The following is a 72,089-nucleotide window of genomic DNA, read 5'->3' on the forward strand; positions in this document are numbered from 1 at the left end:
TATGGTATCGTGATCCAAGTACATATCACCAGATTTATCACTGTCTACTGCATACAAGCGACTTAATGGCAATCTTCTTGATATATATTTTAACCTTTTATATGGCAGAGTTAAGCTGTTTCTGTACCAGTGGATGTATTTTTAATTAGTACATATTAGGTTTCTTGAATGAATTAATTTTGGCTACAAGCTTGAAATTCATTAATCTTAAACATTCAAAACAACAAAACTTTGATCATAAGAATGTGGATAAACAAAGAATGATAAAGGGAAATGATCTAACTGAATTGACACTAAGCTCCCCATTTGCTGAACTATTCAGAAGTAGGCTATTACATTATCTGACTAGCCTTAATCATAATTTGTCTCTCCCTCGTTTTGGTTTCTTTATTCAGTGTCTATGATTGTATCAATTTTTACTCCATTTGCTGTCATTCAATTATTTGTTTATAAAATTCAATTAAATGAAAACTTGGATGTCTACTGTCTATATATAAGATGACTTATTTCTTTCCCTGTTTGTCTTTGTTACTGACAGGATTCATAGAATCATGGAAGTGTAGGACTAGAAGGGACCTCAATAAGTCATCAAGTGCAGTTCCCTGCATTCAGGGCACAACTAAGTAATAATTAGACCATTCCTGACAGCTGTTTGTGTAACCTGTTCTTAAAACCTCCAGTGATGGATATTCTACAATGTCCATAGCCAATTTGTTCCAGTCTTTAACTACTCTCACAGTGAGGAAGTTTTTCCTAATGTCCAACCTAAACCGCCCTTGCTGCAATTTAAGCCCATTGCTTCTTGTCCTATCCTCACAGATTAAGAACAATTTTTCACCCTCCTCCTTGTAACATTTTTATAGACATTTATATACTTAAAAACTGTTCTGTCCCCTCTCAGTCTTCTCTTCTCCAAACTAAACAAACCCAGTTTTTTCAATCTTTTCTCATGAATCACGTTTTCTAGACCTTTAAGCATTTTTGTTGTTCTCGTCTGGACTTTATCCAATTTGTCCATATTTCTCCTGAAATGTGGTGCCCAGAACTGGACACGATACTCCAGTTGAGGCCTTAACAGCACATAGTAGAGCGGAAGAATTACTTCTTGTGTCTTGCTTACAACACTCCTGCAGATACATCCCAGCATGCTGTTTGCTTTTTCTGCAACAGTGTTATACTGTTGACTCACATTTAGCTTGTAATCCACTATAATTCCCAGATCCCTTTCTGCAGTGCTCCTTCCTAAGCTGTCATTTCCCATTTTGTATGTGTGCAATTGATTGTTCTTTCCTAAATGGAAAGCTTTGGAATTGCCTCATTGAATTTCATCATATTTACTTCAGACTATTTCTCCTATTCATCCAGATTATTCTGAATTTTAATGATATCCTTCAAAGCACTTGCAACCCCTCCAGCTTGCTATCATCTGCAAACTTTATAAGTGTACTCTCTATGCCACTATCTAAATCATTAATGAAGATATTAAACAGAACCAGACCCAGGAGCTATCCCTGTGGGATCCCACTTGATATGCCCTTTCAGCTTGACTGTGAACCATTGATAACTATGCTCTGGGAATGGTTTTCCTACCAGTTATGCACCCACCTTATAATAGCTCCAGTTAGATGTATTTCCCTAGTTTGTTTATGAGAAGGTCATGCAAGATAGTATCAAAAGTCTTATTAAAGTCAACATATACCTCATCTACCCCATCCAGAAGGCTTGTTATCTGCCAAAGAAAGCTATTAGGTTGGTTTGACGTGATTTGTTCTTGACAAATCCATGTTGATTGTTACTTATCAACTTATCACTGTTTGCAAACTGATTGCTTGACTATATGCTCCATCATCCTTTTGGGTACTGAAGTTAAATTCACTGGTCCATAATTCCCCGGGTTATCCTTATCCCCCTTTTTAGAGATTGGCACTATATTTGCCCTCTTCCAGTCCTCTGGAATCTTTCCTGCCTTCCATGAGCTTTCAAAGATAATCACTAATGGCTCAGATATCTCCTCAGTCAGCTCCTTGAGTATTCTAGGAGATATTTCATCAAGCCCTGCTAACTTGGCTAAGTAATTTTTAACTTGTTCTTTACTTGAGTCCTATCTAATTTATGGTTGCAAGAGAAAATGAGACAATTTTTAAAATACTTTAGACCTTCTATCTCACTAAATTTACATCTGGAAAAGTATTGATTCCACAATACCCAACAGATTGTTTGTCATGTGTTAACTTGATGGGTATTTAGAATTTATATGTTTTGTGAATGGCAGGGGGCCAGTGAGAATGGAAAGAGAAATTAAAATCCTTTGGCCAAGAGGCCCCAACTTTATTATACCTTTAACTTCAAAAAAGTTAATTTATAAAGGTAATATGATCTGGCAGCAGCAAAAAGGAAGAAAGTAACAGCCCCCTGCTGTTACTGACCTCTGTCCCTTTCAGTGCTCAGATCCAGAGCACTCTTTCATGTTCTGGGTTTAACCCAGCTCATATAGGCTCCGGTCCAGCAAAGTACATTAATTCAATGACATTTCTCATATGATTAAAGTTAAGCATGCATTTAAGTGGTTTGCTGGAGCGGGACCATAAACGTAAGACCCTAGTGCCCTGCATTATTCCAAAATCTACTCAGCTATGCCTCCAGCCTTTCTTAGGCCCAGTTAAGGTCATAGCCCCATATACACTATTGCCTGGAGCAACCAGTGAGATTTTCATGAGAATTAGACCCTCTTTGCAAATCCAGTTGGGAGCAGGCTGGTTCCTAATATGTGGAAAGAGATATTACTCTAACTCCTGACCTCTGAGGCCACTTGTTAGCAGTGCTGGGATTAACCAAAAAAGTAGGGCTGCTATTGGTTGGCAGGTATGTGGCTAATCCAGAGCCTGCCCTGATAGCCAGCCTCTCCTTCATAAAGAATATAGAGCAGATTATGGAGCAATAATGGAAATTACTTCTATTAAACCGGAGTCAGACAGGAAGTAAAACTGCCTCCATTTATATTTTGGAATATAGCTTATCTTGGTCCTCAGATAACCTGTTGAACCTTCCTGGAATATTCTTCAATTCTTCTGAAAATCTGACACATGGTCAAATATGACCCATACTTCTTGTTAAATTATATATAATTTTCTCTGGTGAACTTTCTCAGGTATGATACTGAAGAAAAGAACAGAAGGGAGAGTAATTGGTAGCTTTAACATCCCCAAAAAGTTGTCTTCATTTTGTGATGGAGAGAGTTTTTTGAAGATCATCTTATGTTTAGAGAGTACTAAGAGCTAGACAGACTGTAATTTCTGACATTTTTATATCAAAATTGTTGCTGCTCTTAAGAGAAATCACCATTATTCTCTCTAAACCTTAGCACAGGTTGCACCAGACAGCTAACTATGCACTTAGGACATTTTTAGGCAGAAAGAGTAATGCTATAAAACAGTGTAATTCACTTCATGTTCGAAAAAATCAAGAAATGTAAAAGGATTATCCATGCTCTAAACAGTCAGAACAGAAATTAACTTTCCCATTGTGTCAACCAAGTAGTCTACACATTAGTATCTTATTGTGTTTAAAGCTATATTATAGTACTCTTTCCACTAAATTACTGATATAAAGCCCACTGAATTCAAGGTGAGTCTTTCCACTGAGTTCAGGGGGCTTTAGAAGGGCCCAAAATATGTATTAAAATATTGATTGGTTAGTGAGCACTTCATGTCACTGTTCTGTGTAAGACAAAACCTATTTGTAAACAGTGTGATAGCCAGGAAAACTGAGAAACTTCAGTTTCCTGTAGATAACTCAGCAAACTGATATGTAAACCACATAGCTAGAACTAATAGGAGACATAGGCAATATAAATATGAGGCATACAGGAAATGAACACAGTTGAATACTTTGCAGACTCATTTTCTTATTTTATTTTTTAAATATGTTTTTAAATAAAAGTGAATTAACCTTTAGCATGTCCGTATTTCTGTTGCACAACTCTTGGAAACTACAAAGACAACCCGGAGAGTTTCAAGGACTAGTTAATTTGTATTATGACATTAAAACAAGTTGGCACACATTAGTTGTAATATACTGTCAAATTAACTTACATGGAAGTTGTGAGGTGGAGAGTTTAAAATAAATAGGCTAAGCATTTTAAATATTCCCAAATAATGAAGTCTTTTAAAAAAAAGTTTTAAAATCCAGTGTTCCTTAAATCAAGAAAAGTATAAATCCAAGTGAGACAGTAATTAACAGAGGAGTTTCGTCAAGTGGATAAAATAGTGGACTTGGTAAAATGATCAACAGTTTTGCTTTACAGGAATTTTTATACAAACCCTCTTGATTATTTACCCATAATGGTTACACCTTGCAAGTTTCATTCTCAGGGCTTGTCTACACTACCGCGCAGGGTCGATCTAAGATACGCAACTTCAGCTACGTGAATAGCGTAGCTGAAGTCGACGTACTTAGATCTACTTACTGTGGTGTCTTCACTGTGGTAAGTCGACAGCTGACGCTCTCCCATCAGCTCTGCTTGCGTTTCTTGTTCTGGTGAAGTATCAGAGTCGACGGAAGAACGTTCAGTGGTTGATTTATCATGTCTATACTAGACACGATAAATCAACCCTGGCTGGATCGATTATTGCCCACCAATCCGGTGGATAGTGTAAACAAGCCCCCAGATAGTCATGATGCATGGACCTAGTGATATAGACAGATTTCTCATTTGAATGAATCTCCAAACTCCATCACAACTGGTGACAATTTCACCTGCTTTCAGGATCAAAACACACAAAACCAATGAGATTTGCATGCTTTGGGCTCTGCCACTCTTATCCATATTGGGTAGCATCTTACTACCCAACTATTTACTAATACCTGCTTACTACCATGCAAGTATTACTTACTATTTACTGCTTATTACAATACAAGAAGTCCTGAGAAAAGCAATGGGGTCTTTTGCCTTATAATACCCATAATCCAGCCCATATTCTCTCAAACTGGGTTTAGATTTTCCCAAAGTAAAGTTCTTACACCTGTCCACAAACATCGCCTGAGTTTCAACAAAATGCAGGACCAGTGAGAGGTGGTTAGACGTTTCATTGTGAACATTTTGCACAGCTGTTTTTCAGATCCTTGGAAGAGAATGAGCAACTGATTATATTTTTGTTGTAAGTACCATGTAACTGAAGCACTGAAATTTTGTTTTCTTCATTTTAGACAACAGCAACAATAGAAAGTTTGTAAAATGAACTATGTAGAGTTAAGTTAATGCATTTCTTATATTAACTTTGAAGAATCCTGCATGTTGAGTTCCTTCACTGTAATGAGTCTCTTAAGAGTCGAGCTGTAGAAAATTACTGAATTACTAAACTGCAGCTTCTCTACTTGAGATTTACAATAAAATTATTTTCACTCTGGTATTGTTCCATGAAGCAAAAATGGGTTTTTATCTGAAGATAAATAAAACAACCATATGTTGGCTTTTCATCACTATCATATCATTATGAAATGGTTGGTCCAATTACAGTTTCCAAGTGTGAGTAAACTCATCATAAATATTCATGATATTTTGACAAATTGTTGAAATATTTCCTATGAGCAGTAGAGTTATTTTCCCCTAGCAAATTCATTCAAAACAAGTAATTTTAATTTCTTCAGTTTCTGTTGCAGTAAAAAGAAAAAGGAATGTTTTTAAGATCATCCTTCATAACATTCTAAATGAAGGCTCTTATCGTAATCAGCAGTCTCTCTGTGTTCTCTCTTTAAGAACTCAGTATTTAATATAGAGTATGTGGAACATACTCCCTTGTGATATGGGACAACTTGAGGTTGCTTACTTGAAAATTTTCCCTTCTTCAAAGGGGTAAGTGCCCAAATTCTCAGTGTGGATCCTGTCTATAGATGTCGGGTGCAGAATCAAAGTTGATTGGACAGCTGACAAGGGACTAGCCCCCACCTTCCAGAGACCCCCTTAGTTTTGAGATGCTTACAAAGCTCTCTTGATTCTGCACTATGAAAAACAACCATTCTTTTGTCCTGGACCTTGCAAAAATAATAGTCAACAAAAGAACATTATGATCAACAAGAAAAACATTAAACTACTAGATACAACTTTAATCATAAGTTAAACAGATCTCCCTTCTCCAGGGAGCGCCAGAGCTGTGTACCTCTCTCTTTGAAGAAGGGAAAGTTTTCAGGTAAGCAACCACAAATTCTCCCATTCTCTTTCAGGGCTAAATCCATACGTCTTCAGCATGTGATTTTCTCAGCAGTGACAGAATTCCTAGGGAAAGAACAAATAATGTCATTGAGAAGAAGGATGTAGCAGTTGATTGAGTATTTTTCTTGTAAAACTTGGAAAATATATGAAGTGATGATCAAGTTGCAGATTTACATATTTCACCATTACAACTTTACAGATTATATCATAAAGGTTCTGCCCTTTCTCAGCCCATGATGCTGGCACAGCTTGTAACGAGTGAGCTCTGATGCCCATTGCAAGAGTGAGTCTTTTTGCTCTATGTTCCTCGGCAATGCACTAGCGTATCCACCATGAGAAGGATGATTGAGATGTCTTAGAACCTTTTACTTGGATGAAATAAGACCAGTAAGCTGTTTGTTTATTTGTCTGTTTTGATCTCAGTTCTTTTCAAATGAAACTTAAGATTCTACTGGCATCCAGCAAATACTACAGCTTCTCCTTTGGGTGAGAAGAATGTAGACACAAAGAAGGCAATGAGATCTCTTGTGCTCAATGAAAGATCTAATTTAGTTTTGTAATAAAGATGGAATCCAGTCTCCAAACCATCTTATCTTTGAGAGAGATGCAGCAAGATGGATCAACAGACAAAGCTCCCAACTCTGACACCCTCTTTGTTAAAGCAATAGCGATCAAAAAAGGTCATTTTGATAGTCCGATAATACAATGAAACTGATTTCATAGGTGTGACATGCCCCGGGGTGCAATCTGGACTGTGGAACCGTTGTGCCCACTTTTCCTCTCCTGCCCAGGCTGTCACTTAAACTGCTATGCCACTGAATAGCAAACTCCTCTAGGCTCTGTTCACTCAGCCATCAGCATGCAGAGGCATACCCAGCTAAGTTGCATGAAGGCTTTCCCAAGCCACTCATGAAATATATATAGAGAGAGACTAGCAAATTCCCCCAGCCCCAGCCTTGCACCCCAGAAATGTATGTCTTACACTGTTCAAGACCTTTTGGATCAATGCAAACTCACTAATTAGTTTGCCACTCTTTCAAAGGACAGTGGACATGCCCCCGCCTCTGTAATCTGAGCAGATCCCCCAAGCACTTTAGATAGTGCCCATAAGGAAACCCATTGACTTCAGTAGGACTGCACATGGTTCCAAGGAGCCACCCAGATGCATGTCATTGCTGAATGGAGCCTCACTCAGTCCTCAGCACTCTCAGAATTTAACACATTGGTTAGGTGTACCTGATCATGTCACACTACAGTGGCTGTCCTACATACAGAATATGAGGCTTCTAGCACTGTCCAATTAATGGAGTCCTTTACTTAAGTGTCAGAGGCCTGTGTCTTTGGTACTGGTTGAAATGCCACTGATAACCAATGGAAGGGTGTCATCACAAAAGTATAGAGGATGATACAGTTGTTGCCCCAAGGAGCGTACACTATTAATGAACTGCAAACTTAAATGCAAACTCATTTATCATTAAGAGAACAATATCCTCCCAATAGCTCTTTGGTGAATCCAGCATTGATATAGTTGTGATCTCCTTGATTTGAGTCTGTAAAGAACCCTCTGAATACTGCTTTTTAGCAATCTCCATTCTGTCTCCTGTGGCTAAAGTCATTTGGAGACACAAGCAGCTGTAAATATAGGGCAATTATAGGATGAATTCTCAGTTCTTTGTCCAATACCTTTTTGAATAACATCATTTTAAGGAGAATCAACTTCAGCATTCTGCACAACTGCTACATGTATAATTTCTATTAATTTAAGCAATCCTTATGCACTGATGGTGAATGTATGCATGGAGGGCTTTTTTATAATCTCCAAATAATAACTATAATAAGATTGAAAGCTTATGCACACTCTCAAATTAACCCGCGGGAAGGTTCAGAAAGGCATACTTAGTGCAAAGTCAGTTTAAGTTTTGGTTTTAAAATAACAGCAATTCCTGGCTGCTAATTGCATTCCTCTCAAAATCAGGAAGGTGAAGCAGACTGTTGGGAGGGGAAGAAAGAGATGGAATATACAATCAGCCTATTCTCCTCATGAAAGTTTTTTTCCATTCTTGTCATTGACAGTATAGCCAAGACTTGGTGGCATGAGAATTTTCAGGTCTTGGCACAACAGATGAATGTTGTTTCCCACCCTGGTGGATAACACACACACCGCTGAAAGTCAAGCAAGCCATGCAGCTGGTACAAACTGATCTGAATGGAAGCAGCCGCAGAATCCCCCTGTGAACAAACCTATACTGGTGATTCAACACAGGCATTGGAGTAAAGTAGGCAAAGTTAACAGTTGAAGTAGGCTGGCAAGGGGATAAGAGCCATTAAAAGAAGGACTGACTCAAAACACAAATGACTCAAAGGGACTGCTATAATTGCTTATTCCACTGTACCTCCCAGTGCACAACTGAACTCATTCATGTAATCAGAGCTGTACATGTACCTAGAGCTAATTAAAAATCTGCTGGTTTCAAAGCTATAGCATAAAAAATAAACATAAATTCAAATCAAGAACTTAAGCCACATATGCCATTATTAATGTTATCTGCCAATTATTCTTTAATAAAGGCAAAGTTCTGGTCCTATGGAAATCAGTTATAGTTTTGCCATTGCCTCTCATGGCCCAACCCAATACCCATTAAAATCAATGGAAAGACTCCTATCGACATTAGCACATGTCCAAATGGACCATGATTTGACCCTAAGAGACAGTCTTAAGGAGCTTCTTGTATTTGTGGGATGCTCAGAAGCTTTTGCTTTATCATCAGAGAAAGATTCCTTCCTCCAGGTGAGGTCCCTTCCAGTTCTATGATTCCATGTGGACCTATCCATGAAATCACAAGGGTATTTGTGCTCTTCTAGCTATAATAAACCATTAAGGAAACATTACTTTGACTTTGCAGAGCTGACTTTGTGTTGTACAACTTGAGGGGTTTTAAATAATTAAACTCATTCACAAAAGGGTTTATAATTACAGTCTAGTGGTTAGAGAACAGGACTGGAAGTCAGGAGATTTGGTTCTATACCCAATTCCCCCACTGACTTACTCTTGTATGTATGTGACCTTCAGCAAGTTACTTAACTCTCTGGGCCTGAGATGATCTATCTACAGAATGGGTATAATAATACTTTACCCACCTTTGTATGGCATTTTGGGGTCCTTGAAATAAAGGTTATTATATAAGCATAATGTATTACCAGGTAACTGAAGCTAAAACAGGCTACCAGCCTATACATTTACAATATAAACTGTAGCTTCTGGCACAAAATATGAATGTGCACTATCATCTATGTGTCAATCCTTTTTCCTTCACAGTTACTTTTGCTACTACTGGATAAAATTTGTCTTGGTTGCCTACATTAGCTGCTGATTCTACAGGAAAAGTGAAAATGCACCAATTAGCTGATGCATCATAAATGAATAAATTCCAGTAATTCTATATGGTTCAGTCCCTGTGGCCTTTTATGTATATTCCCAATGCTAATAGAATTACTTAAATCTAAGCATATACTCATTGTCTAGCTAAGCTGTGGTTAGCCTGGCTTCACACAGTAAATGCCCAGGGGAATTTGAAAGGAAGTTAAATTTTAAAACCTGTCAAATAACTTGCATATGAGAAGATAAAGAATACAAACAAATTCAATGAAAGGATCCTCAGTATGGGCCTGATCCACTGGAAAGACTTCCTTTGCTCTCGATGGGCTAAGGATCAAGCCCTGTACATATATGCGGGGGGTGGGGGGGAGGAATCAGTTAGCAAGCTAAACTTCTCACCCAGTTTCCTTAGTTAGCAGGTGATCCCTATTGTCTAAACTTCCTGAGCATTTAGTCATATATGCAAAGTTAAAAATAATAATAAGTGCTTTGCATTCTTGTCAAATCACTATCTTGTGCATTAACTTTAAAAGGCATTTCCCCCGTCATTTAACCTCCAGAATGTCAACAAGAAATCAATATTAAACCTTGTAATTGATGTTGTGTATGTGAAAAGAGAGAATTTCTGTTTTAGCTATGGGCCATTTCTCAGTAAGATCACTATCGGACTGAGACAAATGGGTATGTGTGACACCTATCATCCCCTGAATAGGGTGCTAAAATACCCCTCTAAACCAAATTTTCATCATTTGAAATCACATATGGTTAGGAACAAAAATTAACAGCCATGCTGTCTGAATCTATCAAGTGTTATTAGTAGCAGATGCTCAGAAGTGGATTGATGTATTTTCCACATTTACTCAGTGAGCTTTGGTATTACATTCATTAAATTAGATTATGTGCAGATACCTTAAGTGTGCAAATGATATAAGAAGATACATGCAGAGGGCAGTTTGACACAAGGACTCAAGGATTTTAGTTACTCAGAATTGTTATTGAAGTTAGGTTTGAATCTTTCAGGTAAACAAAAGGAAAACTTTGGCTTGTGCACAATTATAAAGGTAATAGGAAGGACAGATCTTAAAGGGTAGCCATGTATGTGCCAGCTAATAAAGCGCTGAGCACTGCGGCCTGACTCATCAGGGTTTTTATGAATATATATATATATTTTTAAATAATTGGAGATATACCAATCTCCTAGAGCTGGAAGGGACCTTGAAAGGTCATCAAGTCCAGCCCCCTGCCTTCACTAGCAAGACCAATTTTTGCCCCAGATCCCTAAGTGGCCCCCTCAAGGATTGAACTCACAACCCTGGATTTAGTAGGCCAATGTTCAAACCACTGAGCTATTGTGTGGGGGAAGGCTAAATCCAACTTTAAGCAGGATAACCAGCTGTACAGATTTCAATCACATACTCACTATTAGGCCTTGCTTAATCAGGACATAAAGATCCAGTCCAATGCCCACTGACATCAGAATAATGGAACGTACACAGAATTTTTTTGTAATGGTGAACAATTAACAGCACGTAACATAATTAGGCTGAATAAACAAAACTGAACTCTTTGCCTGCCAATGACTGCACTATTTTGTTTCATGAAAAAGACATGGGATGTTTCTGGAGTGTTAGCCTGTGACTTATCTGTACCACAAGCAAAACCCCATGAGTCTGTTTCCTGTCAGCTCATTCGAACAGGCACGTAAAATATTAGTTTCACATGTTGCTTAACCATGCCTGCGTTCTTGGTCTTCTTTGTGTATGCGAGTTCCCTTTTCTCCACATATACTAAACATTTTGTTTCTGTACTGTTCTCCCTCTTACATCACCACTTTATTTCTGTACTATAAGCAAACCAGGGGATATATATTTTCTATCCTTCACCTCTCCTCCGAAGAAAGTAAACTAGATCAAACATATTTTGAACGCTTATTTTGAAAACTGTCTGTTTTCCTAAGGCCTCTATTGAACAAAGATAGTGACCATCAAAAGGTGTTTTCAATACAATGAGTACAGCTGGTTAAGAACAGTCAGAGAATATAAAATACTGTGAATTTGGGGAGGTTTTGGCTCCATAAACCAGTCTAGTTACTGCTAACATGTTTGATATCAGAAAATATTTGAGTCATGTTTCTGCATAGAATCTAGACACTGCTTCCTCCCTTATGCTCCTCCTCATTGCTGCTCCTGAGAATGGCATACACAAGAGCACAGAAGACCTGCCCACATTTTCAGAAATGGCCTTTGGCGTTTGGGTGCCCAAATCCACGAAGTTGGCTTTCCATCACATTTGTGCCCTGTGGATTCTTCACTGCTGTTGAGGCTGAAATGGCCCCCAGAGCAAGTTAGAGCAACCCTGAATCCTTATAGCAGTCAAGATTATGTGCATACAGCCTCTTGCCCTGGAGCTTCCCAGGGAAAGCAGCCATTTACATCACTCTATGCAGCTTCTGTACTAGGGAAATTCCGCCCCAGTGCCTTGCAACTCCTGTACAGCCCCTATCCACCACTAGAACAGTCTATAATGGCCAAAGCAGGGACCAAAATCAGCCCCTATTATTTAGGGCAGAATATGGGAAGGGAAGGGAAGAAAAAATGCATTTTCACACTGGTTGGGCAGCTGGGGAGCATACATTAGAGCCTTTCAAAGGGTGATGGAACTGTCATTGCAGTAGATATTCCCCAGGATACCCAGGTTGAGCCAGAATTCCTCCTGAAGCTCCAGGCATGGAGCAGCCTTTCAGCAGCCACTGCCTGGACTGCAGTTAACAAGACACAATCTGGGCTGTATGCAAATTGGGTATTTCATGGAACTGGATTTAATATTAATTTTCCATTAATGAATGGATTAAAAAATAAGAGTTGCCGGCCATTCCATGGTTTCTTTCAAGAATTCAGAATGAATTCTCAGGAAGTGCATATTATACTCATGATTTTGGCATGCTTTACTAAACTAAAATTTCGAGACTCTACAATGTAACCCCCATTGCTCCGAGTCATTTAAAAGTCCTTTGGTAAGTCACTCAAAATATACCATAGGGAGAAACCATGGTATATGGGTTGGGCTTGGAAGAGATGACCTAATGGGTAAGGCCACCAGAAAGTAATTCAGTTATGGATGGAGCTTGATCTGATACACCTTTCTTAAATCCATCTATATGAACTATTAAGTCTACAGTTGCCAGCATTTTTATTCATGAATTTAAATTACCATGAAATAAAATTGTGACAGATTAGCATACACAAAGTATTACACGCTCCTTAATAGAAGGGAAAGAGCTAAAATGACTAATATTACCTCAGACAATTAAAAAAATTGACTTTTTTTTTTGAAAAGCAGAAGCCATTACTAAAGGCTGCTGTGGTTAAACCTGATTTACAATAAGCAGGATGTGATATACAGACTAACACTGAAACTGGAAATACATGTTAAAAATGTAATTCTGTCTCTCAAAGAGTCATAGATATTAGAATGTGGTTTCTAACTGGGTATTTTCCACCCAACTTCTGTGACATACATTTCACATTAAGTACTTCTATGGCAATAAGCAATATGATGCAGAATCACAAAAGCTAACCTCTTTTTCTTCCCCTTTCTGGGAACTTTATATTCCTGATGGAACTATGTTGTCCTTTTCTCCTCACCACTTTGATTACCTCAAACCATCCTAACCCTGCTAAGGGGGCCTTTGGCGGATGTCTCTACAGAACTCCTTAACTGGCCACATAGGCTGTTACTGAGTGATGATGAGGCCCTATTTTTTCCCCAAGGGTTAGCATGTCTCTACAGCACACACAGTCCTGCTATTATGGGGACCAAGAATATAGGACTCAGCATTAAACCTGGCTCTATTACCTATCTGTGCAGAGAACTAGAAGTAGACCAATGAGCTCACACTATAGCATAAGTTTTAACTCTATCTTGTAGACATTTTTGGTAAACATTTCCCTTGATAACCTCCCTCTTTTACTTTCATTCCCATGGGATCTGTTTTAGCTTAGACCATGGGTGAGAGGATGAACTACATGGTTTCAAGTACTGCTACTGCTTGAGACATTGACTTTGTCTCTCTTCTGGAAAGTCATCGGAGTTTTACCTGATCATATATTTCTGTTTTTATCTTAACCCTATTTAGCAGAGGTGGGCCATCACTGCACCTCTAGCAGAAACTCATCAAATCCTCCTCACAAGATGGACTGCATCACAATAGCACCCCTGCCGAGGAAACTAGGACCAATATTCCTCCACACGCATATCAAAGTTACCCAAAGAGTTGCAAGGCTTTTTATGCTGGATGTGACAACCCTGTGACATGTCCAATCTTTGAGAGTGAGAAAATGAGATAGAGATTTAACTTGGATCACTGACACAGTCACACATAACACTATTTCCAAGCTACCAGGCGGCCCAAAGTAACACTAAATTGTACCTGTCCCACCTTGTGCTATGATCCTCACACATCTCCCAAACTATGCAGGTTCAGACCTATTCAGCAAAAGGACAACAGACCTTCCAGGAACACATACATGTGAATAATTTAGAACAGTGGTTCCCAAACTTGTTCCACCGCTTGTGCAGGGAATGCCCCTGTGGGCCGGGCCGGTTTGTTTACCTGCCGCATCCACAGGTTCAGCCGACTGTGGCTCCCAGTGGCTGCAGTTCACTGCTCCGGGCCAAAGGGAGCTGCTGGAAGCAGTGCAGGCCGAGGGACATACTGGCCGCCACTTCCAGCAGCTCCCATTGGCCTGGAGCAGCAAACCGCGCCCACTGGGAGCCACAATTGGCCGAACCGGTGGACGTGGCAGGTAAACAAACTGGCCCGGCCTGCCAGGGGCTTTCCCTACACAAGCGGCGGAACAAGTTTGGGAACTACTGATTTAGAACATAATTCAGCCCTTGTGCTTCTCAGTACTGAAACAGGGTCCTATCATGTGATTGAGGGGTATTGTGCTTTTTGGGGATGATGCCTCTTGAATGTGACATCAAACCAAGGTTCCCATGACATTATTTGAAAGAATATGGGTGCTAAACCTGGCATCCTGGACAAATTCTAACTCAGGCAATGACGTTCATCTGACCTAAATCCCACCTGCAATTTAATTTATTTTAAGGTAGGCTTAACTTTTTCATCTAAGCTGTTTGTAGTTTTGCTGTGTTCTGTTAAACAGCTATTGTTTCACTCCAGAGACAGCTGCATTTTCATGGTGGATTTGATTATTTTTGTGGACTGTGTACTGGGAAAAATTTTGAGATCCTTTGTGATGAAATATAAGATATTATCGCTATTATACTTTTAAATAGCATTTCAGAAGTATAATGGTATTGCAGTAAAATATATGTTTGTTCTTGTTCTAAGTGAATACTGAAGCACTTATATTATGCAAAACTCAGGTAAACATTATAATAGCAGATAATCTGGATCAATTTGTGATAATTTTCCATATGCCTAAATCACAAAATGAATAATCCCATAGTGTTCACATAATGCAAGACACAGCCAAATAGAAGGCTGTGTCTAATCCCAGTCTATAATCTCAATTATTCAAATTACTACTGGTAACTATATTCTCCAATTACCTTCTTTATAGCCAGTTCCCACAGCTTTGTTTTCAGGGTAACTGGGCAGTTTGTTCAGTAGGGAAGATGATGGTTGGTGTGATCAAAACAAATATTCTGCTATAAATTAATGATTCGGTGACTATTCAATGACTGGATTTACTATAGAAAATGTTTTTCTTTTTTAATTGGTGTAGAAAAATATCCACTGTTTTTTTAAAAAATTCTGATTTTAAAAACCCTCTGATTTATTGTGGGTACTTCCTGGTAACAACCTAGTTTACATGGATCACCCATTTGCCAGGGTTTTGTGTCATTTAAAGAGACTTAAGCAGAACTCACTTTTTTGACAGCATCTGGCTTCCAGACCAGCTGTCCATACTGCAGCAGGGCTGAATGCACAACACAGATTTCTTTGTCTGTTTAAAAAAAAAAAAAAAAACATGTTTTCTTAGAAGTGTAAATAGTGTACTCACTCCCAAAAGAGAATTGGCAGAATAGATTTGTGGGGTTTAATAGGTCCTTTCCACGTCTAACTTCTGTGATACGATATTGGAATGCTTTGTTCCACACTTTTTCCAACATCACATTTTGATCAATCGACTATTTTTTTTCTCTTCTGGTGTTTTCCCACATGGTAAGCGCAGCAATCCATTTAATTGTATCTGTTTCAAAAACTATTAATGCAATTAGGTGGGATATTCTATTATGCAGTAAGCAATTAACCAGAACTGCTCATACAGACAGATATATGGGAAAGGATTGGGATTTTCCAGACTGATTCAATGAAGCAATTGATATAATTATCAGGAATGCAGTTAAATCTGTTCAGCTGTATAAAATTCCAATTCCTGATCTGCCATAAGATTCTATGAGGCTTGCTTTTAAAAAACAAATCTGATTTATTATGGTGCATAGATCAAGGGATTGGAAATTGAGTAAGAGCTTTTTATTTCCAGGTAACTAGTTCACACCTGGACCTAGATGTCTACTTACCAAAATTAGTTTTCTTATCAGTGACTTTGGTGTCCATGTGAAACAGGCCATCTCTAGCTAGCTCCTGAAGGACATAAGTTCACAAAACAGCAAATCACCATCCCAACCCTGTAGTCACTCTCAGCAGAAAAGCCCATGATTGTCTGAGCATGGAATCTGAACATACTGCAGAGCCAGCATATGGAAGATTGTGTTGTAGGCTCAACAGAGAATTTCACCTACCCAGAGCTGCCAGTATAGCCTTAAACCAAAAATATCAAATGTAGGTGCCTAGTTTTAGGCACCTAAGCTTATATTTAGGTACTAAGGGCTGGATTTGTAAAGGCATTTAAGTGATTAGCTCCCACTGATTTCAATGGTAGTTATGTTCCTAAATACCTTTGAGGACATGGGCCCTCAAGCAGCTCAGCATCTGTAGCTTCCATTGATTTCAATGGGATTTTGAGAGTTTCAATACTTCTGAAAAGTCACCCAAAAATAAAAATGTGTATTTTCAGAGATGCTGAGCAGCTCCAGCTTCTATTGATTTCAATGGGAGTTCTCAGCAACTCTGAAAATGAGGCCACTTTCAGTTAGTAACTAAAATGCATTTTTGTGCCTAGTGTTAGGCTCCCAAGATGGAAAACATTTGTCTAGGTTTCTTTAAAAATTATTCTAAGAGCTTAAGATAATGTCATCTGTTATTTTGTGCGACATGGTGCTTCTCTGCAGACTTTACTTAAAAATAAAAATTCTATATTATTTTAATGGAAGTATTTAGGGGGAAATGATGCTGTCATCTAGCAAAATATCATGTTCCACAAGCACTAACCATAAACTGCACTGTAGTAATAGCTGTATTTATCTTCATGATCAACAGCCATTTTGCAAATTTGTAATCTTACTTCCCTAAGTGACGGCTGTAAGACAGAACTCTACTTGTGTACGGGCTGCTTTCATTACAGAGGAAGCGGAGAACCCCCTCCTTTCCGCTACCTGCTTAGGGCACCTATCAACTACCAGTTGAGAAGCAACTCAGTCAGATTCTGTGCATGTGTACCCTCCTGAACTGAAACATACAAGGTACAATAGATGGAACTGCCGCAAGTAAACTAAGAAGCATTTTGAGATCAATAGAATCCTTGTCAGAGGAAGATGGAGAATCCACTGTTTTTATTTCCCCATCTAAATATTTCCTCTTTGAAGGAGAAGACCCATTGTAAAGTTATGAAATCCACAAATAAAGAGGAGACAAACAAAGAAATCAAGACCAGGTAAGTTCCAAGGTTTTACTGATAGTCACAAGTGTTCTTTGTAAATGAGGGATTATTATTGCATAGCTGATCAGTGTGAACTTAAGGCACAGTTCTGTTTATTTGTGACAGATATTTATAAAAATTAATGAACTGCAAGACTGGAAATGTACACATAAAATATTCATTTACCAAGGGAATACTTTTAAGGGCAAGAATAAGAAACAAATCAAATAATATATCAAGCAAAACAAATAAGAAAGAGGAGTTATTAAGGTGAAGCTTAGAGAACTGATTTTTGAAAATCTGACTAACTTTGATCCATGAAAGTTTCTTTTTAGAGCTACAACTGATGGGAGGAAAATCATTTTTTCACCCTTTATTAAGAGTGAACAACAGAAGATGTTGACCCACTCTTACAGGTTCATCAGCATGAAACCTATCTTCAAAATAAATGGGCAAAATAAGCCTGAAAATGAAGACTTTCATTACCCTTTGCAAATGCTTCAATATGTAAATGTATGGAAAAATATAAGGAGGAAATTCATTAATCTGCATGACTAATAAAGAGAAATAGCACCAGCATTAGTGTAACTGTGTGTATGAGGAAATGATCAGCTATGCTGAGAGAAAAGTTAGTCAAAGGGGAACATTTTAAAAAAACCTTTCACAAAGGTTGCTTTAAAGCTGCTTAAACTCTCTTGCAGGTCAAAGGAAAAAAGAAATAGGCTGAGCCTTCTCCTGCAAAAGGCTGAATTCCATGAAAATGTCAATCTTGAGAAATTTGAGAACTTGACAAAAACTTCAAGGTGAGAATTGTAAAATATAAAGAGACTGCGAATTCCTATTAGAAAATGGCCGTCTCTGATTCGGTGCATTTCATCCATGTATCTGTGTATATTCAAGCTTTACATCGAATAATGCTTTAAAGATCTATGTTATTTTAAAGTTTAGCATAATGCAATGCAAGTTATCTAACTTGGCATACATACAGTATATGTAAAGTTTGCTAACGAAGAGTGTTTTTGCACCCAGTGGGCCAGACTGTGATACTGGTATTCACAGAGAATATTACTTTAGTCCCCGGTAGTCCCAAAGACTTCAAAAGGACTATTTTGTGTATAAAGTCTTATTCAGAATGAATATGATCATAATCTAATCCCCAGGTTTATTTAACTCTATGACTCATCAAGTTTTCCTCAATTGGGGGAAGGGGGAAAAGGGCAGAGATGAAAGAAAATATACTAGGTATTCTTCGTGTCACCAATAATTTTCATGTAATTTAGTCCCAGTGAAATTTGTCCTTGTGTACCTAGTGCTTATGGGCCAGTTTATTTTTAGTGTTCATTCTTTTATATGTTAGTACCAGATAGTCACACTATTATAATATCCAAGCACCTAACAAATCCAAAGAATAAAATCCAGCATATAATCAAATATTCTCCTGTCCACACAAGAATTGGCGTGGTGGTTCGTTTGTTAGCTGGATTTGGGTGGATTTGGGATTCTGTTCCCCACCCCCCCTTTGTTGTTGGTAGGAGAAGGTTAAGTTGAAAAAGTGAGTTTTGCACTTTATTCAGAGATCCAAGGGCCATTCTAATTAACTGCAGAAGTGACCCAGATGCCTAGAAAACTTCTCCTACCACTCTTTTAAACTTCCCCACTTGTGCACCTAAAACCATGCCACGTCTGCATACAACAGAATGAGGAATAATTTCAAACCCATCTGTAGCTAGAAAGTTGCATTTTAGCAGCCATGATTATGTGGGTAGTGGATCACATTTGGGTATCTAATGTAAAGGGAACTGAGGCATCAAATCCTCTTAATGATTTATGGACAGAAAACCTCAAGAGAGGGTGATGTCAAAATAGTGGCTGATAGTCCTCTGAAGTGTTTCTCTCTTTCTATAAATAACACTATGTCCTTTCCTAGTTATGGCTCAGCCAACTGCCTCTCATCCATGTGTTTATCTCCGGTAGGGATGACAGAGATGGCATTGTTTCTATTCTATGTGAAGTACAGCTGGTCAAAATTTTCTAAAACTTCAGAATTTAGATGGGGTGTGTGTGTGAGAGAGAGAGAGAGAGAGAGAGAGTAGTCACCCTTTTGACTAGTTGTAGTATAAAGCAGAGTGACATCCTTATATTGTTGGCATTTAGTCCACGTCTCATCGATTTTAAATAGTATGGGGAGAGAACTGGGTCTTATGGAACTCCACAGCTGAATGGTCTGATGGCCATGAAGATGCCCATCACTACAAGCCAACTCAACATTTAACCAACCTGCTGCCCTAGAACATGGCAGAGCATAACAGACCTTGGTGTCCATTCTCCTCAGGCCTCTCCTGTGAAAGCACTCATTGCTGCTCCAAAGGTTTGGATCCGTGAACCTTCTGGTTTGACCTAGGTTCACCCAGAGAGTCCTCAGATCTGAATGACTTGTTCCATATCTAAACCAGCAAAAATGTAACTCACCATCTTTTGTCATTACTTGTGTTCTGGGCTACATACTTGGTCTAAGGAAGTCTAGTTTATCTTTCACTATTACTAAATCCCTTCAGCTGCTATAGCAACTTATATTCCCCCTGCCACAAACTGGCATAGAGGTCAATTATCTGCAGGTTTTGTATTTCCTACAATTGAAACATTCCTTAAGGGCTCACTTACCTATTTCCTCCTTTATATAATCCCCCCACTTCATTGGCCTTGCATTCAGTTCTTACAAGACTCATTTCTTCAGTACTTGCATCTCTTAAGAACTGTTCTGCTCTTTCTATCTAAAAATTACATAATTAGTTGCAACAACTTGCTCTAGGAAGGTGAGTGATATTTAAGACAAATCTTCCTTTCAGTTTTCTGAAGAACAAAGTGGTCATTACCCTAAATTCCTTCCCAATGTGACTGGAATTTCACCTCATCCAGTCTTTCTTAATCCACACAATTTGCCAGGGAAGCCAGACCACATAAACTAGTATTAAAGAGATTTAAGTTAAAAAAGGATCAAGCAATTTTGAAAGCCATCTCAGTTTTTCACAGCATTTGGGACCAGGTCAAAAGAAGTTCAAACTTTATTCTCTGTTGGGAAGAAATTGGGTCCAGTTCAGTGTTGTAGTGGTAAAAAAAGAAGGGGGGTAGACTAACCTAAATTAAACTCCATAGTCCCCAAATGAGAAGCGGGTAAACTGAGTTTATCTAAGTTTACTCTTGATTACACTATTGGTCCCAAGGCACTGGACTGGAATCAGGAGACTTGATCTGGTTCTATTTCCAGCTCTACCACTAACCTACTGTATGACTTCAGGCAAGTTACTCCGTCTTTTCATGCCTCAGTTTTTCCATCTGGGGATAATGAGACCTATTTTCATTTGTACATGCTTTTAGCTCTGCCGAGGAAAACTGCTATGTGGTATGTAAGTATATTATTCAGAAATTGACTACATATATTGATGTCCAGATTCAGACTTAGGACCAGGTCAGAGTCCTGGTACAATATTGCCTCAGACCCCACTCAATTTCTTTTTTCAGAAATAAAAACACAACCTAGCTGTTTGTTCAGGGTTAATCTATAAAGTGTTACAAAAGTAATTTTATGAACTTTTTTTTATCAAGAGATGTGAAATAGTTTTTCTCTATTGTCCTAAACAATGGAAAGTTTGAGATCAATGAAGAATACATGCAGCTTGACATATTCGATAAAGAATACATGGAGTTTTATAAAAAGGATCCAGTGTCTCAAAATAACATGACATTTGAAAAATGTTTGTGGTAAACAAACCAGGCTACGTGTGTTATTACCTTATGAGACTATTGTCTTTACCATGCTGTGGTGACTTTGTTTTCAAACTGTTGAATTTCCTGTATTCTGTTAAAAATAGACCGTGGTAACATAGCCTCAGACAGATTGCAATCAAAACCACATCTCTGCAAGAGTACGTCAGTTTAGCTACTAAGCTGTTCTATTTTCAAAGTTAAAAAGGTAGTTGACCTGGTTCACTTATGATCTTTACCCTTGCATGATGTACATTTTCCTTAAAGATTTGGAGCACAATGCAAACAAACACTCAAGACACAATGCTCTGCTTTAAACATTTTCTCTAACAAGTGTTATTCCAATAGGCAAAACATCAACCAAATGCTTTTGAAGTCTCTAGTGGAAAGAGCTTCTCTTGTAAAGTAATCTAATCAGACACCTTGTGCAATAAGACAAAGTGAGAGAAATAGCAGTAATATATATTACAATAGCTTCATAAATACACAAAACACACACTTCATCAGAAACACTTTTTGTGTCTTGTACAGTGTGACCCCTGAAGAAGCAGTGAGATGGGGTGAATCCTTTAATGAACTGCTTTCCCAGAAAGGTTAGTAGTGTTTTCCTCACCCTATTTCTTGATGTCCAGATTCATTTATATGGAAAATAACACAATGTAGGTGTGCAATTAAATACACAATGTAGGTGTGCAATTAAATACACATTAATAGCAGTATGAGTTTTCACTCTGCTTGTGTGCTTAGGCAGCACCATGCTGTCAACTACGGAAAATAAAGATTGATTTGTAACCTTAAGTTTGATATTTCATTCAACAAGAGCAATAAGAGATACAATGAAGGGTTCCTTCAATAAACAGAAAAAAGGTGATAAGATGTCATTAAAATATTGTTTGCTAAGGAATAATGAGCTACTCGTTAATGAATATTTAATAATAATGAAAACTTATGGACTACTTACATAAAATTATTTCCATTGTGATACTGGAACTGATTATTTAGAAAAATATGCACTGAAATTAAGGTCTGTCTTTTCGACTATGGACTATATTTTTAGAGTTAACCCAGAAGGATCACTGTGCTACAATGAGCTGACGATTGAAAGTGGGTTGAAGTCTGCTAGTAACAATATCACCTGCTATTTTGCCTCTGCCCAAAGTAAAACATAAATGTATCCCAGTCCTGATGGGATTATAATCTTATAAAGATTACATAATGTTTCTTTCTTTTTGCACACAGTATTAGACCTAGTTTTGTGCTAAAATGTCTTGTTATGATTATTTGTATACTGGGGATTACTAGCCATGTATGGGACATGGAGACTATTAAACTCAATTTACAATGCAAATACATTCATGTGGCAAAATGGTTCTGAATTTTTATCAGATTTAAAACCTGAGAACATGCAAAGTATCTAAACTTGGGTGAAAACTCAGAGTGATCAGTATTTCAGCAGTGTATCACTTTGGGTGTCATCCTGCTGTCTCTACTCAGTCCAACAACCCACTGACATCAGTGGAGATTTTGTCTAAGGACTACAGCTGGGTGAAATATTCATTAAGGAAAGATTTTTTCCTAGTGAAATAACTTTTCAGGTTAACATCAGCAAAAGGGGAGTCACTGGTTCTAGTGAGCAGCCAATCCTTATTTTAAGGTCACGGGTAAACCACTCAAGTACTCTGTTAATCTCAGGATAGCAGAAAAAGGTAGTGGATTTCAGAATGCCAGGAAGTCTGGAAATGTCAGGCAATTATTGGTGGTGACACCTGCAGTGCATACCTTCAAGTAGGTATATCATCTAGGACCACTGTAGCCAGAGTTTGAATGGTTTCAAGCCATTTTAAAGTAAGTGGTCAAAAGTCAAATAGATGCTTGGAGAATTTTGCCACATACATGAATTTTGCTGGATAAGACACCATGAGGCATATTTAGACTATAATGGAGGTATAGAAGGCAAAGATTTGTCCACAGATTTGGCAGGCCACGCTGGACATGACCAAGGTGTTAATACCAATGTTTACATCAAATGACATCTTTCATTGCAACATTGCTCAAATGTTCATGGAGGGCAAGAACAAAGGCCAAGGGATGGATATAGACAAAAATGGTCAGCCACCCATGACACACATAATTGTCTAATGTCTGAAACTTAAGTTACAGATAAAAGGCTTGTTTCTTTTCCTCCCTTTAAAAATAAATGCTGTACATAGCAAAAATGAGTCTTTCAGTATAGTGGTGACCATTACAATCTTTCAATTTTCACATAGCAAGTAATTGACAGTAATAACATTCCAGTTATTTCTGCACAGTAAGTATATTTAATAAGGGGAAATACCATGAACAACTTGGCAATGATCATTATATGCAAAGAAAAATGTAAAGGTTTTATTTACATTACCTTTTAAACTATCTTCTGAACTGGGCTCATTTCTGGGAAACAACCTATTTGTGAATACAATCAAGATTTAAATGGCATTTCAGGCATCCTAAGTCTGATTTGGAAGCAAAGCTCAGGCCAAAATGGTCAATAATGGTCTCATTTTTGGGTGCCTCTGTTTTTGAGTGCTCAACTTGTGACCATGTATGGTCTATTTTTTAAAGATTCTGAGCATCCATAGTTGCTACTGAGATCAAGTGGAGCTGTGTGGGTCAGTATCTTTGAAAATTAGGCCCTGTGTCCCCCAAAAGGTACATCCAAAATCAGAGGCCATATTTAAAATTTATGCCTAAAGCCTGATATCATTTCCTCTGGACTGACTACAAAACAATTAAATTGAACTTATTTTGTGATGTAAAAGAAAAGTCCATAATGTGAAGTTACAGATAGTGCAAAATGAGACCAAACGTGTTATTACATAATTTAACTAGAGGAACTATATTCTAGTGTCTAAGAGGGATGGTCTTTTAATGCTTCCATGAATTAAAGCCATGCAATGCTCCCTTTTATAGCCGGACTGGATGCCTTTACAAGGTTTCTGAAAACTGAGTTCAGCGAGGAGAACATTGAGTTTTGGACAGCCTGTGAGGATTATAAGAAGAACAGAGCATCTCATCAACTTCTTCCTAAAGCCAAGACAATTTATGAGACATTCATAAGGAAAGATGCTCCAAAAGAGGTACAGTAAAAACTGAAGATATACAGTGCTTGATACAAGCTGCCTCTGATAGAATCTGCCTTTCATAAATGCATACACAGAAACATCATCCATTCAGCCATGAAGGTCAACATTTGATGAAGTTGCAGCAGTTTATCATGTGTACCTTGCCACTGGAATGCTGCATCTTAAATATCAGATCACTGCTTTGGAAGGAAGTATGGGACCCAACACCCACGGAACTTTCTCTTTGTCTCTCCCCTCACCCTGCCCCCATGTTGTTATTTTAACTCTACAAAAAAGACGGTAGGTGTAAATATGTCATGCTAGTCAAAGGAATTTTCAAACTTCTCATTGCTATATATAAACATCTGATTTAACATCATGTTGAGTAAATTTAAGATCTGTTGTCATAATAATGCACACACCCAATAGTAAGTCATTTGTCAAACAGTGTTTTGTGTACATTTAACTCTGCTTCCAGAACAGCAGAATTATTCTCTGTCTGCTAAAGCAGCATTACAGATCAAATTATTATATTGCTGAGATTTCAGAGGATTTCTTAAATATGCCAAATGAATAAAAGAAATCAATAAATTAAACATATCCTGCAAGGTAATAATTATAACATTTTAGGCAGAGAAAAAGCTTGATTGGCAAAAAGACTTTGGGATTTTTTTTAGTTTTATTTTTTCTGAAGGAATCTCTGAGTGATGAGTCTATACTATGGTATGTTATAGACAAACACATACAAGATACATTGGGACTGATTCTCATTTACACTGCTTTGGAAGTGTAAAAGGCTTTTAAAGTGGATAGAAATTATATTAAACTGTCGGAGTGTTGTAAAGTGTCCTTCGTGTAAATGAATATAATAATTATTTTTCCTTGCACTAGCAGGAGGATGGACTGATGATAAACTCCCACTAAAGTCAATGAAGGTTTGGCTGAGTAATGACTAGAAGATCAGGCCCCTAAAAGGCTTTTTGCATCTCTATTACCTATAATTCTATATAACACATTAAGAATAGGTGGATTGCCTGTGCTCCTATTTTCTGTGTTCTTTTCTTATTGTTGGTAGAGGAAATGTTAAATGTTGGCAAATCTAAAAAACCATCTGCTGATGCAGTGCAGAAAAAAGTATCACTGCTCAATCCAAGGAAGTGATTTAAAGAATGGTACGTATTAGGCTCATAATTCCCTCTGTGTGATCTTGGGGCTTACCACTACTCCTGCCAAAGCATAGAGCCTATTTGTTTGGTCTACTCTCAAAGAGTAATAGTCCCGTCCTATGAGATGCTGAGTGGTTTCAATAACCTTTTACATTCTATCATGCGGCACCTTCCAGAATCAGGCCCTGTGTGAATATGAGGAGTTTTGAATTTTCTGAAGAGGAATACTATTTTGCCAGTGTGCTATTCTACCAACCGTTTGGGTGGACACCAAGCTATAGAAAGAACTATTGATTCAGCATCCCTAAAAGCTCCCTTCATTTTATATATTGTTCATAGATTATCTTGCTACACTGATGACCTGTAAAGGATGAACAGGGAAGAAGGAACCTAGAGCACAGATGATGGAAATCACACATTGCCTGATAGTGTCATATTGACTAGTTAACTGATATGTTGTTACTGTGATACCAGCAAAGGCAGGATTGTTGTTCTCCACTACACCATCCTTTACGTGTTGGGCCCTGTGTATTCTCTTGTCATGCTTCAATCCAGCTGTTGAGATCAGCTGGGATGCTCAAGCTGACAGTCCTTAAATTTGTTCATCAGTGTGTTGAGAACTCTCTCATTAAAGAGCCCTCAGCTTTGGAACTTGTTTGTACCAACAGAAACTAAGTTTACTGTCCAGCAGGGCATGTTAAAAGGGCCTTTTCTGAGAAGATAGGTAGGAAGGCTCTGAACATTTGGGGACTCAGTCATTTATCATTACTTGATTTTCAGTTTTCACATACAAACTACGTGTTGTTATATTTTTGTAAATGCACAGAGAGGAATTTGAAAAATATAAAATAAATAAGTTATAAAAGACATTCTTGAAGCTGTATGGAATTTACTAATTTCTAAATTATGTGCTGCATATACCACTATTGTGGATCTACACATAATCCTTAAACTAAACCACCACTCCATGAGAATAGCCAATGATAATATATAATTGTATTTAAACTGTAACCAAAAAGCTCTGGGATGTGACTTTTTTCCCTTCCAAAGTAGCCAAAAACCATTAGAAAATAATTTTGCTGCACACTTTAATCATTAGACTATTATAACCTTCCTGTTACTAAGATGCTCTACAGAAATGGAAGATTCAAACAGTATCTGGTCAATTCAGGCTAGGGGTTTGTTACGGGAGTGGTTGGGTGAGATTCTGTGGCCTGCATTGTGCAGGAGGTCAGACCAGATGATCATAATGGTCCTTTCTGACCTTAAAGTCTATGAGTCTATATAAAGCTTTGAGCCAGCAAGACTGAGTGTCCTTGATTCCTGTTGGCTTCAGTTGGAATTCAGATACCTCAGTACTTTGCAGGACTGGGCACAAAATCTCCCTGTGCCAGTGTCAGCAGCAAATGTACAGTGGACACCATTAGAAAGTCAGCCCTAATGAAAAGGTTTTCCCTGTTCTCAGTAGAGATCTGTGGTGATTCTTTGGTAGCAGCTAACAAATGCTGACTCAGTGGATTTCACAATACTTATATCCAATTTAAAGTATTTTTAGTAGAAAGTTGTTTTCCCAAGTTAAGTATTATTGTTATTAATGACCATATATAAAATGAATTAATGTACTGCATGCTTTTTTGGCCTTTTCCAGGTTAACCTTGACTTTAACACGAAAGAAGTCACCGCTCAGAACATTACTCACCCTACACTCGACAGCTTTGATGCAGCACAGGCCAAAGTCTACAGGCTGATGGAACAAGACAGTTACCCCCGCTTCCTGAGATCTGACATGTATTTAGATCTGATTAAGGGAAGGCAGCACTCTGGCCATCCTGCTCTTAGAAGGCGATCACGCTCTTTTACCTTCAATGAATTCCAGGATGTGCAATCAGACTTTACCATTTGGTTATAAAGAAATGTAACCTCCTTGGATTCTAACTAAAATGTAGCAAATTATAACACACAGCATCCTAAACACAAACCTTCAGCTGGTGCAAATGGGTGTAGATCCATTGGCTTCAATGGTGTTACATCTATTTACCCCACTGAAGGACCTGGCTCAGAAAGCTATAGTCAGTGATTAATTTAACTTATTGTAAAGAGATATGCAGCATATTGGCAAGATGTGTTAGATGTAATGTATTCAGACAAGATATTATGTCTTTTAAACTCAACTAGGAGAACGTATGAATTCTTTCCACAAAATCATATCTCACAGTGAGAACTTTAAACTTTATTTAAAAATACTGTTTTAATTTTTTTTTTTTTTTTTTACAAAATTCATCCTCCCTCCTGGGTCCATCATATTTAGAAAACACAATGTTGTCACCATCAAAGTCTTTACACTTATCGTTTGCACATAATTAATGTTACTGCAATAGTTCCTACACTAAGCACAGGTTTTTATACCACAAGCACACAGAAACATTAATTAAGCAAAAGGTAAAAATGTCATGATTTTTAACATCATCCACTATATAACTTTAACTACTTCATATTTTAAGAGGTACATAGGAAAATGCCTATTTAATTAATTTTATAGTACTACATTTTATGGTATTGTCTTATTACATTTCTCTGTTCTCTCTATTTAAATTAAGCTGTATAGTTTAGCCTTTGCACTCAAAAATTTGTATTATACTATTTGCAGCCAAATAAACAGTAATAAAGGGACAAGACTAAGCAATTTAGTATGTCTTTGTGTCGTTAAATACCAGTTGAATGAACTTTTAATTTGCCATTCATTTGTAAATTTTGTATCATCCCAGCTTGACTGCTAAACTTTGAGGGACAAATTCTGGCCATCTTTGGGATAACACCCAAGTGGGGATATGATATAACTGTAAGGTCAATGGCATACAGGCCTCCATTCAACAAAGCACTTACGCTCATATTAAGCACTTTAATGGGTCTAACACACATATTTTTTAAGGATGTGCTTAAGTGTTTTGTTGAATCGGGGACAGAAGCAGGACTCATGTATACAGAATGCGGGTGGATGTTATTGATCATGGACATATAGCTCTTTTGTCCCAAACACTTGCTCCCTGACCATTCTGTTCCACTTGGTGTTTGCCCCTTTACTGGAGAAGTTCTCTGAGTGACAGCACTTCCCAGAATTAGACCCAGAACATCTTTGACTGGGTCTCCCTTGCTGTACCAAGCTGCTGGTTCTGCCATTGTAATTCCTGTTATGTGCAAAATCTTTCCACTCATTCAAAATCTTTATTTAACCAAGTAAGCTCCCTTTGGGGAAAAGTCTTCATTTATAATAGGGGCCTGGGCAAGGTGTCTCAGTACTGCTTTGCATGACTTGCTGCAGTGGTAACTGGCAGCCTAGCACGAGTAGTAGCCAACCTTCTTCTCCAATTCTGCAAACACGCACACACACATAAATAATTTAGAGACATAAGTAGTGCCATTGAAATGGAGGGAAAAGAGAATTAACCAAATGTGATGGATGTTAGCCACGTGGCTTAATGCACTAATGGAAGGCACTGAAATCCTATGATGATGAGAGGTATAAGAACCTATATAGAACAGAATAGAACCACTTGCTTCCAAATTGTAATGGGCCTACTCACATCTCTAAAGTTACTCATCTGTGTAAGTGCTTGTAGGTTCAGAGCCTTGGCTAGCATAAGACGAGGGCACATTACAAAAATAAAATAAATGGCCAATGGACATTTCCTAATGAAAAATTATACTGATCTACTATAGTAAGGAGCTTCTTTGAGGAGACAAGAAAAGTTTTTGCAAAGTTTTTGTCAGGGAATGACACTGAAACCACTTTAATCAGTTGTCATTGAGCAATAAGACCAGATGTTCACAAAGCCCATGGGCTAGTAAGTGGTAAAGGTCTGATTTTCAAAGGTATTTCAATGGGAGTTAGGTGCTCAAACTGCTTAGGCACTTTTGAAAATCCTACTAGGCATCTTTAGATGCTTAACACCTTTGTAAATCTGCCCCTGAGTTCATAAGCCTTTTATTTTGAAGGGATAATCTTAAGAATAACAGTCAATTCTTGTCTGTGTTTGAAGTAGGAGATCTTGATGGGGATGCAGTTCCACTTGTTAAATTAGGTCATTTGTTTAATATACTCTCTACAAGGAAATGAGAGGAAGAAGGGAGAGTTTGCTTTTTAAAATCTTTATTATTCAAGTCATCCTCACAGCCCCATCATTGGCATGTGTCAAGCCTTTTTTGATTGGAGAATTCTGGTGAAGATATCTTGAAGCACAGGGCAATTCTTAAAATATTAAACATTGTTTTAGTTTAATAATTCAGTGACTACAGGATTTAATAAATGTGCGTGACTGGAATAATCTATCACCTTTCATGGAATTTAAGTTCCCCCCACCCACAGCTTCCGTCTTTTTAGTAACCAATCTGTAGTGAGGCAGGGTGGCCTCCCGAGGACCCAGAGTGGGAGGGCCCCCGCACTGAGCCACTACACAGTCAAAGAGAAAAGGAGCAATTCTTGGTGATAGTTCTTTCTGTTAATTGCCAACATAGGGTGTATACAAGCTGTACAGCCAAGAATCTCACATTGTCCACTCAGTAACTTCGTACCAAAATGAAAAATGATCCATTTAAAAGCTGGCAGGATGTAGCTTAATGACAGGATTTCTATGAATAAAATGTTAATTATTGGACTTGGTAGTTATGGGTCAAAGTAACAAAGTTCAACACACATCCCGCCCTGCACCCAGATCCAACATTTCCCAAGGTTTGCAGATGTTCAACACTCAGGTTTTAACTGAGACCTGTCTCTAAGGCCCCATTTACACTGGCAAGTTTCTGCGCTGTAACTCTCGAGGTGTACACTCTGCCAAGCCCACTTAGTGCGCAGAAACTGCGCAGTTATAGCACTCTAAAAAAAGCACGCTGAGGAGAGGCGTAGAGCTTTCTGCGCTGGGGTTACAGTGCTGCGGTGCCAGTGATTACAACGCTGCGATTGGCCTCCGGGAGGTGTTCCACAATTCCTGTTCTTACCTCTCTGGTCAGAGGTTTGAACTCTACTGCCCTGCCCTCAGGTGACCAACCATTATCTCCACGCTGTACATTCCTTTACAAATTTGAAAGTCCCCTTCCTGTTTGCTTGGTGATGCATGCAGTGGTCTCAGTGCATCTTTCCAGGTGGCCATGCCTGCGCCACACACCAGGTGATCCCCCGCTTGGAGCAATGACGAGCTGCTGGACCTCATCAGCATTTGGAGAGAGGAGGCTGTCCAGTCTCAGCTGCTCTCCAACCATAGGACTTATGATACCTAGAGACAGATTTCACGATGCATGACAGAAAGGGGCCATGACTAGGACACACTGCAGTGTAGGGTAAAAATGAAGGAGCTGCAGAACATCTACCACAAGGCCCGGGAGGCAAACTGCCACTCTGGTGCTGCACCCACGAGCTGCCGGTTCTACAAAGAGCTGGATGTAATACTTGGTGGTTACCCCACCTCCACTGCGAAGGCCCCTGTGGATACTTCGTTGGCTCATGTGCCAGTCAAAAGTGGACTGAGCCAAGAAGAGGAAATCTTGGATGAAGAGGGGGACGGGAACCCAGATACAGAGGATGACTCAAAGACCAGAAATGCATACAGCAAGGAGCTCTTTTCTACCCTAGAGGAGCCGAGCCAGTCACAGCAGTCGGATCTTGGCAAAGTGCAAACAGGAGAGGAGTCCCCTGGTTAAGTGGATCTGATTTTGTGAATTGCTGAAGTGATTTGTTTGTGGCAGGAGGATTGCAGAAAGCAGGCTTGTCTCCCACCACATACCTATTTTGAGCAGTGGAACAGGCTATTGACTCCCTCACTTCACCAGAATCTCCCTCAGAGATCCTTCTCTCATGGAGATACTGGGCAATCCGCTGCTCCAGGTTCCTCAGCAGAGCTGCTTTGTTCTTTGCCCCATTATTGGTAACTTTCCCGTGCCACTGTGCCATCACAGGGGGAGCGGGAGCAGGGACCATTGCTGCACACTGGCAGGCCACCTAGGGGCCAGGGTGGAAGCCGCAGGCTTGAAGAAGACCCTCCCTTGATTCCCTGCTGGCTGTAGGAATGATTATCAGCCCCCCCCCTACAGTGCTACGTGCCCAGCATACAGTGATTCACCCTGCCCGTGCGGCTACTCACCATTTTGGGGGTCTTGTGGCTGATGTGTGCTTGCCTGGGGTCAGCCAGTTAGTGACAGGTGTGTGTGTACTGGCTGTGTTTTAAATCACTGAATCAATATTGTCTGTGTTGCAAACAATACTGCTTCTCTAAAATGTTGCATTTAAACTTCACAGAGATGACCTTGGGAGGCCAACCTCCTTTATCAGCGGCAGAATGGCTATGCAGAATTAGAAAGCAGCCACGAAGAACTAAGGAGGACTTCTCTGTGAGGTTATGATGCACTCCGCCACTGAGAAACAGGAATTGAAGGAGTGGCGAGACAGCGAGAAGAGGGACCAAAAGGAGAATGTGGCATGGCAGAATGAAGACATGGAATGGGTCTTAAACATTATAGAGTGCCAAACGGACACACTCCAGGTGATATTAGCTCTTCAAACCGAGCAGCTCCACACCAGCCCTCCCCCGCAGCTGCTGTCACAAAACTCTTTCCCATGCGTTCCCCCCCACACACACACACACCCATACTGTTATCAACCTCCTGCCTCCACTCTCTACCCGCTGCATTCCACTCCTCCCTCCTCACAGTTCAACACTGTGGACTCCCACTATCCACTGCACTCAACACCCATCCCTCTGCAGTTTGGCCCTGCTGAAGTACAGCACCCGCTGCACTGTACTCCAAAGGAGAAGGTTGAGTATGATCCCTGGCCATACAAAAATCTGTAGCTGTCCCGGGACCACTCCTCCTTTGGAGACCTTCTCTTACCCCTCCCTGCTGATGTATTTTTGTAATTTGACTCTCTCCTCTTGTTGTTGTCTTTCAGTAAAAGAATTGTGTTGGTTTGGAAGCAATATTGATTCTATTAATTGAAAGCAAACAAAGCCCTGCAAAGCAACATGCAATTATGTAAACCCCATTATTGCATCATTGTGCACCAGTGCTCGTAATTCTTCACCTCCTAGAATTACGAGCACTGCAATCCTGAGCATAGCAACAAATATTAGTGTCTTTCAGCTTCAAATTGCTGCCTCAAGGCATCCCTGATCCTTATGGCCCTACGCTGTGCCTCTCTAATAGCCCTGGTCTCTGGCTGTTCAAACTCAGCCTCCAGCCTCTGCGGTCCAGCCCTGAGTGAAGCTTTCACCCTTCCCTTCACAAATATTATGAAGCGTACATCACGCGGCTATAAGCATAGGAATATTGTCATCAGCGACATTCAGCTTTCCATACAGGCATTGCCTGCGGGCTTTTAAACAGCCAAATGCACACTCAGTCATTCTGCACATGCTCAGCCTGTTGTTGAACTGCTTCTTGCTGCTGTCAAGTTGCCCCGTATATGGCTTCATAAGCCACGGAATTAAGGGGTAGGTGGAGTCTCCCAGGGTCACAATGGGCATTTTGACTTCCCTTACATTGATCTTCTGGTCTGGGAAGAAAGTCCCTGCTTGCAGTTTCTTGAACAGGCCTGTGTTCTGAAAGATGCGTGCGTCATGCACCTTTCCAAACCAGCCTGTGTTAATGTCCGTGAAACGCTCACGGTGATCCACAAGCACCTTGGCTAGGTGGTCTGGTGCCATCTATCGCCCCTTCGCAGTTAGGGAAGCCCATTTGTGCAAAGTCATCCACAATATCAGGGACAGTGCCCAGAGTCATGGTCTTTCGGAGCAGGATGCAGTTAATGGCCCTGCACACTTCCATCAACATGACTCCAACGGTCGACTTTCCCACTCTGAACTGTTTAGCGACCTATCGGTAGCAGTCTGGAGTAGCCAGCTTCCACAGTGCAATCACCACATGCTTCTCCAGTGACAGGGCAGCTCTCATTCTCATATCCTTGTGCCACAGGGGTGGGGCAAGCTCATCATACAGTCCCATGAATGTGGCTTTCCTCACGCAAAAGTTCTGCAGCCAATGCTCGTCATCCCAGATGTGCATCACGATGTGATTCCACCACTCAGTGCTTATTTCCCAAGCCCAAAAGCAGTGTTCCACTTTGGTCACCACCTCCATGAATGCCACAAGCAATCTCATGTCATAGCTACTACACATGGTCGCACTCCTCTTGTCTTTGTAGTTTAGGGAACAACTCCACTGCCACTCATGACATGTTGGTCAGAGCAAGCAGCATGCTGGTCAGTGGTTTGGGATCCATTCCTCCACCCTGAAAGAGGCAGGGCGCGCAGTACACAAATCGCTGAAAGATGGCGCTAAATGCGGACAGAAGCACAGGGATTGCTGGGATGCGAAGCAATTCATGATGGGGCACTGGTACTGGACCCAGGATGCCCCACGACCTCCTCCGCCTTCCCACAAGTCTTAACAGCAAAAGAGAAAGAGGTGCTCTGTGGGATAGCTGCCCAGAATGCACCGCTCCAAATAGAACTGCAAGTTCCACAAGTGTGAACACGATATTGCACAGGCAGCTGTCAGTGTGAACACACAACAGTGGTTTTCCTTCTGCGCTCTCTGAGCGGTGCTGTAACTTTGCCAGTGCAAACGTGCCCTAATCCCTTAAAAACCAAACAAGATGATATTACAACACCTTTATAGTTATAAAAACTCATTTAGCTGGAGAACCGACAGTTATTTCAAACTGAGGTTTTTCAACCTGAAAGAAGAGGAAAAATTGCTATTTTAAGTGAAGCATGTAGAGCCTACACTGATTAGGTACAATGCTGAGCCACAATGCCTCAGAGAGACACAACTCCCTTTAAGCATCCTGGGTAACTGTGTAAACTGCATAATCTTGGCTGTAAAGGGTATGCACTAATGCTTGCCTGGTTTAATTAATTACCACCATCATCACCCAGCCCCATGACAGAGCTCTGGCCAGAAGTCAGTGCACTGTGTCAGTGGTGAATGATGTATTGTCATTTAACTGTGTAAGTACTAAGATTCTGGCTATTTGGCTCAGAGGTTTCAGGAATACGGTGACTGTGGTGGTGATGTTGAGATTGTACTACAAAATTTCATATAGCTATCAAGTGCATGCCTTGAACTTACCAGTCTCCAATTTCCTATCCTATTAGCAATTGCATTACGTGGGTATATTTACAGTGCTAGTTGGAAAGGCTGTAGCTAGGTCCCTGTGTGTCTGTCAGGAGTCTGGGGAGTAAAGCAGTGTCTATGGTGCTTTTTGTTGGTAAGCATATCCCAGGGACAATAATGATTCATATATAATATACTGTATCAAAAAAAAATTTAAACAAATCACTTTCCAGTTCTCTGTCATCCACCTCCACAGTCATTGACAAATAGTAATTATATCATATGCATAGTTCATATGTGAAAACTCCAGGACAGGGGCCTGGAGCATAGATCAACAGGTCTGTCCTTCTGTTTTGTAACGGCCTTAGCTGGTCATCAGCACATAAGAAAGAGAACAGAAAGAGGGATCTGTCCCAAAGACCTGTTTAGGCTCCAAGGGACCAAGGGACAGTATTTATATGGGTACCAACAGTGTAGACTTGTCATTATCGCTTGACACATAGGCTAGTAGCAGACCACATCGCTCTGCTACAAAGAAACAGTACATTGAAAAAGCAGAAAGTCTGTTAGTTTCATTTCCTTCCAAACTGAATTTTGTTTTATCATCAAACTAATTTTGGCTACTGGCCTGAAATTTGTTTTCAGAGAACATCCATACATGCAAAACTTCACTCACACGTGTGTTCATGAGAAGTGAATACAAAAAGAGGTATTAACACAGTGAACCAAATATTGGTGTCTAATTTGCTGAGATGTTAGTAAATTATTCTACTTCACCCAGCTCTAATTACCAGTAGCAACCATTGTTAAATCAAATAATCAAGAGGAGGAACTAGTTGATACAAGAGGAATTTCACACCGCAGGAAGAACCAGGGCTAGTTATGATATTAAAGAGCAAAGACATGTATCAGCATGAAACAGAAGAAAAGACACCAAGGGTGCGTGGCGCAGTTGTATCAAAATTCAGCCTGTTACAGAAAGTTAAGAAAAAATTCTCTTTAAAAAGTGAATTCTCTAAGGATAGCTGCATAAAAACAAGAGACAAAGGGAAGAGACTGTCCCTTCCCCCACAGCAAGGGGCACCTGGGGTGAGGAAAACTCCACAGCGTTCCTTTCATGCAATTTTCCAAAAGTTGTTCCATCTGTAGGAATACCATTTGTCCGTCCTCCTCCCTTGTTGAAAAGGCATTGTGGTTTAGTTCCCCCAAACCCAAAGGCTTGCCTGAGATTCACACTTAACTTGAAGCTTCTGCTAGGAGCACAGGACCAGCTGCACTGAAAACCTGTGTCACTGCAGTTCTGAGGCCACTTGTCTCCTAGTCATGTAGTTTCAATGAGGCCATATGAACAAGGGTTGCTCTTCTGCTCTCTGCTGTACCAGGTAAAGAGGCTATCACAACCTCCTCACCATGCCTAATGCAGCCTATTATAGTATTATTATTTGGCGAATTTATCACTGTTTGCTAGGAAATGGGTTGTGTGACCATGGAGATGACTCCACATTGTTCCTGCCCCTTTTCTTTTACACAGCTTCAGCCTGGAACCCACACAGTGTCTTTAGAGGGCTGATGAAACAGCAGTTCTTACAGGAAGGAAAAACTTCAAAGTACAGAGAGGACCCTTTACACATGGATCCTGAGGGATAAACCAAAATCTCTGTTAAGAGTTCATGTGGAGCTCAAGTACAGGCTCTGCAGCAGGAGCAGAGGAACTTATAAGAAACTAAGAACTTGGACATTCTCTAAGGATAAGCAAACAACTCTGGAAAAGAAAAAGCAGAATAAAGGCACATATGCAAAAACTGAACCTAAATACTATTATTCAATTTTTTCCATCCAGGAAGTAATGTCTGCTGGTATTCAAAAATTATACCCATGTATGTTAAATATTAATGTATATGGCTTAAACTGTGGATAAATGCAATATTTAAGTTACTTCCCCACAAGATCTCATTATTTATACAGGACAAAGGGAAATCATGTTTTTTATTGTCGAAAAGAATACATTTTTCATGTTTCATTACATCGTCTTTCACTCTTAAATTAGTACACTTTGGCTTACAGAGATTTTACGTGGGTGAAAAACAAAATTACAATTTCATATTTTGATTGCAATTTCAATTAATTTCTGCAGGGTCTGAATCAAACCCCTGGTTCTGAACACCACTCATCCATCCGCAAGTTCAGTTCTGAATCCAAACTTCATATTTGGCCCTATCTGTACAGTGGACTAAACTAATCCTAACATCCATAAATCTTTTCATTTGTTAGACAAGCACTTGCAAGATCAGTTTACAGCAGGGGCCAAAGACATAACATTTCAGATGAAAGCATGGGGCCTGGGGATATCCTCTTCCAAATTTTTCCTTCTTAGTTTTGAGGAACAGTATTGCAAATAGAAGAAAATGCAAACAAGGTTCCCCTCTCTGTCTCTGCATGGATTTTTTTTTGGAGGGGGGGGAAGTGCAGCACAGTCACCGTCCTGCACTTTAAGACGTGTGTGTGGGGGGGGGTCTGGATGGCAGGAGAAGAGGGCAATGCTTTCTGGCTTTGGGGAGGAGGGGAGACGTAAAACTGCTGGAAAAGCAGGCAGCATGGTAGATGACTCACCACCTAGGAATGAGGGGTTTAAAAAGGTCAGCCTGGGCCTGGACCCTCCGGTGCATGGCTTCCTACAGGAGTATGTGCAGTCAAACGCTAAGCTGAGATAGCGGGGCTGGGAGGAACCCCTTCTCCATTTCAGCACATAAAAACAGGCAGGAATTGGACACGGTGGCAGGGGGGAGTGGGCACAGGTTCCCTGCTCCACAGAACCCCCACATGGAAGCAGTCCGGATGACCAGTGGCGGTTGGGGGGGGGGGGAGAACAACCCTTTCCCCTGTTGCAGGGCATAAAAGCAGGCAGCAGTTTGGGACACGGCAGCAGGGGGAGGAGGCACTGGTTCTCTGCTTCATAGAACACCCCCCCATGTGGAATCAGTCCAGACGGTGAGCAGAAACAGCAAGGGGGGAGCAGCCCCTTCCCCAATTCAGGCCATAGAAACAAGGTGGAGTTAGGACATGGTGGCAAGGGAGAGCAGAAACCCCATGTGTTCAGCTCGGAGACCTGTTTTTTTAAAAACAAAAACACCTTCCCTGCAGCAACTGCAAGGCAGCAGGGAGAGGGAGGGGGCAAAAAATAGTGCTCAATCGACTCCCACATAGAGCCAGATAGTGTCAGCTGGGATAAGGCAGGAACCCGCCCAAATCGCTGCAGGAGGGAGAAAGAGGGCACTGGAACCAACACAATTTTGCATATAGCCCATGGGTGGGGGGGGGGGAGAAACCTCCCACTCTCCTCAGCAGGTACAAGAGGGCTCTGGGCAGCTCATTACAGCCCCAAAAGGCAGCCCAGACAGTTAAAGGGGGGATTATCTCAGACCCAAGTGGGGTCCCCATAGAGGGCCAGAAGAGAAAGAAAGGGACAAAAAGAGAAAGGGGCAAAAAAAAAAAAACTCAACCAACCAACCAACCAACCAAACAACAACCAAACCACTTTCCAGTCTGGGAAAGCAGTGGTTCGTCTGGACTGGGGAATAGGAAGTGGATAGGGAGCTACAAGCCATTCCCTTTTTCATCAAGGCGGCAGAAGGGGCAGGAGCTGGTAAGTAGTCTCAGTATGGCTCCAAGGGGACACAAATAGGGGAAAGGAAGGGGTGCACAAAAGGGAAGGCTAAATTCTCCTTTTCCTCGGGCACCAGTGGAACATGGTTGCAATAGGAGAACAGATTCACAAAGGGAGGTAGAGTTGATTAGAGGGGGTATAGGTACAAGAAGGAAAAGGAGTGTGGGGAGCGGTTGCAGTATACATGAATGTTTAGGGAATCATGGTGCAGTTTTTCGCTGTTGTAGCCAGACCAACGGGATGGGGGGAATTTGCATCATCCCCTCCACCCCCCCGGTTTCATTACCACCCAGAAAGCAATCAAATCACACACAGGGTGGACCCAGTGCAGTTGGTTTGCCCCAGGGCAAGCCAGGGGCAGAGTCCATACAACAAGGGCAAGTGGCTGGGGTAGCCTGGGGTAGTGCACAGGAGTATCAAAGTCAGCCTATCAAGCTTGGGGAAGTGGGGGCACCAGGTGCTCTCGCTCACCCAACTGAGCTAGCGGCGTCTGATGGGGGGCCAGTTATCATGGAGCTGATACGATTGCACATGAGGTTGTTTCCACAGCACTACCGGCTGTACAAAGCAGAAAAGGTCATGCAGATTCAGGACATGCCGGTCAGGTGTTTTCAGGAGCAACGGTAGACACACAGGGCAGGGATCGTCATCCACGAACCCTGACAAACCTTGGCATAGGACAGTTGTCAGTGTGGTCCACAGATCCGTTGCATCATGCATGTGGCACAGCTATGAGAAAAGTTTTAAAGAATTCATACAATTTCAGGAGCAGGAAGGCCAGTTGGCAATGTGGCCAATTATAGAGGAACAGGTGCTGCGGTTCATAGAATATCAGGGTTGGAAGGGACCTCAGGAGGTCAACTAGTCCAACCCCCTGCTCAAAGCAGGACCAATCCCCAACTAAATCATCCCAGTCAGAGCTTTGTCAAGCTGGGCCTTAAAAACCTCTAAGGAAGGAGATTCCACCACCTCCCTACATAACCCATTCCAGGGCTTCACCACCCTCCTAGTGAAAAAGTTTTTCCTAATATCCAACCTAAACCTCCCCCACTCCAACTTGAGACCATTACGCCTTGTCAGAACATCTGGTACCACTGAGAACAGTCTAGATCCATCCTCTTTGGAAACCCTTTTCAGGTAGTTGAAAGCAGCTATCAAATCCCTCCTCATTCTTCTCTTCTGCAGACTAAACAATCCCAGTTCCCTCAGCCTCCCCTCATAAGTCATGTGCTCCAGCCCCCATGCATTTTTGTTGCCCTCCGCTGGACTCTTTCCAATTTTTCCACATCCTTATTGTAGTGTGGGGCCCAAAACTGGACACAGTACTCCAGATGAGGCCTCACCAATGTTGAATAGAGGGGAATAATCACGTCCCTCGATCTGCTGGCAATGTCCCTACTTATACAGCCCAAAATGCCTTTAGCCTTCTTGGCAACAAGGGCACACTGTTGACTCATATCCAGCTTCTCAGTTACTGTAACCCCTAGGTCCTTTTCTGCAGAACTGCTGCCCAGCCATTCGGTCCTTAGTCTGTAGCACTGCATGGGATTCTTCCGTCCTAAGTGCAAGACTCTGCACTTGTCCTTGTTGAACCTCATCAGATTTCTTTTGGCCCAATCTTCTAATTTGTCTAGGTCCCAATGTATCCTATCCCTACCCTCCAGTGTATCTAGCACTCCTCTTAATTTAGTGTCATCTGAAAATTTGCTGAGGGTGCAGTCCATGCCATCCTCCAGATCATTAATGAAAATATTGAACAAAACTGGCCCCAGGACCGACCCTTGGGGCACTCCGCTTGATAACGGCTGCCAACTAGACATGGAGCCATTGATCACTACCCATTGAGCACGACGATCTAGCCAGCTTTCTATCCACATTATAGTCCATTCATCCAGCCCATACTTCTTTAACTTGCCAGCCAGAATACTGTGGGAAACCATATCAAAAGCTTTGCTAAAGTCAAGGAATAACACGTCCACTCTTTCCCCTCTTCCACTGAGCCAGTTATCTCCTCATAGAAGGCAATTAGGTTAGTCATGCTGTCACTGGCAACCCATCAACTGGTCTCCTCCACAATTTCAAATCGCCTTTCGGCCATTACATTTGTCAGTAGGCTAAATGGCTATCCAGATCCTTGCGGGGGTTTCTTAGTTTAAAGGTTTTTGGCGGGATGGTCACGTAGTAGTGGACCCAGGGAGGGTTCCCATCGTCCCATCAGGGATTTCACGCTCAGCGACCTCCTTCACATCCTCCATGTCATATGTAATAGCACACCACAGGAGGTGTCCCTATTCAGGTCAGCATTCTTGACAGCGTTTTTTGGTGTTTTCAGGATCAGTGAGCTAGTGCCTGGATCCATCAGGGATTCTACGGGAAAGGCTTTGGAATTTCATGACATAAGCTGGCACAAACATGCAGTGATATTACACTTGCAAAGGTCAAAGACTGATCACGTCAGCCAGGGTGCATTCGCTACCCTACGGGAGGGTGGCAAGCTTGGGGTCTGCCCCGTTCGGGTGTTGAGGGTCGACATGGCACTACAGTGGAAGGGAGAAGGTCCCCTTTTTGTACAGAGAGATGGGAGTCCTCTCATGGCAGATCAATTGATTACAATGTTGAGACAGAGGCTAACAAGGCTGCCAGCCCATGAATTTGGTTCCCACTCATTCAGAATAGGGGAAGCTATGGCAACAGCACAGATAGTTATGGAAGCAGAGGCTATTTAGGCAATCAGGCGCTGGGAGTCTAATGCATACCGAACATATGTAAGACCACATGTGGAAAATCAACATTAATCAGTTGTGTTCTCATTTCAGATACGGGACAGTTGGCTATACACATGAGGGTGTGGATCTGTGGGCACAGTATTGTGTTTTGGATGCACAGGCACACATCCAGGTTGCCTGAGGGCTCCCAAATGGGATTCAGTGGCAAAGCATTACTCAGTTGGCACACATGGAGGAGCATGTTATGGCATCAGCTGATACTGCTGTTGTATGCTGTGCGGGCACGTCAGTGGCCACTGGATATATTGGTGATACACCTGGGAGAAAATAAGCTGGGAACACTTAAAGGGTGGAGTTAATGCTTTGAACTAGGAGGGACCTGATGCAGATCATGGCAATTTTTCCAGGTGTTAACATTGGCTGGTCAGATATGCTTCAACGCAGGTGGGGAGCCATAAACCTCACCAGGGTGGACAAAACAAGCAAGTATGTGAACAGGGGAGTGGCCAAATTCTTGTTGCCCTTGTGGGGGACAGTAATTTCACATCCTGGCATATTCTATGGGGCACTGGAGTTATTTCGAGAGGATGGGATGCACCTATCAGACTCAGGTGCTGCCATATTTTTGGCTGATGTAAAAGAGGGCATTGGGAGATATCTGAGAACCCAGCTGGGTGTGGGGAGGAGGCAGCCAAGCTAATGACTGGCACCTCCTTGTGGCCGACGTTCCATGCAGGTACTCCATAAATTAAGGCACAAAAGAACGGCTAAATTGTTTGGAAAAGGAATTAAGGAGAGGTGCTTGGTAACTGAGCGAGCTGGGAGCAGTTGGGGACTCCTCTGATTGGTACAGCAGGCAGCTAACCCCCCCAATCATCATAGTCCACCTTAACCCCTCCTATGAGGGGGGGGGGTGTCAGTAAGGTATTTTCTGGAGGGACCTGGATGAAAAGGTGGGGAGTTGATGGAAGCCTTCCCTGCCCCACGAAATGGCTGGAATTGGAGGGTCCCCACAGTGGATCTGCTGAAGGGACATGAACGGAAAGGTGCGGGGTGGAGGGGGCTGAAGAAAGCCCTCACCCTGCTCACCCATGGTGAATTGTAGGGGTTTTCACCTGCATTGAACATTTTATCTGCCAGGTTAGTCCCAGACATCCATCTAATAATAAAGTAGCGGCCTGATTAAACCCATATCTAATGTCTCCTCTCATTCTTTCGGCCTAGCCAGACAATCATGCAGAGAGCACAAGGCATTAAACTGTCATTGCACCCATTCTAAATGAAAGATGAAAATAATTAAGCAATGGAAAAGTTTTAAAACAGGTATTCAGATGCAGATAAAGCCTTTAAAGGAAACAGCATGATATGTTGCAGACTTTTCTTGTCAAAGTGATATGCTAACTAGAGAAATCATGCTTGCCAATAAGTGCACTGAGGTTCACAAACTTTTCAACAATCCTTTGCTCATCTATCATGTTAGGTGGAAACTACGAGAAACATAATACATTTGCATAGTTCTGAATAAACTGATGCCGGAGGCTTCAGCTGCATTTTAGTTTGAGATGTAGGGTTCATTCAGTTCTCACAGATCAAGAAAAACTCCAGGGATGGCAATGCAGCCTCTTGAACTGAAACAATAGATGAAAAATTCAAACAAAACCATGTACTACGCAGGGATAGCCAATCCTAAAAGGGACTGGAGGCTTGATTTGGGGAAGCATCAAAAAGGTTTCAGAGTGGTAGCTGTGTTAGTCTGTATCAGCAAAAACAAGGAGTCCTTGTGGCACCTTAGAAACTAACAAATTTATTTGGGCATAAGCTTTTGTGGGCTAAAACCCACTTCATCAGATGCATGGAGTGAAAAAATACAGTAGGCAGGTATAAATATACAGCACATGAAAAGATGTGATATTACCAATATCTGTTGATATTCACCCCTTCTTCTCAACTGTTGGGAATGGGCCACATCCACCCTGACTGAATTGTCCTTGTTAGCACTGACCCCCCACTTGGTAAGGCAACTCACATCTTTTCATGTACTCTGTATTTATACCTGCCTACTGTATTTTTCACTCCATGCATCTGATGAAGTGGGTTTTAGCCCACAAAAGCTTATGCCCAAATAAATTTGTTAGTCTCTAAGGTGCCACAAGGACTCCTCCTTGTTTTTGCTTATACAGACTAACAAACACATTCTTCCTTGCTACAATTCAGTACTTCTGCTTTCAGCACTGAGCTGAACCTAGCATTGCAAAATGAAAAAGGTCATGTTCAGTTTAGTTTGAGCCCCAGTAGAAAATTCAGGAAGTTCTTATCTTCTCCAAAGGCACGTCACCCACCCAACTTATATGTCTTATACTATTCCTTTCGTACTTTTTAGCTCCTCTGTAACTTCTTTAAAGTCTTTTGTTGCACTTATTCTTTGAAAGAAAGACTAATATTTAGAAGATGTGCAAAAAAAGAAAAAAAACCTCATTTCCAGTGAAGCAAAAGGAACTATTAACTTCCATTTTAGCTTGTTTCACAAGAAATGATGATATTGCAGTTCAGCTTCATTTTATTTCTGTTTTTCAAAGGACAGGCAATTTTTGCAGACAAACATTGGTGACTGAAATTTTGGTATTCTGTAGCACTCTGCTATGGTCCTGCTTCTGCTGCCCTTGCTCAGGTTGAGCGGTACTTCTACTGAAATCAATGGGACTGCTGTCAGAGTGGACTATTTGTGGATCAATGTACTATAAACATCAGAAATAATGGCACAGGATGGCCCTAAGTAACTGGCAAATAGCCAAAAATCTAATTAGCATTTTTTTAGCTTTGTCTATCTTCTTGGTTTCATATTCTTCTAGGACATCAATAAAAGTATAATTTGCCTCCTTGTCTGATGACATCTGAGGTAACTTGGGGCTATTGCTATTTTTTGTATGACTGTAGATATGAAATAAAGTTATATTAAAAGAGGTGCTGTTTTCAAGAAAAAAATCAGCTTTTAGAAAAGGAATTTCACAATTTTGCACAAAAGCTATTTATATTAAAACAAGTAAAAATGTGTCTTGTCGTACGTTTCAAATGTAAAAGTTACTATTTTGGGAACCTGTCCTCACAGATAAAAATATCTGGGTTATGGAGGGCCTAGAGTTAAAGAATGGTCATTTCACATCCACTCTTGGCTGTATAAACACATGTATTTTTATAAATCTACACACTGGCAATCCCTGCCTATGGTATATGCTTTTTAATAATAATAATTACACTTATCTAGGCCCTAGGGTGAAAACAATAATATTTTCATGGTGTGCCAAGACAAACTACTTAAAATTTACTGCTTCCAAAATGTAAATGTGCTATGTAAGCAGTTTACTATTGGAAACGTTATGGAATGCCAAGGCACATTAAAATAGATAGGGTGGAGGTACAGATTCACTGGACAAGCATATCTGCCTGAGATATGGGGTATAGCACTTAGCAGATAAATAGACCAATGCTGCCAACTTTTTGAAAACCAAGATAATTCCTTGCTCCTCTGTGTGCTAAGATCTGTTCCGGCATTTGTGGTGTTGCACAAGGGTATGTCTGATGGATGCAAAACCAGATGTAATAACATTAGTGTCTTTTCCTTCACTTCTTAGCTTGCTTATAGCAGTTTGGCTGGCTGGTTTTACTGCTGCTAGGCTACCTGTAGATATGTGATAACATGAAGATGCTCTTAGGTTTTCTTACTTGTATAAATGGGAGCTTCCTTTAATTCATCATCTGATCAGGAGGTATCCACTCTCCGTTTTCCCCATAGCTCTCAAAAGCCTATTTGGTGGCAGAAAATGAGTTTCCCATGAAAAACATAAAAAAAAAATCAGACATGAAATGAAAGGAGCTCAATATAATTGTCTGGGGGTTTATTTTTAAAGTGTATCAAGCATATATATGAAAAAATAATCCCCTTTGCAGGAACAGGTTAACTTGTTTATATTTATATGTCTCCTGATTCTGCAATGTGATACATATGGACAAACCCCTGTACTCCACAGAATCCAACAGAAGTCACCATCATTCATACTATACCAGAAAAAAGGGATATTAGTTTGTTGTGATTTTTAATTCTGATTGATTAGTAACATTATGCAAAATTATTGAAATATGCTTTGGCAGTGATTCTCAAACTTTTGTACTGGTGACCCCTTTCACACAGCAAGCCTCTGCATGCAACCCCCCCCCCTTATAAATTAAAAATACGTTATCTATTTAACACCATTATAAATGCTGGAGGCAAAGCGGGTTTTGGTGTGGAGGCTCACAGCTCGCGACCCCCCACATAATAACTTCATGACCCCCTGAGTGGTCCCAACCTTCAATTTGAGAACCCCCGTGCTATGAGCTCTATTATGCTCCCCTTACTCAGGATGAGTAGTGCCTTGCTGCCATTGATTCTCATGTTGTAAAGTATTACCCACCATGAATAAGGATGACAGAATAGCCTTACATCAGGGGAAATATTTTTGCACGTAATTCCCAATTTATTAAACTTTCCCTCAGCTCTTCCAGTTTGAAAAGTAAGGTCACCCCATTCTAGTGGCAGTTCAGCTGATATGGTGATTTGACAAGAAAGCTTATAACTATAATTTTTTTCAGGGATTTTTTAATAGTAGTTTGTGCTTCACATGCAAAATACAGACATTATCTAATTGATGCAATCATGCCGTCTAGAAGTTTGATTTCTATTATCTAGAATTTATGCTGATAGATATCTTCCCTAATGGACACGAGTCTCGGGTGAGAAGTGTGACATAACTGTGAAATTAGATTAAATTGTGTATGGGGGAGTGTATAATATTGTTGACAGAAATCTGCACAAGCACTGAGAGATCATCATGAACTTTAGTGAGTGGTGATGATTTTTATGAGCAGAACATTAAAAAGTAAGCTAAAAAAATCAGTTTTCTGTCCCGTTAGACATGGAGTGTGACAAGACCAGATAATGAAAAAAGAAGCAACAAGTACAATATAAAAGACCCTGCCTCCCAAGGTCTGTGAGAGTGAGGCATCATTTTCCAGGATAGGTTGTAGATTGTTGATGATGTGCTGGAGAGGTTTTAGCTGGGGGCTGTACGTGTTGGCCAGTGTTGTTCTGTTATTTTCCTTGTTGGGCCTGTCCTGTAGTAGGTGACTTCTGAGTACCCATCTCACTCTGTCAATCTGTTTCCTCACTTCCCCAGGTGGGTATTGTAGTTTTAAGAATTCTTCATAAAGATCTTGTAGGTGTTTGTCTCTGTGTGAGGGATTGGAGCAAATTCTGTTGTATCTTAGGTCTTGGCTGTAGACAATGGATCATGTGATGTACCTGGATGAAAGCTGGAGACATGTATGTAAGTATAGCAGTCAGTAGGTTTCCAGTATAGGGTGGTGTTTATGTGACCATCATTTATTTGCACTGTAGTGTCCATGAAGTGGATCTCTTGTGTGGACTGGTCCAGGCTGAGGTTGATGGTGCAGTGGAAATTGTTGAAATCCAGGTGGAATTCTTCAAGGGCTTCCTTCCCGTGGGTCCATATGATGACGATGTCATCAATGTAGCGCAAGTAGAGGAGGGGCACTAGGGGACAAGAGTTGAGGAAGCATTGTTCTAAGTCAGCTATCAAAATGTTGGCATACTGCGGGGCCATGGCAGGTACCCATAGCAGTGCCGCTGACTTGAAGATATAAGTTGTCCCCAAATCTGAAATGGTTGTGGGGGAGACCAAATTCACAAAGCTCAGCAACCAGGTGGGCTGTGGCCTCATCAGGGATACTGTTCCTGACAGCTTGAAGTCCATCTTCATGTGGAATATCAGTGTAAAGAGCTTCTACATCCATGGTGGCCAGGATGGTGTTTTCAGGAAGATCACCAATGCACTGTAGTTTCCTCAGGAACTTGGTGGTGTCTCGAAGATAGCTAGGAGTACTGGTAGTGTATTGTCTGAGGAACTAATCCTGCTGTAAGAGTGCCAGTGCCTGAGATGATGGGGCATACATGGTTGATGGTTTCCAGGTTTATGGATCTTGGGTAGCAGATAGAATACCCCAGATAGAAATCCAGATGGAATTCAACAATTTCCACCCCACCATCAACCTCAGTCTGGACCAGGAGCCATGACTCAAATGACTTATGGGCCTTTTTAATTGCAATGTAAACATTCAGGCTCATGCTGCAGTCCAAGCTCAAGGACCCTCCCACCACTCAGGGTCCTAGAGCCCAGGCTCCAGCCCAAGCCCAAATGTCTACATCGCAATTAAACAGCCCCACGAACCTTAGCCCCATGAGCCCAAGTCAGCTGGCACAAGCCAGACCTAGGTTTTTAATTGCAGTGCAGATATACCCTAAAAGACTTGGTCATCATTATGCAACAAAGTACAAACTCTGGGTCAGAACGGAGGTCTGTTGGACTGGATCTACTGCTCCTCTTTGAAGGCAAGATTCTTCTGCCCTTACACATATTGAGTATCATATTACTTCTCACACAGTCCCTCTGAAGTCAATGAGCATTCATGGAGTAAGGGACTATCCATTGCAAGTAAGGGTATTGGAATCTGTCCCTATGCATTCATTACATTCCCTGATACCAGATTCCAAATGAAAGGCAAGAAAAATTATGGACTCCTTCCTGTTTAGTAAATATGATTGGGGTAGATGACCAAGGTGGGACCATCTTTCTTCTCTGTCTTCTGTGAATCTATAAACAAAGTCATGCTGGTATATTTGGAATGTATCTGGAACTTCCTATTCTTTCCTTTTTAGCCTGTTGTATATATGGTAATATGTTGTTAATTGCTTGTCATATGGTTGTGTGCAGGAATACATGAATATAATTAATCTACACTCATTTTTAATTCTGCACATATAATTATATTTATTGTTACACTTGATTAAGTATACACAGATTAACAGAAGTAGAGTGGCAGCATTAGAAATACTGAATGAGATTATAACATATTAAGAAGAGGCATGCACCCGATTTAATGAAGTTATCACTGAAAATGAAACTATTGTAAAACATAGAAAACATTATGTTTCACTAATTACATAGTAATTAGTATACAGTATCTAAGTATACTAGTAGATAGTATACAGTATCTAAGTGATCTTATTTTTCTGTTAGAACTGATGACACATACCTCGAGCAAACAAAGCACTTGTTATTGAACATGTCTCCCTAAATCTCTGGTTTGATAAAACACTATTCTTTAACTATATGGGACATAGAGCTGAATCATTGTTCAGGGCCCAATCCAGCAAAGCTCTTGAACATGCCCTTAACTTTAAGAATGGAGTAGTCCAATTGTCTTCAGTGGGAATACTCATATGCTTAAAATTAAGCATGTATTTAAATGCTTTGCTGGATTGAGGCCAGTCAGAACATGAGCCCTAAAACTCCAAATGGATTGGGCCAAGACACCTATTATAAATTATTTGTATTGAGGGGTCCCAGTCATGGCTCAGGGCCCCATTGTGATAATCACACATAACAAAAAGACAGTCCTTGCCCTGAAGACCTTAAGCCTATTTCTTCTCCCCCTCTTCCAGGCTACCTGCATAATCATAGCTCCCTTTCTTTCTCTGTCTCCCTATACTGAACACTGCCTCTCTTTCCCTCTGCATGACTGTTTTGGGATGTGGAAACCTGCAGTGAAAAATCACCAAGGCCACTGAAAAGGAAACAATTGATTTATGGACCAAAGTCCCATTTGCACAAAATGTAAAATGCAATGTGACCAGGTCAGGGAAGAACTGTGTTGAAACCAGATCCTCTTTTAGAATCACCTCCATCTAATTTCTGAAGCAAGCTTTAACCAAATGGTTTCTTAATGCTGGATTTGCATCTAGGAGGGGTTTCATATGTCCATCTCTCTATGCCCATTGTCAGTGTTACATTTTGCTAAATGGCTGTAGCAGGCTTCTGACAACAGAACATACTGCTATATAGCAGTAAAACCTGGGAGACATATTCTTACACAAATAGCCTCCTAGTACTACATGCAGACTTCAAAACGCAACTTTATGCATTCTTTGCCTCTGGGAGTAAAAAGGTCTCGACTACTATGAGTGAGCACAGGGGCCAAAGCTATGTTCACAGAAACTATCAATATAAATGGTCTTCATCATCTCTTTCCAATGTGATGTGGGAAAAATTGTTTTCTCAGCATAAAAAGGAACAAAACTGTAGTAGCAAATTATATATTATACAGAAACTGCACTAACATCTTTCCTCATTTTGAGAGCACTAGAAAACTTTTCTTTTTCAAAAAGTTGTTTACTTTTATAGCACTCTTTGGCCTCATATTCTGAGTTTACTTTTTACCTCATCCCATTGGTTTTCCTGATATTTAATTTAGATGTGTGGTTGTATACAGGGGCGGCTCCAGGCCCCAGCACGCCAAGCACGTGCTTGGGGCGGCAAGCCGCGTGGGATGCTCTGCCGGTGCCGTGAGGGCAGCAGGCAGGCTGCCCTCGGTGGCTTGCCTGTGGAGGGTTCACTGGTCCCGCGGCTTCAGCGGACCTCTCGCAGGTATGCCTGCGGAGGGTCCGCTGGTCCCGCGGCTTCAGAGGACAATGCCTGCGGGAGGTCTGCTGAAGCCACAGGACCAGCGGACCCTCTGCAAGCAAGCCACCGAAGGCAGCCTGCCTGCCATGCTTGGGGCAGCAAAATGCTTAGAGCCGCCCCTGGTTGTTCAGCACATAGGTACTGTTACTGTGGTCTATAATGTTCTTATATTTATGAGTAAGTGTGCAATTCCACAAGTCTCTCTCACTTGGAAAAAAATGAAAGGGATTTCTTCCTCAATGTTTGCCACCGTGGGGTGGTGAAAAGACTGTGAGAAAATGCCTGAATGCTTTACTCATCCACTGGACGGACAATGGCTAATAGAATTAATGTACTTCCAAGACACACTGGTGTACTATATTAGCTCTGTACTAAAAAGTAAGGGAGATTTAAATGGGTTTTGCTTGTAAACTCTCCAGGGTGAGGACCTCATCTTCCTAATGCACTTTTTTTTTTTTATATATATATAACAGCACCCAGCACCAGGGTTGGTCCTGATTTTGACAGAGACCTTTTAGCATTTATCCAACACTAATATCAAATAATAATAATAATAATTTCTTTGTGAAACTCAATTTTCACAGGTTTCTATCCATAGCTGAAAGCAAACTTTAGGATCATTGGGTTAAAATTCGGCCAGCATTAATTGTGTTGAATAGGGTCTTACTCTGCAAGATGTCTCACTGATGTCATCAGTAAAGTGCTAGTCAAAGTGAGGCAAGTTATTTTATCCATGCAGCAGCAACAAAACAAAAAAGATGGAACGCCCTCTCTTGGGTTAAACAGCGGAGATAATTAACTTTGAAAAGTAAGTTCTGAACTTACATGTTAGTTACTTTTTATAACATTTTAAATAAATCACTAGCTCCCTATTCACCTTCAGTTATGCATATCATAGGTAATATGTACAGGCAGTTTTAATACAAGCTTAGTCCACAAAGACTTCCTATGATGTCAAAACAAGTTATTCTACCATTAATAAAAAATGACAATTAACGTTTTGGATAATGTAATTGTTCTTCCAAAAAATTCACAAAGACATAAACACTTGACTTGATCCAAAGCCCCTGAAAGTTAATAATAGAAGCCTTTCCATTAACTTCAGTGGGCTTTAGATGAGGTGTGGTAAGCCTGCCCTGTTCCATCTATATAAAGCACTACAGACCACAGAACTCTAAAGGTGAAAGATGGGGAAAGTCTTGTTAGATCACCTAGCGCTGCTCTAGCCATTGTGAGATTCTTCTGTTGATATAGCTCACACTGACACAGCCTTGGGACATTAGGATTTCATGAGTCATAGAATCATAGATCATTAGGGTTGGAAGGGACCTCAAGAGATCATCTAGTCCAACCCCCTGCTCAAAGCAGGACCAATCCCCAAATGGCCCCTTCAGGGATTGAACTCACAACCCTGGGCTTAGCAGGCCAATGCTCCTGTAGTGTCCAGGCATACCAGAGCTTAATTAAGAGCTAATGATTTTCCACTGCTGTAAGAGAGGTCAGGTTGCACAATTAAGAAAAAGGGAATTCCATCAGGCTACAAGTTTTATGTTCCTATTCCACAGAACAGTGTTAAAATTTCCTTCCAGGTATGCCTCTAGTTTGAATAAAGTTATTTTCATTCTTTAGCCTAAGTACGGGCCTGACTTCAAGCAATACCATATTTGCAACAGAGGGCCCAAGAATATGAGTTCTGAGATTTCCTTCTAATTCTTTTATGTTTCCACTGGATGGCTCCACACACAAATCTGCAGATGGGTAGAAGCATCACTAACTCAAATAAAAATGCATTGGGGCCTGAATGGTTCATTCTGTGCTATGCAGCTTCCTTCTGACTCCACTTCTCCCAGACACCAGCATGTCCCCTGAAATCCTACAGAATATTAGTCCCTTGTAGTTGAGCAGATGGGACTCCATGGGCTGAACAGCAGTGTTGGGGGAAGAGGTTTCAGGCCAGGAAGCTTGTTATTTTGAGAATGTTTACTTTTTCTATTGCTTTAGGGACTTTTCTCCTCTATTTTACTCCATTTGCTTGCTCCAAGCTTCACAGCTATAGGCAGAATGTTTGGGCTGACCATATCTTGAGTCACCACAAAAGATAAAGATGCATTTTATTATAGATTTTATGGTATTTTTCTGTCAATGCAAAGAACATTTACATGTGAAAGTCCTAATGGTATTACCATGAGTTATCCCTAAATATCCTCCATTGACTGCTGGCAGATAAAATTGTACTTAAATGTTTTATTCACTCAGTTATTTTGAAGTTCCATATATATTTTTAAATGGATCAGATTTTAAAGAGGGCACAAGAGGAAACTGTAGAACATCACAATGTAATTTCTGTTCAATCATGTGACACATTCTGCTTATATAGTCATACAAATTCAAAGTAAATTATTAATTGCCCATCTTTTGTTCTATTTTACAATACTTGTTTAAATGATACAAGCCATATGTGAAAATTAGTAAATGAGGAAATTAACAATTGATCCTGACAGCTTAAAATGAAAAAAATTGCTGCAGATATTAGATGACTTTGCAAAGCTGTCAAAGCATCTGAATAATTTCTCTAACTATTTAAGTAAGGCCCCATATCCTCTAGTGAGACCCATGACATCGCATCCACAGATAAATGTGTCCATGTGTATCCCCACTGATTTCAATGGGACTCTGTGCAAGCATGAAAATCCATAGTCCCTAACAAAAAGATCAGGACTGGAGGGGTAAGGTCTACAAACTCAGGACTGAGATGCAATGGCAGAGCTATGTAGAGAATCTCATGTTGCATGACTCCATTGTGACTGGTTCTAGCCAATGATATTAGACCCACAGTTTTAGGGGAAAACACTTAATTTTGAAAAACCATTCACAACAAATAATATTCAAAACATATCACTATTTACCTTAGAAAAATTACGTGTGTGGTTAAATTAGCTTTCTTAATAATAAAGTCATGCCTCATTGTGCACAGGTTGAAATTCATCAAAGATTAATCATAAGGATAATAGGGAGATATTTTTCTCTACGGTATTTTAATTTTACAGAAAAAATGCCATTCCTATTTGATATCCTCTGTCATTCAAATTTCAATAAATAGTTCAGGTAATACTTACTGATCTTCCATAGCAAACATCCCTAGTTGTCGTACTGTTTACAAGTGCAAAATAAATATGGACTAGAAGGGCCATCTATTCATTAAAATTTTGTTGCATACCCCAAGTATCTATATTTACTACCTGTCCTTATGAATAATATGCTCTTATAGTATTCTGTGGGCCTCACCTGGAGGCCAGTACTGTGAATTGCTGAGCACACCTTTGGGTACTGAGGCCTTCATCAACTAACAGGATTGGGCCCCCACAGTACATAATAATTTTTTACTTTCCTCTTGTTATCTCCTTCCTACTTTCTGGCCTATCCTATTTTGCGACACAATTTAAATCAAACCCCAAAGAACTATACTGTACACATGAGTAGAGTGACCAGGTATCCAGATTTTGACCGGAACACCCAGTCGAAAAGGGATCCTGGCGGCTCTGGTCAGCACTGCTCACCAGGCTGTTGACTGTCCAAATGGTGTGCTAGCCTCTGCGCCATGCAGCTCTCAGGAAGCAGCCAGCATGTCCCCCCTCTGGCTTCTATGTCCCATTATCCAGGAACAAGCTGTGGACAGGGCAGTGCACAGAGGAAGATGAGGAACACACTGGAAGCAGCTGATTGAAAGCTTCCTGATCATTGACTTCCATTTTGTAATGTTCTGAATCTGTTCTATATGAGGCAGATTGATCAGAAAAACATTCAGATATCATACGCTGGATTGTGACTTGTACTACGCACCTGCTCCAGGGAGTTAGATGGAGTAAGAATTTCCTCTAGACCCTTGTGCCCTTATGGGCACTACACAGGCTTGGGTCCATTCATGCAGGAATAGGTGGGGTTACTCCCTATGCTTCTAATTCCATCCTTAGGGAAGGTGGATGTGGAGTGTATTGGAAGGGGGATGGAGATTGAAGAGAAACCTTAGCTCCATCCCCACACCCTACCATGATGGTAAGTGGGTGGGTAGGAGTGGAGCTAGAAAATGTCCTGCTGTTACAGGTCCATAGAAGTTTGCTATTCTTTGGAGCAAGGAGGAAACAGGGGAAGAAGTATGCCTCAGAGGAGTGTGCCTCCAAAGCATAATGTCTTCCAAGACTACACTTGGGATCATGCAGTTTACATATACCTCCTACGCAGTGTTATGCCTGCTGTCACAGGCTAGTCCTACGTGGTGTGTCTGAAGAAATAGCTATAGAAAATCTTTGTGCTAATGTGAGGAGGAATACCTAGCTTTTGATTACAAGGAAACTATTATTCTTACATTTTTTTATTCAGGATTTTGGAGCAATTACTACATGGCCCCAAAAGCATTAGGAGAATTAGAAAGGACTTTGTTTTAAGTCAGATGTTTTGATTATGATATTAATTATGGTGATTTATTTAAGTTACAGAAGGAAAAGTATGTAAGACCCCATTCTCTATGAATAAATTATATACAAGTGAAATGGAACTATTAAATCTTTAAGGCTTCATAAAACAAAATACTGTTGGCAATATTAATCCAATATATCAATCTAAACTAGTGTTTGCATGATTTCCTGCTATTGTGAAACCAATCTTATTTCTAACTTGTGTTGCAGATATTTTAGTAGAGTCCATAAAAAAGATCTGAAAAAACTCCATGCTCATTAGGTTCTGAAAGACATGAAGTCTCAATCTCTGTTTGTGTGGAATTAAAGGTACAATTGGCATTGCTAATAAGAAATGCAGCTATTAAGAGCATACATGAGAGAGTCTGCATAGTTTTTTAAAATGCCATATTTAGCTGACTCACATTATTTGTGACTATTCAAATAACCACTGGGTATTTGTGAAAGTGTTTGACTCTAGAAGTTTAATGAATTTTAAAACAAATGATCATAATTAATTTGAAAGTTCTGACAAAGGTGTTCATTCATTATTTCCTATTTATTACTCTTAGGGTTAAATGGTTCAATCATCCACTCATATGGTAGAAACAGTACCATGTGATTTCGGTAACTAACCACACAATATGAACAGTGGGTCTTCAGAAAGTATACTATCTCTGCTCATCATCAGCCAATATTTTCTAAGGCTCATCTTCTTAAATAAATGAGAGATTAAAAAGTATGATCACGTCTCTGATTTCCCTCCTTCAGTTTACAATACACTCAGTCATCCAGTCAGGTACCAAAAACAATGTAATATAAGATGGATGATCAGTCATCCAGCACACATAATCAAGTGACTCAAAGCAAAACAAATTGCACTCTTATGAACAGACTTTGATTTTTACAAATTTTCTCATATAAAATTGTTCAATGGGCACTTCATTTAAGACTACATGTTGTTCGCACACACACAACCCCCCTAAATTTCTCCATAAATCATCTGCTATAAATAGTTCACCCAGCTCCATTTACCAACCACTACCTTATGTAAATTATGACTGAAAGTAATTATCATCTAACTGCTAATCTGATGAGAATTCCTAGTTTATATATTTTGCATAAATTATGTTTACTTATGTTGGCCACAAGAATGCTCACAGTGGAACTAACCTCTCCAATCTAGCTTTATAGTTCTCTATTGACTCGATAGATCAGCTATATCAGGGGTAGGCAATCTATGGCACGTGTGCCAAAGGCAGCACGCAAGCTGATTTTCAGTGGCACTCACACTGCCTGGGTCCTGGCTACCGGTCCGGAGGGCTCTGCTTTTTAATTTAATTTTTAATGAAGCTCCTTAAACATTTTAAAAACCTTATTTACTTTGCATACAACAATAGTTTAATTATATATTATAGACTTATAGAAAGAGACCTTCTAAAAATGTTAAAATGTATTACTGGCATGCGAAACCTCAAATTAGAGTGAATAAATGAACACTTGGCATACCACTTCTGAAAGGTTGCTGACCCCTGAGCTATATTGTAGTTCTAACGCAACAACAGTAAAATTGTAATCTATGGACCACTGAAACATATGGAACTATTCATGAAACATGGCACTACTCAGTTTAAGTAAGGGTAGCATAATCTGGCCCTACTTAAATAGCCGTGTTTGTCTGTGCAATGTATGTGTATAACATATCATCACAATATGATTGCACCAGATGAAAGATCTCCTTAGAAGAATTTAAGATGCATCAAGGTCTCAGATGGTGTCTGTGATGCCATTGTAATATGTGAATTAAGATAGCATTTTGGAGTGCATTGAATCATTTCATTTCTCATCCCATGGTTTGCAAACTGAAGTGGGAGAAAGTGGGGGAAGTGAGAGGAGAGAAGAGGGTCAGAGGGGCCTTACATCTACCACATGTGCACCATTTAGCAATGAGCTGCCCAAACAGTAGCAGCAGCAGAATGCAAGGAGATGAGGTGGAGAAGAGAATGTATAGATCAGGGATTAGACCCACACTGAAATGGACTACCGTCTGTTTAATACCTTAATCTGCTACAGTACTGAACACAGCTACAATCCAGTATAAACTTCAGCCTATAAAATTAAACAAGCTTTTGCAAAGATTTCTGCAATAAACATTCTACCTTCTATGTTACAACAGGTAAAATTCAGGTCAAACTCATCTTTAAAGTTTCCAATATCTACGCAGATTTTATGATAACTCCATTAACTATGCTTCAAGTAAGTTTGCAAAGCCTGAAGCAGTTTCCATGGTCCCTGCAGAATAAATTCAAAAACAATTGCATCATAAACACAGCAGTTATGGTTCTATGGGGCTTGTTGCAGCCATTTCGTGTCTCCTCTTCCATTTATTACAGGAAAAATTATCAAAAGCAGAAAAGTCACAGCGCTCCTTAACACTTAGGTATGTCTCTCAATTCAAAGCAGTGCTGAGTGAAACTCAGTGGTTTGGGTTCACAGAAGGTTCAGTAACCTTTTTGTTTCACTTGGTCTGTAGGCTTAGCGCCAACTGAATTTTGGTTTTGGATTTCAAGTTTGAATGAAATCAAACATTCAAAGCAAAACTCACTGCAGCCCAGAAAACTCACCAGACTTTTAAATCCCCAGTATTGGGGAAAAGGGGACAGTTTGTGCCTCTCAAAACTCAGACTCACATGGAACTCTGCTTAGGTTCACATAGAAGGTTTGTGAACTTTTACAGTGACAGTGGGAAAACATTAAACAATTAAATGGCTCTTGTGGTATGCTCTACTGATCCTACTATAGAAACTGAGTTAAACTCTTTGGGTGAAATCCTGCCCATTGACAGAAGTTTTGACATTGAATTTGAAGTGGGCATGATTTTACCTCATTTGGCCAAGTTCTCTTGTGAGTTACAGCAATGGAAACCTGGAGTGACTCTAACGCAATGGAGTTATTTTGAATTTATACAAGTGTAATTGATATTGGAATCTGGCTAGTAGTACACATGGGAAAAGACCATTCACTAACATCCAGTTTAGTGAAATTGTCTTATTTAACCGTTATAGTACAGATAATTAACCAAGCAGCGCAGAACAATATCATAGAATCATAGATTATTAGGGTTGGAAGGAACCTCAGGAGATCTAGTCAAACCCCCTGCTCAGAGCAGGACCAATCCCCAAATGGCCCCTTCAAGGATTGAACTCACAACCCTATGTTTAACAGGCCAATGCTCAAACCACTGAGCTATCACTCATACTATTAACATTCTAATCTAAATGTATTATATGACAGAATCAGAGAACAAGAAAGTTAAAGGCAAAGAATTTCAGAAGATGTATTAGAAAACACACCTTCTTCCAGTGATTAACAAATATGCCTACTGATTTACTAGAAAAAATGCAAAGGTGATTCAAGAAGTAATTAGATGCTGTCTTGGGAGAACTAGTACATTAAAAGGAACGAGTTTTAGATGGTCATATAGCCACTACTTTCTAAATAGCACTAGCAGCAAAGAGTCCTGTGGCACCTTATAGACTAACAGACGTTTTGGAGCATGAGCTTTTGACGAAGTGGGTATTCACCCAAGAAAGCTCATGCTCCAAAACGTCTGTTAGTCTATAAGGTGCCACCGGACTCTTTGCTGCTTTTACACATCCAGACTAACATGGCTACCCCTCTGATACTAAATAGCACTATACTCTTATATCTTTATCTTGGAAATGTCCTTATGCATCAGTCAGTATTATAATAAAAAGTTGCTATGAAGGTTTGAAGGTCTTAACATGATTAAAACCTAACGTTGTTCACACTGTTGCAGAACAGTTAGACGATCTAGTCATATTAGATGGAAAAAGCAATAAATGCAGTTATACAATATTTGAGTTTCATGTATTCATGCAGTACTTATATGCTTTTAACCAGAAAAATATACCCCCACATTGAGAGGGTAGTTTTGCTTTTTTTGTTTCCTCCCATTGAGGTTTAATAAAAATAAATGTATCAGTATTAAAGTTCAATATAGCATAGCAGCACTTGGCATAAAAAAGATGATTCCGATAAATCATATGAATTCAAAAATATACAATATAAAGAAGATGATCATATAAGGAGCTAGGCCAGAAAAAACGTAGTACCCTGGTGCCTCCATGATGCTTACTGATGTTCCTCACTACCTGATGTTTCTAATTTTTCACCATATAAAATAAACTGAGAGCCCTTAAAAGGTGGTAAAAAACCTAACAGAATAGAATTGTATGGTACTTATTAATGTCCATAACCCTTAACTCAGAATTGTTAATATTAGCTAATTGCATTCATGCACTAACATTCCTCAGGCAAGTATAAGAAGAGTTGTATTATAAAACTAAAGGACCATTTAAGAATTTCCCCATGCACTCAGTCTGCTTTGTGTAACAGCACATGAATAAAAATGACCTTAAAGCCAGCACCACGGCTTGCCAAGGAGGATCAGCCCAATATAAGGAGAAACTTCTGGGGGCATGGAGCTACTATAGCAGCTCCTACACCAATCTCACCTCTATTGAGCCCAGTGTTGAGAATGTGGTTAGGAGAGTGGAGTTGTTCAGGGTTCCCCTCTACACCAGCAATCCCCAATTACCATAATGGCTCCTTAGGGCTAATAACAGTTGGTGTAATTTAGGTCAATATAAAATCTACTCTGATTTATGCTGAAGCACCTGCCTGGTGCAGAGCCAACCCAGGATTGGAGAAGGGTACTGCTGGCTTATAACTATATTTGCATACATTCCTGAGTTTTACTATGCGTTCTTTGGCCTCAGCCACGGATATGAGCCAAAACTTTTTTCAAAGAAAGAAGTAATATCTCCTTACTGAACATGGGTGTCTTGGTTCATAAAAAAATCAGAACCTGCTCAAACCTACTGCCTTTGCTCAAATTCATCCCCCACCATTCTGCAGCTGGCATGGCACAGCATGATGACCATGCAGGAGGGGATCATCATGACTAGCTCAAATACAGATAATTATATGCTATAATCAGCATGACTAGCTCAATTATAAATCACTATATCTATAGTTAATTAAATTAACATTTTTCTAACTAACACATAGAATTCCTAACACATACTTTACAGGGACAAATCCTGATAAACTCAGGCAAAACGCCATCTGATCCAAATTCTATTCTCTTTTACACCAGTGCAAATGTGGAGGCAACTCAAAGGACTCTGATTACTCAAGTGGAGTTACTCCAAATTTATATGGGTGTAACTGAAAGTTGAATTAGTGAGAGTTTTGCCTGTTTAAAGACAAAGTAAGACCTTCAAGATTTGGCACACAACTATGCTGTATGCTAAATACAAATAGAACGTGCCATACAAATACAGCCTAGATTATCAGCAAGTGTAAACTTATATCACTCCACTGACTTCAATGGAGCTACACTGATTTACGCCCACTGAGGATCTGGCCTTGTAAAAGGATAACAATAATACGGTGGTAATATCAGAATATACAATATAAGGTGTAAAAATTGATTATCTCCAACATTTGCTTTTATAAATGTATTTAAAATATTAATTGCAATCAAATACATTCATAAGATTCTAAGGCCTGTTCTACACTAAGCGTTTAAACCGGTTTTAGGAGCATAAAACTGATTTAACGCCACACCCGTCCACACTGAGAGCCCCTTTATATCGATATAAAGGGCTCTTTAAATCGATTTCTGTACTCCTCCCTAACAAGAGGAGTAGCGCTAGTATCGGAATTACCATATTGGATTAGGGTTAGTGTGGCCGCAGATCGACGGTATTGGCCTCCGGGTGGTATCCCACAGTGCACCACTGACCGCTCTGGACAGCAATCTGAACTCGGATGCAGTGGCCAGGTAGACAGGAAAAGCCCTGCGAACTTTTGAATATTTCCTGTTTGCCCAGCATGGAGCTCCGATCAGCACGTGTGGCGATGCAGTTAAAAATCAAAATAAAGAAAGAGCTCCAGCATGGACCATGCGGATGTGATTGCTGTAAGGGCAGGCAAATCTGTTCTATCAGTGCTCCATTACAGAAGACAAAATTCAAAATCATTTTAAAAAAATCTCCAGACAGACGCCATAGCAGGGACTCAGCGCACTGCTGCGTGACAAGCATAATGGAAAGCCAAAGAATCAAATGGACACTCATGGACTGGAGGACTCAAGCTATCCCACAGTTCCTGCAGTCTCCAAAAAGCATTTGCATTCTTGGCTGAGCTCCAAATGCTTCTAGGGTCAAACACAGTGTCCGCGGTGGGTCAGGGCATAGCTCGGCAATTTACGCACCCCCCCCCCCACCCCCAGAAGTGAAAGGGAAAACAATCCTCTCGACTCTTTTACATGTCACCCTATCTTTACTGAATGCTGCAGATAGACGGGATGCTGCAGCACTCAACACCAACATCCTTGCTCCCCCCCCCGCCATGGGTGGCTGAAGGTACAATATGGCTGATATCCATCGTCGTCATCAGCCTATTGGCACATGGGGCAATGCAAAAGGACTGGTAACCATGCCGACTAGCATCAGTTAGGTCGATCAAGGGCGCCTGCTCCTAATTTTTCCTGGTAGATGGTGCAGTATGGCTGGTAACCGTCTTCATCATAGCAACAGGGGGCTGAGCTCCATCAGCCCCCACCCTTCATGTGTAAAGAAAAGATTCAATTGCCCCTGGACTAGCAGAGGGATGCTGGGCTCCTCTCCTCCACACTGCTTAATGTCCTGTCTGGACTATCATAGCAGCTGGAGGCTGCCTTCCACTCATTTCTCACTAACAAGTCACTGTGTCTTATTCCTGCATTCTTTATTACTTCATCACACAAGTGGGGGGACAATGCTACAGTAGCCCAGGAAGGCTGGGGGAAGAACGGAATGAACAGGTGGGGTTGTTGCAGGAGCACCCCCTGTGAATAGCATACAGCTCATAATTTCTGCAGGATCTGACACAGAGCAGCTGTGCTCTCTGGTTCTCTGATACAGTGGTTCTCTAGTACACTTGCCCATATTCTAGGCAGGACTGATTCTATTTTTATATACCAAAAAGGAGGGATTGACTCAGGGAGTCATTCCCAATTTTGGCTTTTGCGCCCCTGGCTGATCTCAGCCAGGGGCACTTATGACAACAGAAAATGGTGCAGTGCAAAAGGACTGGTAACCATGATCATCTTATTACCAATTTATTGTATGGTAGATGGTACAGTATGGCTGGTAACCATCTCTGCTGTCATGCAAAAGCAAAAGCATGCTGCTGTGTGGCGCTGATGAATCGCCTCTGTGAGCGGCATCTAGTACACATACGGTGACAGTCACAAAAGGCAAAACAGGCTCCATGATTGCCATGCTATGGCATCTGCCAGGGCAATCCAGGGAAAAAAGGCACGAAATGCTTGTCTGCCGTTGCTTTCCCAGAGGAAGGAGTGACTGATGACATTTACCCAGAACCACCCGCGACAATGATTTTTGCCCCATCAGGCACTGGGATCTCAACCCGGAAATTCCAAGGGGCGGGGGAGGCTGCAGGAACTATGGGATAGCTACGGGATAGCTACCCACAGTGCAACGCTCCAGAAATCGACGCTAGCCTCGGACCATGGACGCACACCACCGATTTAATGTGTTTAGTGTGGCCGCGCGCACTCGATTTTATACAATCTGTTTTGCTAAACCGGTTTATGTAAATTTGGAATAATCCCATAGTGTAGACATACCCTACGAAATTATTTATTGCATTGTTTAAAATTATATTACCTGTGTAAGACATCATTAACACAATAACTGTGAATTTCAAGTCCAAAGGTTAGCAGGTCATGGGTTGCCAACCCCACTGAGGCTTTTAGCAAAGATTTCTTCAGCTTGAAGGGCTATTCAGATCTGCATTACATAAAATCTCATATATTGATGGGCTTCAAGTTCATAGAACAAAAGCATTGCTTACTTATTTTAGGAGCTATGATTTATACAAAAGGACAGAAACTCATTTACAATCTAATAAGTCTATTGATGAAATAAAAAATCCTACATGAACAGAAGAGGAAAAGCAATGCCTAATGCACATTCATAATTAACAGTTGAAGTGAGTAACAAATACACTTTATTTTGAAATTAGTAAATTACCCAAATGACTCATGCAGCTTGTGATGCACATTAATAAAGAATGTTAATGTACTGCATTGGCCTGCATCTTTAAACTTCATTTTTGCAGAATTAAAGAGACTTTTTATTTTGTATTTGCAGCACATTTGGTTCATAAACTACTTCTGCCAACTATTGAGAAAGTTTTCACTATGTTTCTGCCTTTGATACTTTACAGGTTGTGCTGTCACAATCAATAAATTGTCCTTCTCCAAGGGCATATTTTTCAGATTTAGTCTGGAAGACTCTAGAATTAACTTGGCACAAATTTCTTGTGTGTTTGTCAACAAGACTATGTAAAGCACAGTGGTCAGAAATGTTATGAATACTGTGGCCCAGCAATATCCAAATGCATTGCCTCATGTATATGTAGAGATACTGGAATAAGTTATATTTAGGCATGTGCTTATATTAAATTTCCATAATGGCAAATGACCTCCAAGTTCTTTTCTAACACCTGGTTCTAATTAGGTCGTGTGACCTACCTGGGTCTCATAACAAATAGATTTTAATATTTTCAGCCTGATTCTCTTCTCATTTGCCCCTACAGTAAACTATTTTAACTCCTGATTTACATGAGCATGAGAGGACCTTTATTTGAAATGTACATGAGATATTTCTGGTATATGGGTATACAGATTCAGCCTGGGGACCTGGTGAGGCTAGATAACTTGCAATACTTTTTTTTTTAAATTTCATTTCCAGCTTGTGCAAGGATTTCTACTGGCTGTTTCTCCCCTTACTCATACATACTTCACTGGGGATAGTCAAGTACAGCTACAATATTTTGATGCATCCATGTGCTGGAAAGGAAATGTACATGAAACTATGCATATCAGATATATACATATATAAGTAGCCCAGAGAGGTGTCAAAAAGGTATGTTATTTCACCACCAAAAGGTAAAAGACAGTGTCACTGCTACCTTCTCTTGGGAGTTTTGCTTGAGGTGTGTATCACTAGTTTCCACCAGGCATTCCTTACGAAGCGAGGTTGTGGGAGGAATAGTAAACAGGAGAGTATCGAGACAAAGTAGCTCCCTACTAAATTATTTTACATCTTTTAACAAACATTTGCTAATTGCTGTTCCTTTAATTCCTGTGGTATGCAAGTTATACAAAATTCCACCTTCTCACTGACTTGTAACTTATACCAACATTTATATAAGCAGCAAAGAGTCCTGTGGCACCTTATAGACTAACAGACATATAGGAGCATGAGCTTTTGTGGGTGAATACCCACTTCGTCGGATGCATGTAGTGGAAATTTCCAGAGGCATCTACATGCATCCGACCAAGTGGGTATTCACCCACGAAAGCTCATGCTCCTATATGTCTGTTAGTCTATAAGGTGCCACAGGACTCTTTGCTGCTTTTACACATCCAGACTAACACGGCTACCCCTCTGATACTTGACAACATTTATATGTTACTTAGAGCTTTGATATTTTGAAATCAAGACTTTCAAATTGTGTGTGTTACACTGTAATTCAGCTGGGAGTGCTATCTAGCGCAGTGGTTCTCAACCAGGGGTCCAGGGAACCCTGGGGGGGCCGTGAGCAGGTTTCAGGAGGTCTGCCAAGCAGGACCAGTATTAGACTCGCTGGGACCCAGGGCAGAAAGTCTAAGCCCTGCCACGCAGAGCTGAAGCCCGGGGCCTTGGGCCCCCGCCACCTGGGGCTGAAACAGAAGCCTGAGCAATTCAGTTTTGCAGGGTGCCCTATGGGCTGAGACCCTGGGCACCTGCCCTGCTTGCTACCCCTTAACACCGGCCTTGGGTTTTATATGCAGAAAAACAGCTGTTATGACACAGGTGGGCTGTGGAGTTTTTAATAGCATGTTGGGGGGTCTCAGAAAGAAAAAGGTTGAGAACCTCTGATCTAGCGGACAGAGCAGGGAGTCGGGAATCAGAACTACTGGGTCTTGTTACTGATTCTGCCATTAACTTGCAATGTGAACTTGGGCAAGTAACAAATTTTCAAACATGTTCACTAATTTTGCGTGCCTCAATTTTTGATTGATCAACCCTAAGACAACATAGGCCAGATACCTAGCTGGATTTCCTCTGGAAATCTATCACAACTTAGGGTCACATTCTAATAACTTTATTTATACTGAACAATTCCTTGCTTTATGAAGAGTCAACTTAATTATGAATGTCAGAATTTGAATCCAAATTAATGACATTTTAACCTTAATATTTCTGTGTCTCAGCTTTAAAAAATACCTACTTCTAGTGGGTAGTGAGGGTTAATTCAATTTGTAAAAAGTTTGTAAAACCCTTTGAGAGCCCTCCATAAATGATATTTTATAACTACAAAATTACAATTCTTATTCTTTTTAATAAAGTAATGCATATATTATTGTTGTAACATCTGAGGTGTACAACAGGTAGTGAAGGCTAGAAACTTCCAAGGCTAGCATCTTTGGAGAGCTGGGTTCAAATCTTACCTTGGGTTCCAAGTAAAAACTAATTCAAATGTCTCCTTTCAAAGGTTTCAACCTTTGACTGTCTCCACCAAGAAGCAGAACACTAATGCACTGGTTCTTTCTGATTCCGTGCAATGCTATTTCTCAAATCACTTTCAAATGCAATACATTTATCCTCTGTTTTATTTGCTTAAAAGAAATATGAAGAGCCACAATAATATTTAAGGAGATAACATGATTAACTAACTGATAAGACACAGGTGTTGTCCCCTTGAGTTTGATTAATCTTACATTGAGTTACTTTTTGTAATTAACAGCTGGACGGCTTCCATATACCTTGATGGAACACACCTGTTATGCAGCTAAAATGGTCCAGGTGCATGCTAACATTCTACTCACTCCAATGGAGCATTAATGGATGCTACAGCAGAGGAAATGTAGTGAAATGAGAACTGCAAAAGCACTGAAATAATGTAAAAAAAAAGAGATATTTTTAAAAAACAACAGCAATGTTAACACTTAGTAAATGAAAGGGATTTAGTTTTGTGGTGAGTTCAGGAAAGTAGATGTGGCTCTCAAGCATGTCATCATACATAGAAAAGTTTGTAATCATTAATCAACCTAAAGACAATTTTAATTTATGTTTCTTTTTTAATCAAATACTTTTATTTCAAAAAGCAGCACAGGGATTACTGCTTACAGATTCTTATAGGAAAGATTCCCATTGACTTCAGTAGGCTTTGGATCAAGTCCTGATAAAGTATTAGAGTCCTCTTACTTTTTGGACTTCTGACTGATGTGTTCCCAATAACACACTGTCCCTCCAAAAATTGTAAGTGACTACTACACTCCACTATCACACATGAAAGAATTCATAGATATATATTAATTACAGGATTTGGACTATTTCGGGTAGCACAGGTTACACAATCACATGAGAGGCTTCCCTGTTTCTAAAACAAAGCTGATACTTCATTTAGAGAACAATTTTACAGAGCTGATGCAACTGGAGCTAGCATACAGTCTGACGTCTTGGTGCCTCTTCAAAATTCTTCCCTCTCTCAACCTGTTCTCCTCCCTTCCAAGTTCTATGGAGGTTGGTTCTATGCAAGTTGCTGCATGCACAGTCCTCGTCCGATGGTACCTTTGAGTCCTCTGAGTGAAACTTATATAAACAGAGATATAAAACTTACACATTTGGGGTCAGATTCTCAGCTGGTGTAAATATGTGCAGCTCCATTGTCTTCAGTGGAGTTACATTGACTTACACGAGCTGAGAATCAGGACCTTTATTATTGCTATTGTTATAAAAAGTGAGAACAGTTTTTTAGGGTTTTTTAAATATTGATAAAACAATATGATGTATGGAGAAGACAGAAAGGATAAGGATGAAAAACATACAATAGAGTTATACCTCCTATGTTGAAGTACCAAAGTATCTAGGGCAGAGGTGGTCCACCATCCTGCCTGGCCCCTGAGCTCCTGGCCAGGGAAGCTCGCCCCCGGCCCCTCCCCTACTGTCGCTTCACCCCCACAGCCTCAGCGCGCCACTCCGCCAGCGCTCTGGTCTGCCATTCCTGCTGGGCAGCGTGGTGGTGTGTCTGGCTCCGGCATGGCAAGGAGGCGGTTGGATGAGACGGAGGTTCTTGGGGGGGGGTCAGGGTATGGGAAACGGGGGTGAGGGTTGGATAGGCATGGCAGTCCTGGGGGGCCTGTCAGGGGGCAGGGTTGTGAATAGGAGTCAGGGCAATCAGGGAGCAGGGGGAGTTGAATAGGGGATGGGATCCCTGGGGGGCAGTTAGGGGTGGGGGTTCTGAGTGGGGGCCATCAGGGGCGAGACGTGGGAGGGGGCATATAGGGGGCAGGGGCCAGGGTGCTTGGGAAGGCACAGACTTCCCTATCTGGCCCTCCATACAGTTTTGGAACCCCGATGTGGCCCTTGGGCCAAAAAGTTTGCCCACCCCGATCTGGGGTACCAAAACAATGCCCAATGCAGAATTGGGGAGTCAGTTGGAATGTAGATGACAGAAGGTATGCATATGGAATATTTCACCCTAAAACTTACTGCCTTTCATTGTCTTAGTACACAAATCATAAGCTGAACACTACATTCAGTAGGTTAACTTAACTTAACAAATAAATAGCATATGCATTATTTTAAATTTACAAACTAAAATGTAGTTCTTCAAGGAAGGAAGGAAGGGAAATACTAATAGTTTTTTCCCCCAGCTCTAATTATGATGATCATATGGTCCTAAATTGATTCCATAGACTGAATATCAATGTAGCTTGATGGAATTGAATGTGAAATAGATGCAATATGAATTATTTAATTCAGAAGAGCTCGTGCACATTTAATCTCTGTCCTGTCTCAGCACAGTGTCTACAACCTGAATACTGGATGGCTTCTATTAAACAGAAGAGTTTTCTTATCTTTTATTTTTTGTTCTCTTTGTAAAAAGCCAGAGATTCTTTTTAGTCCACTATCATAACTGTCCACTGTCATAACTCTGCATATGAACTAATGCCTCTCCCCAGTCCAGATTTACTGGAAGTCCGTCATGCTTTTATAGTCTTCAGGAAGCCTTAATCTATCAGACTAAAACCCTAACCTCACAAAGATTTATTCACAGTGTTTAACTTTAAGCATGTGAGTAGATCCTCAGTGAGGTCTATTCTGATGCTTAAAGTTAAGCATGTACAAAAGTCTTTGAAGAATCAATGCTATAGTGAGGTAGCAGCACTGTGCTTAGCTAAGCTATGCAAATATTATAAAACCTTAATAGAATTTGCTCCACAATAGTTGTACAGTTTTTGTGTTTGCTTTCCATGAACACTCAGGCAGTTGGGTCTCACTGCCACAAATGTTTGCACAGAGTAGTTTTCTTGGTTCCATGTAATCGCCTGATCAGATAATCACAGAACTGAAACAATAGGTCATGACCCAAAATTACTACTAACCAATAATAGTTTGAATATTGAGTATTGAATAATCAGAATTGTCCATGATCAGTCTACCCAATAAATTTTGGGGGAAGAAACCATCAAATAATTTAAAATAAATCTGAGAGAATCACAATGTGCTTGTGGACATTCTAAAAGCAGAAAAAGAAGATAAATCCATTACATACATTATTTGTTCAACTCTAATCTTTAATAAAATAGACCGTGTAATCCAATTAGATGTTACACATACCCATTAGCTACCATTGAAATGTTAATTTTTCCATTACATTAAAACTATTTTCCCAAAAATATCAAAAGATTAAGGTTAAAGGACTAGAGTTCCCAGTAAGTTTTCCTTTAGAAATTCCAGCCATTTCACTGGATAAGTATTCAGCCTACAAAATGAACTAGTAGTCCAGTGCAGTTCTAAGTGGATATGTGGTATTAATTTCACACTCTCACCAGAAGCTAAGGACTGAATTGGTAACCGGGCTTATTGTCTTACCTTCTGGAAAGTAGCCCCTTCTCCAGAATAGGCTACAAGAAGACCGGGGAGGCAATGAGCTTCTACAGACTCTGTCCATACTGCCTGGTCTTGTGGATTGAGGATGCCAGTCTCCAGAACTCTCAAGAAAACACCTTTCTCCATCTTTAAATTCACAAAGAAAACAGCTTTTAACCAAGAATTTCAAGTCCAATGCTTTTCTGCCTGGGGATTGGTCCTGTTTTGAGCAGGGGGTTGGACTAGATGACCTCGTGAGGTCCCTTCCAAGCCTGCTATTCTATGATTCTATATTCTCTGTAGCTGCACTGGTGAAAATATTTGCTGCCCTTCCCTAGTGGACACAAGGCCATGTACGGTATTTTGAGTAGGGAAGGGAAAGCTATTTTAAGCCTCTCTCTGCCTAAATTATCTTAAATACAACGGAGCAAGTTTTTCAATAGGCAAAGCTGCAAGTTACACTAGTTGTGAATATCATGGGAGAATGGATTTTGCCAAATAAATGTCTTTTAAAACAGCTCACTATTCTCTGAACTTCTGCACCTATCTTAAGCAATACTTTCTCCAATGGTGAGCAATATACAAAGAGGTCCTAATTCAACAAGGTACTTAAGCACACACCTAACTTTAAGTAATCCCAGTGAAGTCATTAGAACTATGCATGAAAATGAAGTTAAGCATGTGCTTAAGTGCTTAGCTACATCTGGCTCTGATTGCAGGAAAATGGTCCACTGAGGAAATACCAGCATTCTGCTATGAGCTTCTCATTTGGCAGCGGTAAAGTTCTGTTGCTAGGATTTTTATTTTGCTGCTCAAAGGTAGTCTGCATTTGTCATGTTTACTGACTTAAACTCTGCTCTCTACTGTGCTAGGGCCTGAGCCATCTCTCAGTGAGACGGGTAACAGGGACAGAACACAAGTGGGAAGAGAAACTATACAATAAAGAGCGTTTTTCCCTTCAGAAGCCTATTCTCCCTTCATTGCACTCAAGAAAGCCCAAGGCAAGACACTTTAGTCAATTCATCTGCCGTTTTTCTCTTTCACTTTTTGAAGCAGTCTCAATAACAGAACATATCTCCCTTCATTCACTTCCAAAAAAATCAGTGAAATGACCTTGTTTTGAATGTGACCTTTCACTTGAGCAGCCCACTTGGCTCTTCCTACTTCTCAAATGCTAATCTCTCACATGCTCGCTGGTGCAAATTTTAAATTTTCTGCAGGCTCACTCTTAAGCGTGAGCCTCCTGGGCGTAATTCAGTCATCCAGAGCAGAGTGCCACAACAATGCGGATGGCAGAAAACATCTCAGCTAAAGCTCCTGGGCCTCAAGAGACTTGTTTGTACATTTCACTAAGGCTTGCTCTTAGAACAGACTCTGAAATTTTAACAACTGCTAAAATTGTACGCATCTCAGGGATCTTTTTAGCTATGCAAACAAGAAAGCATCATTAAAAGAATATGAAGTGTAAACAAGAAGACGAGCATGGGAAATTTCTGAACAAAGTCACAGAAAGTCTCCTGTTTGAAAGGAAACTTCACCTATTTTCCTCAGTGGAATGGCCCCAGAGTAGAAAAGTACTTGTGATCATGAATGTGCTATACTTCGTCATGCATCCAACGAAGTGGGTATTCACCCACGAAAGCTCATGCTCCAATATGCCTGTTAGTCTATAAGGTGCCACAGGACTCTTTGCTGCCTATACATAAAACTGCATCCTGTAGTAGTACAGGTATTACCTTTGCATTAACATTAATAAAATGTTTGAGAATTATAAAAATGTTAATGACAGAATTCTGCACTGATTTTACACATAGGGTTGCACAGCATGAAAATCAGGGCAAAAATTGTCCCTAAGGGTCAAATCTTGGGGTTCTGACTGTGGGGTCTAGAGGGCCTTTATGGAACAGCTCTGCCTCAAGGGTGTCATGGAACCACACCATCCCAATGGGAGCTACAGGAGTAATGGTATCTCTGGGAGGGGTGAATGGGTGGAGTGCAGCTGCTACACTTCCTTTGAAGATGGTACAGCATGAACCTCCCTCCTTTGTCCCAGTGTAGTGAGTTGTGCAATAAATCAAGGCACACACACAGATACATGCTTAATTATGGTTATTTGCAAAGCTCCAACAATCTGCTCTACATTCTGAGGACTCAAGCACTCCACTAACTTCTAGCAGTGCTGGGTTTTTCAAATTACTGTACTCCAGTAGCCCTGAAGGGACAGATCATTGCATTCCTCCCCTATTGCTTTTACAAACCCACCAAAGGCAAACAAACAAACCTGCATTGTTTTGTCCTCACAAAAAGCCCAGTAACTATTATAGTCATTTAGACTTTCTCCACTGGTCTTATCCTTACTATGGTCACATTCAACACACTGGAAGTCCTCTTATCTAAAATGCTTTTAAAGAAATGTGTTGTAAAAGTGTCTAATGGCCTACTAAGTCTTGGATTCAGTTTACTATCAGCAGTCTTTTGGGATTCTCTGTGGCTTTGTGCACCATTTTTCTCCATAAAGAACTCTCTTCCTGGTGTGATCTGCAACAAACGGCGGGATGTATCTGTCTTCCTAGATCTGCCTTTTCTCTGTTTGTCAATGCACAACCAACTGGTTTTATTTTTCCTTTGTGAATATTTACCATGACAACTGCACTTGCACACAGAAGTCCAGATTCCATGCTGCAGTGCATCATTGTGGTGAAGTGGCCTTAAAGCTGTCATAATTAGCAAAGGAAAGATCTCCCCAGTGTAAGGCAATCCTGTGGTGGCATAGGAGCTCTAGCTTATGTTTTTCCTGATGCCGTCATTGGGGGTCAAGACAGGAGCAAAGGGGCATGGGCTGGGGCTCCCTTATGCCCAGCTTCCTTCAGAGTCTGCTTATGTATGCTGGCGAAGCAGCTAGGCACACAGCCAAACCAGAAATATGGGAATTCAAAAGTGAGCTCTATGCCTCCTTCATACCACTCTCCTGAGATGTGTTGTGCAGTTCTTGGTGTACTCCACTGTCTCTCCATGCTAACACCATCACAGAAGCATGGCTGACTAACCACAGAGTAAGGCCCACACGATTTGTTCCTAAAAATTAACACTGAACAATTCAATTTCTTATTCTGTATGGGAAAGAAAATATTAAGGCTCCAGTGTGCCTCCAAGTTCAGAGCTCTCATTTCCAGCATTAGGAGCTCTGCACAAAGAAAAAACGGTTACTTACCTTTGTAACTGTTGTTCTTCGAGATGTGTTGCTCATATCCATTCCAGCCACGTGCACGTTCGTCGGAAGATTTTTACCCTAGCAACCCTCAGTGGGTCGGCTGAGCGCCCCCTGGAGTGGCGCCATAACGGCACCGGATATATACCTCAGCCGACCCACCCGACCCTCAGTTCCTTCTTGCCGGCTACTCCGACAGTGGGGAAGGAGGGTGGGTGTGGAATGGATATGAGCAACACATCTCGAAGAACAACAGTTACAAAGGTAAGTAACCGTTTTTTCTTCTTCGAGTGCTTGCTCATATCCATTCCAGTTAGGTGATTCCCAAGCCTTACCTAGGCGGTGGGGTCAGAGAGAGATGTAGCGGAATGTAGGACCGCGGAGCCAAAGGCTGCATCATCTCTAGATTGCTGGACCAGAGCATAGTGAGAGGCGAAGGTATGAACCGATGACCAGGTTGCCGCACGGCATATTTCTTGTATTGGAACCTGCACCAGAAAGGCGGCGGATGAAGCCTGCGCTCTGGTCGAGTGAGCGGTGAGATGGCCCAAGGGAACATGAGCTAAGTCATAACAGGTGCGTATGCACGCTGTCAGCCACGAGGAGATCCGTTGCGATGAAACAGCAAAACCTCACATCCGGTTGGCAACTGCAACGAACAGTTGAGGGGATTTGCGGAACGGTCTTGTCCAATCTATATAGAAAGCAAGCGCCCTACGAACATCGAGAGAGTGAAGCTGTTGCTCACGTGAGGATGCATGCGGCTTTGGAAAGAAAACCGGAAGGAAGATGTCTTGATTGTTGTGGAAAGCTGATACCACTTTTGGCAGCGGCCTTCACTTTTTTCGCTTTCGGCAAAAGGGAGCGTCTCGTGGTCGATTCTGGTGCCGACGGCGCTCGCGGCTTGTGCAGAGAAGAGTGGCCCGGTGCCGAGGAGG

General features: G+C 40.7%; 1 protein-coding gene across 1 annotated transcript; it reads left to right on the top strand.

Annotated features, from left to right (window-relative positions):
- The first annotated feature begins 17,038 nt into the window (after positions 1 to 17,038).
- Positions 17,039 to 28,067, top strand: RGS18 (regulator of G protein signaling 18). Its single transcript, XM_039486332.1, has 5 exons — positions 17,039 to 17,389; positions 18,076 to 18,177; positions 21,668 to 21,729; positions 24,086 to 24,252; positions 27,052 to 28,067. Exons 1-5 carry the CDS (start codon positions 17,271 to 17,273, stop codon positions 27,310 to 27,312), a joined length of 711 nt encoding a protein of 236 aa, XP_039342266.1. The 5' UTR covers positions 17,039 to 17,270; the 3' UTR covers positions 27,313 to 28,067.
- The last annotated feature ends 44,022 nt before the right edge of the window (positions 28,068 to 72,089 follow it).

The sequence above is a fragment of the Mauremys reevesii genome, linkage group 8 (assembly GCF_016161935.1).
Source record: "Mauremys reevesii isolate NIE-2019 linkage group 8, ASM1616193v1, whole genome shotgun sequence".
NCBI classification, from domain to species: domain Eukaryota; kingdom Metazoa; phylum Chordata; order Testudines; family Geoemydidae; genus Mauremys; species Mauremys reevesii.

Coding starts and splice junctions, on each gene's coding strand:
- RGS18 (XM_039486332.1), top strand. CDS start 17,271: ATGGAGAATCCACTGTTTTTATTTCCCCATCTAAATATTTCCTCTTTG. Junction 18,178..21,667: donor AACTTGACAAAAACTTCAAG/GTGAGAATTGTA, acceptor TGTCTTGTACAG/TGTGACCCCTGAAGAAGCAG. Junction 21,730..24,085: donor TGAACTGCTTTCCCAGAAAG/GTTAGTAGTGTT, acceptor TCCCTTTTATAG/CCGGACTGGATGCCTTTACA.